The sequence below is a fragment of the Nicotiana tabacum genome, chromosome 5 (assembly GCF_000715075.1).
Source record: "Nicotiana tabacum cultivar K326 chromosome 5, ASM71507v2, whole genome shotgun sequence".
NCBI lineage: Eukaryota > Viridiplantae > Streptophyta > Magnoliopsida > Solanales > Solanaceae > Nicotiana > Nicotiana tabacum.
The window spans coordinates 117,995,482-118,067,570 of record NC_134084.1 but is presented as its reverse complement, the minus strand read 5'-3'; the positions used below and the strand labels follow the sequence as shown (position 1 = coordinate 118,067,570).

Sequence of the window (72,089 nt, the reverse complement as noted above, 5' to 3'; positions counted from 1 at the left end):
CTACCCAATAAGATATCGGGCGGATTGATATCGGTTTAACTCTTATCGGGCGGTTTATCGGCCTAATTCAATTTATATTGCGTGTATTAATTGTTTGCTGACAGCCTAGCATAAAAATTCAGAGTAGACCTTAGAAATATTGATTCTTGTTTATCATGGTGTTTTCTGGTTTCTTGAGTCCATCAGTATTGACTTTAATCTACGTTGGTCGATGATTTTCATTTATTGTGGACATTAAAGTAATCAGAGAGGAAAATAACGGTTTTTGCAGTGCAAAATTGCCAAACAAAAGGACAATCAAGAAAAATGGAGTTTTCATTTGTATTACTGTATAGTTATGCCACATCCTTGGAAGTTACCAACTAGGGAAAATTCAAGAATTCAACTCTTCAGTCACACGGTATTAAAGAATGTAGTATACGTATTTAGGAATTAGGCGTTATAGATAGAGTACTGGAAGTGGAAGAGTTTTTGATATTTAATATCGGCGAAATGGTTTCCTGGCCACTTAGACTTGTAGGGCTTTTGAAAACCGATACACAAACTTTCTTCTTTCCCATTTAAACACTCAAACTTGTAAAACCTATAACTAATAAACACCTTTGACCATTGACTATGCTTATGTGGAGGTAGCTTATCTTACGTGGACATAGTGCGTACAAGTCACATTCAAATGGCGCGTGTATCTGTTACTATTTATTAAAAAGATTGTAAAATAAAAAAAAATAAACAGAAACTATAAGGAAAACCAAAAAAGAAAAGAAAAAAAACTTTCAACCTACCTCTCTTCCTTTATCGTTTTCTCTATTCCCATCCAATTTTTCGTTTAGTGTTCTTTTACCCTTTGTCCTCTCCACTGTTCTACTATATTAATGAAGTCAAAAATAAATTTCTTTCACCATTTTTTTTTCTTGTGCATGCTCCTTCTAATTTCAACAGAGAGAATAAAACTGTCAACAATCGAGCTCAAAATATATCAGATCCAAATGTGATTTTGGGCGTAACTTTCGCCGGAAAAACAAAACAAAAGCGCAAAAAGGACATCAGGTTTCATTGCATTCATGAGGTCCAATCATACCCATTGTTTCTGAATTTACAAAAGGCTAGCAAATGTTTTGAAGAAGAGAAGAGTAACTTTTCTTGAAGTTGCAGTGATTTTTCTTGTATTTTGACATTGGGTTTCTGTGATTATTTTTTCTTTCTTCTTGATGTTTATCCATTTTGATTTTTTCGACATTGGGAAGTCTCACTTTTAATGGATCAGATTACAAGTTTCACCATTGAAAATGGTGGCTGGGTGGGGAAATTTATTCCAGCACAGCTATGGTGGAGAAGAAAATAAGGAAAACAGAAGAAAAAGTAGAAATTAATAAATTTATTCCAGCACAGCTATGGGGTTTCTTTTCGCGCCCTTGACGTGTAACAATCCCATTGGTCATTTGCTGACAGATGGACACATCTGTGAATGTGTAATACACGCGCGTAGGATCAAGGGTCAAATGTGTTTATTAGTTAAGGGTTTCACGAGTTTGAGTGTTCAAATGGGAAAGTCCAAAGTTTATGTATCGGCTTTCAAAAGCCTTACAAGTTTAAGTGGCAAGGAAGCCATTACGCCTTTAATATATATGGATAAAAATAAATTATATATATATATATATATATATATATTCTTAACGGGTTAACGGATATCCGTTAAAAAAATTGAATAATCCGGCCCCAAATCGATAAGCCGTTAATAAAAAAATTTTAATCCGTTCTCCGTCTGTTAAACCGTTAACCCGATACCAATAAGCCATTAAGCTTCGGTTTCGGTTCGGTTTTCGGTTTCAATTCGGTTTTGAACATCCCTAGGTGCAAGGGTTGGAGATGCCCTGGTTGTTTATATCACACCTCTTAGGGTACGGCTCTATCCGGACCCTGCATGAATGCGTGATGTTTTGTGTACTTGGCTGCCCTTTAACATTGCACTATGTAAGTGAACTTTCCCATGATTAATATTTTGATTTGCTCGTAGACTTAACTAATGAGTTAATGAATAACAGTTTGGGCCAGATATCAGAAAGCTGTTTGAATAACAATAATTTAAGAATTGTTTCCTGCAAGCTTGTCATTGAAAGGTATTAGTGAATTAAAAAAAGAAGACTCTTCTGTCTGGTGCAAGTATAAGTATTTGAAAGGTTACGATTTCCAGTTGATTTCCAGAAGAGAAGGTCCTTCTTTAACTTTTTTTTGGTGTGTGTGTGTTGGGTGGGGGGTGGGGGGGGGGGTCTGATGCTCATACGATTAAATCCAGATTAGAATCTGAAAACCAAAGTCAATTATGGTATAAGTTACATGTATATTGAAATGCTGGTTTCATGTAAATATCATATATCATGTATGAGTTTTTCAAAGTGGTATTGGTTTGACATGTGAGTGATCTTATATGGAAGAATTTTCTCATCTTTTGGTAATTGGCTTTATGACGTCTAATTTGTTAGTTGTATCTTATAGGCAGCGTGCACTCTCCACTGGATTTGTCAGAGGAGGAATGGGATAACATCTATAGAACGAACCTAAAAGGGGCATGGTTGGTGTCCAAATATGTTTGTATACGGATGCGAGATGCTAATCAAGGAGGATCTGTTATTAATATCTCTTCTATTGCTGGTCTTAATCGTGGGCAATTACCAGGAGGTCTTGCTTATGCTTCTTCAAAGACTGCTCTTAACACTGTGATGAAGGTAGTGTCTTCGTTTTTTAACCTAGCTTCATTGACATTGCATGCAATTATATCAGAAAGCTAAGCTAAGCAGTTTCATTTGTAGCTTGAAATGCATAAATTCAATACTTGAGATCATGTTTCTAACTTTGGCAGCTCCAACAAGAAAGAGGGAAAAGAAGGAAGGTAAATGCATATATACAGTTAGAGAATGCATTTAAATGCACTGGAAACATACGAATTACATACACATATTGGATGTACAAAATGGTTCAACATATTGAGAGAATATATATATAGTGCATTAGCACTTAGGAAGAGTTACTCTAGGATAGTTGCCACAGCATTCTCTGGTGAACATATGCTGGAGCCAGAAATGTGAAATTGATCATGGTTAATATGGAGGTATTAAATTAGAAAACTAGAACAGGCATTAAGCTACAATGAGAAATCTAAGCAGATTCTATTTCCAATTGTGTCAGATTTGAAAGTTTCACTATCATCTTAAAAGTATATGTGATGCCTCACGCAGATCAAGCATTAGGTTTTGATTCTTTTACAGAGGGCACTGTATACTTCATAGATAATACCATACTTGATGGTTTTTAGTGGTTAACAACACAACCTACCTAGAGTCCTAGATGGTCCACTTTTCCAATGTAATCTAAAGTCATTCTTGTTATCTTATCAAGTCCTACAAGGTCTCATCCATTTCAACTTTTCTTTGTGAAAATTTCCTGCCTGCAGTCTGTTGCAGGTCAAGCGTAGAGTGTTTGCATACTAGTGAGACTTTTGTATGATTTTTTCTTTTCCTGATTTGCAATATGGCAGATGATGGCAATTGAATTGGGACCATACAAGATCAAAGTGAACTCAATATCACCGGGACTTTTCAGATCTGAGATAACAGAGGGCCTCATGCAAAAAGACTGGCTCCACAATATTGCATTGAGAACCATTCCCTTGAGAACTCATGGAACATCAGATCCGGCTTTGACTTCAGTGGTGCGTTATTTAATCCACGACTCTTCAGAATATGTTTCAGGAAACATTTTCATAGTAGAAGCTGGAGCTACTTTACCAGGTGTCCCAATTTTCTCATCCCTTTAGTTATAGAGAAAATTGAATTTGTTCTGTTGTACGTAAGCGTACAATCATACAGGATCTGAAGGTAAAAAGATAGAGTATTAAGATGTTAAGGAAAAATTGCTCTGCTTCCATCAATTTTTTGTATTTGTAAAATGAACTGTAGCTTGAGTTCTTGTTACAGTTTGAAGATATTCTTGCCTAAAGAAATTTTATGCTCTGGTTTGAGACGTTTAAAGTAAAGAATTAATGCGAGTCTTCTCTTTTTCATGGATTCTCAAAACATTTTATCCCAAAATGGATTTTGGCTACCCCGATGCCAAGTGTTTGTGTAGCTTCATCATGAAATTGTATTATTAGTTGAATGTCGTAAAAGTTACTACTTTTTTTTTGGTAAGGTTAAGAAGTTACAAATTAGACCATGTAAAATATCAACCAAGAAGTAGCAAGAGCAGGATCAGGAGACATACATGTTTACGCCGCTTTTCATATTTTATCCCCGTTCTTAAAAACATTGTAATATAACCCAGCAGAGACTCGTTTCCATCTTCACGCTCGTAATCTCTCCTCCTCGTTTAGGCTTCTTGGTTGATTTAAATTTCTTAACTAAAATACGATAGTCCTATATTGTTACCTAACTTGGACGAAGTTGTTCAATTGGTTAGTCTGAGTACTTGGCTTTTCATATTCCATTCACGTTATTTGATGGCAAAAGATTTCATACAATTCCAACACTGGTTTGAATTGAAGAAATTGGAAGAGAAGTAACACAAACTACCAGATAAGAGTTGCAAATATGCTTGGAAAAAAAATGTGAATGAGGTCCGATGAAACTCGTGAACAATTGAATACCATATGCAAGTTTTGACTCAATGTTGTAAAAAAGATAGGTAGAATAGACAATATCAATTTTTGGACGCATGGCAAAATTTGTGAACAATTAAACTTTAAGATTGCCCCATCCTACAAAACTTTTAAATAATTTAACAAGATAGATAGAACGTTTTAAATAATTTAACAAGATAGATAGAACGAAAACGGTAGTAAGATTTGGTCGTTCGGCAGAACTTATGAATAATTGAACACATGCAAAACTTGCTCATCCGGCGAAACTTGTTAATAATTTAATAAAATAGGTAGGAAGAGGATAGTATCAGGTTTTGGTCGTCCGGTAAATTTGTGAACCATTGAATAACACAAGCAAGACTTGCCAGTTTGGCAATATTTATAAATAATCCAATAATACCAAGTTTTGACCGTCCGAAAAAACTCGTGAACAATCGATACCAAGTTTTGATCGTGCGGCAATACTTGTGAATAATTTATAGTACCAAGTTTTTGCCGTCGGAAAAACTTGTAAACAACTGAACAAGCATAATTTTATTCATTCTTCGAATTGTATAACGCAAAGCTATGTTTACAAAACTTTCTTAAATGGAGATAAAATATAAACAGTGGCCTCAATTCATTCTTTTTGTGTGAATCACCCCGTTATGTGCTTACACTACTAGAAATCCGAAAATTAGCGACTAAAATTGGACGGTCCAAAAAAGCAACCAAAGTTGATCGGTAAGAAGAGAAAAATATTTTATATTTATTTTAAATAAATTGCCGACCAAAAGTTGGTTGGTAAAATGGTCAACAAGTTGACCGAGCTGGTCAGACTTGTTTAGTCAAAGATAATTTCACATTACCGATCAACTTTGGTCGGTAATGTGGGACCCAATTAAAATTTTTAATAGTTATATTATTATTTAAAATATTTTATAAAATATAAAGAAATCTTATTTAAAATTACCGACCAAAGTTGGTCGGTTAATACTGGGGGAAACATTTACCGACCAACTTTGGTCACTATACTTTAATTTCTGGATTGGTCGGTTATTAGGTCAACATTGGTCAAAATTTAAAATCACTTTTATATTTTCTATCTAAATAATACAAATGTAATCCGTTAACACTTTCATAGTAAAAGGAATGAATACACTAACATATACTATAACATGCTATATATGTAGTTAAAATAATACAACGAAGCGTGTTATATATATATATATATAGGTCAGACGTTTTGTTTTTAATATTCAACGATGCATCTGAGTAAGTTATAAGTCGATGAATCAATTTCCAAACAGATATATTTGATGATAAATTATATATACTAATTAGGATCTTCACAAGTCTATCAATCCCTAAAAGAACCCGACCTTTATCTTTAAAGCAGTACAACGAAGCGTGTTATATATATATATATATAGGTGAGACGTTTTATTTTTAATATTCAACGATGCATCTAAGTAAGTTATAAGTCGACGGATCAATTTACAAACAGATATATTTGATGATAAATTATATATACTAATTAGGATCTTCACAAGTCTATCAATCCCTAAAAGAACCCGATCTTCAGGTTCTTTTAGGGATTGATAGATTTGTGAAGATCTTAATTAGTATGTATGATTTATCATCAAATATATCTGTTGGAAATTGATTCATCGACTTATAACTTACTCAGATGCATCGTTGAATATTAAAAACAAAATGTCTCACCTATATCTATTAATAGTAAAAATAAAACGTCTCGGCCTATATCGATTAATCTATGTCATGCATTATTAGTGATGAATGAATGTAATCCATTAACTATGTTATAATACAACTAATGAATACAGTAACATATACTATAATATGCTATATATATGGTTAAATTATTACAATGAAGTGGCCATGTGTGTGTGTATAGACTAGTTTCTCGCCATGCGCGTTGCACATGTATGTCAACTTATGTATTGCATGATTGTTAAGAAATAAATTTTGGAGAAAATAAAAAAAAATGTTGCCTTTTATATAATATTTTAGGACTTGTAACGTGAAATAATCTTTCACATAGTTTCATGCATGCTGCTAAATTATATACCAACAAATTAATTACATGCAAATAAATATATTATAAGAGCATGCTTCTAAATTATATACCAATAAATTAATCAATTTCATGCAAATAGAATATATTTTAAGATCATTGGGTTTAATTTAGTCTAATATTTGTAGAAGTTGGATTCATGCATAAATCACAAAGATTGGAATTTAAAGAAAAGGTTAAGTAAAAAAAAGTAGAATCCTGTTATAAGTATATTATATTATGGATGTTCATTTAGTACTCCGTTGTAAATAAGCTTCCTGAAGAAGCTTATCCATATGGGACTCCACCGTAAATATGTTTATCTATTTAGTACTCTATTGGAAATAAGCTTCCTGAAGAAGCTTATCATTTCGGTACCCGGTTATGGATAAATATTACCCCCGGTAAAAGATTATCCATACCGGGTATAATAAGCTTATCCTTTCAGTACCCAGTTATGGATAAACATTACCCCCGATAGAAGATTATCCATACCGGGTATAATAAGCTTATCCTTTCAATACCCAGTTATGGATAAACATTACCCCCGGTAGAAGATTATCCATATCGGGTATAATAAGTTTATCCTTTCAGTACTCCGTTATGGATAAACATTGCTCTCAGTAGAAGATTATCCATATCTGGTATAGTAGCAACTTACACAGCAGCTTCCTTTCTTCTATAAATAGAAGAGATTTCAGTTCATTATGTATATCAGTTTGAATTCGAATAATATAACAGTTTCTCTCTATACTTGTCTTTACTTTACAGTCTTTATTTTATAATACGTTATCAGCACGAGACTTTGACATCTCGAGCAAATACTTTGAAAGTATTAGAGGTAAGAACTTTCTTTTCCTAAATAATGTCAAATCTTTCTAAACTTGAATTTGTAGCCTTGGATATATCGGGCAAAAGCTACATGTCTTGGGTGCTTGATGCTGAAATTCATCTTGATGCGATGGGTCTGGCAGACACCATCAAGGATAAAAATCAGGCATCAAACCAAGACCGTGTCAAAGCAATGATATTCCTACGCCATCACCTTGATGAGGGCCTGAAAATGGAATATCTCACTATTAAAGATCCAGTCATATTGTGGAATAATTTGAAAGATAGATATGACCACCTGAAGATGGTCGTTCTTCCACAGGCACATTATGATTGGACTCATCTAAGGCTACAAGATTTTAAATCTATAAGTGAGTATAATTCTGCAATGTTCAGAATTATTTCCTAATTGAAATTATGTGGTGATAATATTACTGATCATGATATGTTGGAGAAAACTTTCACCACTTTTTATGCCTCGAATATGCTCCTGCAGCAGCAATATCGAGAGATAGGATTTAAAAAGTATCCTGAACTTATCTCACATCTTCTTATAGCAGAGCAACATAATCGGTTATTAATGAAAAATCATGAAAGCCGACCTATTGGTTCTTCTCCATTCCCTGAAGTGAATGAGACGAACTTCTACCAAGCTAAATGTGGAAGAGGTCGTGGCCCCAGTCGTGGTCATGGCCGTGGTCGGGGAAGAAACCCCAATCATGGTAATAATAATGCACCAAAGAAGTCTCCTCACCACCAGAAGTGGAAAAGGAAGGAACAAAAGCATGAAGCGGTGCAAGCGCCAAATGCAGAAAATGCATGCTATAAATGTGGAGGAAAAGGGCACTGGTCACGTACCTGTCGTACGCCAAAGCACCTGGTTGAGCTTTATCAAGCCTCCCTGAAGAAGACCAGAGAAAAATGCTGAAGCAAATTTTATTTCTGAAGATAATTTAGACTTCATGCATTTGGATGTAGCTGATTACTTTGCACTCCCAGAAGGAGAAACAAGTCATGTAATCGGTAGTGAATCTGTAGAAATGTAAATATTTTAATTTTTGTTGTTTGTAATAGGTAGTATGGTTATGTAATTGTTGTACATAAATAAAAGTTATGCTTTGATAATGATGTTTACTATAATATATTTTATTTATGTTATTTTGAAGAATATGGATAACCCTCAAATTATGTTTGGATCAAAGACAAATCATGAAGATATTTGTGTTATTGATAGTGGAACAACTCATGCCATATTCAACGATCATAAATACTTTTCTTATTTGCATAAGGAAAAAGCAAATGTTTCAATAATTTCTGGTAATATAAGTTTGATTGAAGGCTCTGGAAGAGCCATAATATTTATGTGTAAGGGAACAAAACTTATTATAGACAATGCATTGTTCTCCTTCAAGTCCCGAAGAAACTTGTTGAGTTTTATAGATATCTGCCGAAATGGGTATCATGTTGAGACAATAGATGAAATGAACAGGGAATATCTTTGTATTACAAAGAATATTTCTGGCCAGAAATGCATTGTAGAAAAGTTACCAATTTTATCTTCTGGCTTATACTATTCAAAAATTAATACAATTGAAGCACACTCTATCGTAAACCAGAAGTTTACGGATTCAAATACTTTTGTGCTTTGACATGGCCGTTTGGACCATCCCAGATCAATAATGATGAGACGAATTACTGAAAATTCGAGTGGGCATCCATTAAAGAACTTGAAGATTCTTATAAATGACGAATTTTCTTGTGATGCTTGTTATCAAGGAAAAATGATCACTAGACCATCACCAATGAAGGTTGCTATTGAATCCCCTTCCTTTTTAGAGCGTATACATGGGGATATATGTGGACCTATTCACCCACCAAGTGGGTTGTTTAGATATTTTATGGTCCTAATAGATGCATCTTCAAGATGGTCTCATGTGTGCCTACTATCATCTCGCAACCTGGCGTTTGCAAAGCTATTAGCCCAAATAATTCAATTAAGGGCACAATTCCCAGATTATCCTATAAAGGCTATTCGCCTTGATAATGCTGGAGAATTCTCATCTCAAGCTTTTGATGATTATTGTCTATCCGTTGGGATAAAAGTTAAGCATCATGTAGCTTATGTTCATACTCAAAATGGCCTTGCAAAGTCATTTATTAAACGCCTGCAATTGATAGTAAGATCACTACTTATGAAACAAAATTGCCCACTACTGCTTGGGGCCATGCTATCTTGCATGCAACACCACTTATCCGTCTCAGACCAACACATTATAATAAATATTCTCCGTCACAATTAGTTTTTGGTCATGAACCAAATATTGCTCATCTACGAATTTTCGGATGTGCTGTATATGTGCCAGTAGCACCACCACAACGTAGTAAGATGGCACCACAAAGAAGGATAGGAATATATATTGGGTTTGAATCACCCTCTATTATTCGCTATCTTGAACCATTGACAGGAGATTTATTTACTGCTCGATTTGCAGATTTTCGGTTTGATGAAACAAATTTTCCACAATTAGGGGGAGAGAAAAAGGAAATCAAAAGAGAAATTGTGTGGAAAATTTCATCATTATCTCACTTTGATCCCCGTACCCCTATATGTAATCAGGAGGTCCAGAAGATCATCCATTTACAGAATATAGCAAATCAAATGCCAGACGCATTTACCGATTTGAAAAGGATAACTAAGTCACATATCCCAGCAGAGAATGTGCCTATCCAAATTGATGTCCCAGTAGGACCATCTACTAGCATGAGAGCTAGTGAACCTAAAGCACGCCTAGAGCGTGGTAGGCCTTTGGGTTCTAAGGATCGAAATCCTCGAAAAAGAAAATCGACAAATGATCAAAACGATACTATGAAGGGATCTCCTGAAGAGACCCAAAATCTGATTAGTTCTGAGATTCCTGAAGAAATCAATGAACCCGAAGCTCATGTGAGTGAGGAAATTTTAATAAGTTCGATCGGTGATGGGATTAATTTAAATCGCTCTGAAATAGTGGTGGATAATATTTTTGCATATAATGTTGCACTTAATATTATGCAAGATAGTGAGGATCTTGAACCTCGATCTGTCGAAGAATGTCGACAAAGATCTGATTGGCCAAAATGGCAAGAGGCAATTCAATCGGAATTGAAGTCACTTGCTAAAAGAGAGGTCTTTGGACCAGTAGTCCAAACACCTGCTGGTATAAAACCAGTTGGTCATAAATGGGTTTTTGTGCGAAAAAGGAATGATAAAAATGAAGTTAAAGATACAAAGCTCGTCTTGTTCCACAAGGATTCTCACAACGACCTGGAGTCGATTTTGATGAAACATATTCACCTGTTATGGATGCCATAACATTTCGATATCTCATCAGTTTTGCACTACATGAAAAGCTTGAAATACATCTAATGGATGTAGTTACAACTTATCTGTACGGTTCACTTGATAATGAAATTTATATGAAAATCCCTGAAGGATTTAAAATGCCTAAAGCAAAATCTCAGGAAATGTATTCAATCAGATTACAAAGATCTTTGTACGGTTTAAAGCAATCTGGACGCATGTGGTATAATCGCCTTAGTGAATATTTGCTGAAAGAAGGTTACATAAATGATGTTATTTGTCCATGTATTTTTATAAAGAAAATGGCATCAGAATTTGTTATACTTGCTGTTTATGTTGATGACATAAATCTTGTTGGAACTCCAGAAGAGCTCCAAAAGGCAATTGAATATCTTAAGAAAGAATTTGAGATGAAAGATCTTGGAAAGACAAAACTTTGTCTTGGTCTGCAAATTGAACATTTAGCAGACGGGATCTTTATCCATCAATCTGCCTATACAGAAAGGGTCTTAAAACGCTTTTACATGGACAAAGCGCACCCATTGAGTACACCAATAGTTGTTCGATCACTTGAAGTGAATAAGGATTTGTTCTGACCTCCAGAAGAGGACGAGGAACTCCTTGGTCCCGAAGTATCCTATCTCAGTGCAATTGGTGCACTAATGTATCTTGCTAATGCTACAAGGCCTGACATAGCATTTTCTGTTAATTTACTAGCAAGATATAATTCTTCTCCCACACGGAGACATTGGAACGGGATGAAGCATATATTGCGATATTTAAAGGGAACTTTTGATATGGGTTTGTTTTATGCTAACAAAGATAGTGCAGACCTTGTTGGTTATGTAGATGCAGGTTATTTATCTGATCCCCATAAAGCTCGATCTCAAACCGGCTACGTATTTACATATGGAGGTACTGTCATATCATGGCGCTCCACAAAGCAATCTATTGTTGCTACTTCTTCAAATCACGCTGAGATAATAGTTATTCATGAAGCAAGTATGGAATGCGTATGGTTGAGATCAATAATTCATTTTATTCGAGAAAAATGTGGTTTGGAATGTGAGAAAAGACCCACAATTTTATACGAAGACAATGCTGAATGCATAGCCCAATTGAAGGGAGAATTTATAAAAGGAGATAGAACGAAGCACATTTCACCAAAATTATTCTACACACACGATCTTCAGAAAAGTGGTAGCATTGATGTGCAACAAATCCGTTCAAGTGATAATCCAGCAGATTTATTCACTAAATCTTTGCCAACTTTAACTTTTGAGAAGATGGTATACAAGATTGGAATGCGGAGACTCAAATATTTGAAACAAGGTTTCATCAGGGGGAGTAAAATACGCGATGCACTCTTTTTCCCTTACTAAAGTTTTTTCCCATGGGGTTTTCCTTATAAGGTTTTTAATGAGGCACCTAACAATGCGTCTTACAAATATGTGTACTCTTTTCCTTCACTGAGAGTTTTTCCCACGTGGTTTTTCCTAGTAAGGTTTTAATGAGGCACACTATCTTTTAATGAACATCCAAGGGGGAGTGTTATAAATATATTATATTATGGATGTTCATTTAGTACTCTGTTGTGAATAAGCTTCCTAAAGAAGCTTATCCATATGGGACTCCACCGTAAATATGTTTATCTATTTAGTACTCTATTTGAAATAAGCTTCCTGAAGAAGCTTATCACTTCGGTACCCGGTTATGGATAAATATTACCCCCGGTAAAAGATTATTCATACCGGGTATAATAAGCTTATCCTTTCAGTACCTAGTTATGGATAAACATTACCCCCGGTTGAAGATTATCCATACTGGGTATAATAAGCTTATCCTTTCAGTACCCAGTTATGGATAAACATTACCCCCGGTAGAAGATTATCTATATCGGGGTCAGTATTCCGTTATGGATAAACATTGCTCTCAGTAGAAGATTATCCATACCTGGTCTAGTAGCAACTCTTCCTTTCTTCTATAAATAGAAGAGATTTCAGTTCATTATGTATATTAGTTTGAATTCGAATAATATAACAGTTTCTCTCTATACTTGTCTTTACTTTACGGTCTTTATTTTATAACAAATCTGATGTTATGGCCACTTTATTTTTCATGGCTCTTTGATAGTATTGTTTTTCGATTTTAACCGACTAACGGGCTACTAATCTGATTTATGATTCACTATTTTACTTTTCATATCCTTCTTGGTTAACGTGTTAGTAATTCATATAATTGAATAATTATATAAATATTAATACGCACACAAAAAACATAAGCAATTAAATAATTAGTTTAAATGCATGAGTAAGTTTATAAATAAAGGTAATTCTATACGCATATGAGCTAACATCGTCCATGCTTAATTACCTGATATGACTCTAGATTCTCGTACATGCTAACATAATTAATTTATGTAAGTAACAACAATTGTTGATAGTTCATTGTAAAAATATGGCGTAAACCTAGTAAAGCATAAATTGAGAGAACATCAATGTATAATCTTCTTAATATCCAATTATCCTCGTTGCTTCTTTTTCTCCTTTCTATTTCTTCCATATTTGACATGTTTAATTACTCGGACACAAAATAATACTTGATTCATAAAATATTTGTTTCGATAAGTTCTGTTGCAACTGCATCAGTATTTTCAAACTTATTATTGGAAATTTAATTAATAACGATAGCAAAATACGTTAAAACGAAAGATAGAGGACTTGGTTTAACCTTATGAAGCAGTTTCAAAATACATCCATTATATTTGATCAAAATGCATATGTGCATATAATGCCTAAGTTAACTTCTTTAATCAAATCTATATTTTTTACAAATCCAAGTAAGCAATTTGTATTGAATATTAAAGTCGTTTTACGAAGGAAAAAAAAAACATAACAGAGATGAATGAACCAAATATATTCTCACCTCAACTATCTAATATTAGTAAATTTCTATATTATGAACACTTTCGAAATTGAAGACTATGAAGGAATTTCAAAAAAAAAAAAGTAGATTAGAAATGAAGTCAAATCCACATATACCTCTTCCTCTAGCACCAAACTTCTAATTGTTATTATTATGCCTGTATTTGTAAATAATGATTCTGGAAATTAGAACGTTAGCTTATAAACGTAAATATAAATAAAACAGAAACTAATTCGGGTCCACTGAATTCACAGTGTTTCCTTAAGGAATTTAATCCCATCCTAGTACCCAAGGTTATGGATTATTTCCTCCCAGGATAGAACGAATTACACACTGGTGTAGCGGTACTTCAAACCCAAGTGTTTCAGCGAATACAAAGTTCGGCAGCAAATCATACTTACGGATGCTTTGTTTGCAGCTTAAAACAATGCAGAACAAGGGAGGAAAACTCAGAAGTCGAATGGAAATTCTGAGAGGAAGGAATGCAAATTATAGCCAACGTTGAGTTTTCGGTGAAGAGAAGATCAATAGTTCTCAATTCTGTTTTCGGTGTGTCTTCAACAAGCTGCTTGCACCATCTATTTATAGTGCAGTTAGCTTCTAAATACGGACCCGCTGCCACTCATTTAGTGGAGCACTTGGCCATGGTGGACGGAGCACCAGGCTGCTAACTAATGGAGCAATCACTTGCTATTATGGAGCAAGCATTTGGCAATGGTGGGAGACGCACAAATCCACGGATTGGAACATATCCATTACAAACACGGATATTATTACGTTAATATTTACTATTAACAAATAAATTTGGTCCAAAAAATTAATCAATCGATCGATCATTTGACCAAATCCAAATCCAAATCCGAATCCGAAGCCGAACCGAGCGAGCGAGCGACGACGACGGCGCGAGGCATGCCTTCTTCCTAACTCTTTAAGAGCTACATGAAGTGCATTTGTATATAAACCCACCAAACTCCTTTTCCTCTACCAATGAGGGGCAATGTCTCATTAAAAGGAGAGGAAAACTTAAAATTTTACTCAAAATTTTTATTTCCCTCCATTTCCCATTCACCCTCTTTTTAATACCTTTCTATATTAAAAAGAAACTCAACAATCCCCCACATGAATGGGGAATGGCTATATCACGGAAGTATGCATGAAAAACTTGTGTGCTTTGCAAGCAAGGATTAATTGCATCTGGATAAGTAGGTTTCCCTTTGAACTTTCCGTAGTGAACTTATGTCGGATATACTCGGTCAATCGGTAGATTTGATATCTTTGAACCGTCGAACTTTAGTGTATACCTAGACAACCATAAGTCACACAATCAATCCCTTAACCGTCTTTGGTTCTCATTGTTGTGTTCATTTCAGCCATGAACACTGCCTGGTTTCATAAGTGCGTAGAGAATTGGCCTTGCAAAATTCTCCTTGAAGCGGCTAACACTTCACACTTACATAGGTGATTCCTAAACGTGTAATCCCGTAGATACACTATTTGATATACCCTGTATCAAATTTAGAAATTATTAAAAAGCCTTAATGTTTTATCCTTGGTACTGAACATTGTCTCATCACGAGAATGGACTAAAATTTTTGTTGACAATGTTGAACCGTCATTAATGACTTTGTTTGATCTCCTTGAACCTAGATCTTGGGATCTCCAGTCTTCTAGGTAGAGTTACCGCCACAATGACTTGTTCTCGGCCGTAGTCCCATTCCCCTCGATGATTTCTCAACTACCTCTCTAGTTAGGCCTTTTGTAAGTGGATCCGACACATTATCACTTGACCTTACATAGTCAATCGTGATAATTCCTATAGAGAGTAGTTGCCTAACGGTTTTATGTCTTCGTCGTATATGACGAGATTTACCGTTATACATAACACTCCCAGCCCTTCCAATTGTTGCTTGGCTATCACAATGTATGCATATTGGTGCCAACGGTTTAGGCCAAAATGGAATGTCTTCCAAGAAATTCCGGAGCCATTCAGCTTCTTCACCGACTTTATCTAAGGCTATGAACTCAGCTTCCATTGTAGAGCGGGTAATACATGTTTGTTTGGACGACTTCCAAGATACCGCTCCTCCACCAATATTGAATACATATCCACTTGTGGACTTCGAATTAGTTGAACCGGTGATCCAATTTGCATCACAATATCCTTCAATCACCGCAGGATATTTACTGTAGTGCAAATCAAAGTTTTGGGTATGTTCTAAATATCCCAAAACTCGTTTCATTGCCATCCAGTGAGATTGACCTGGATTGCTCGTGTATCGACTCAGTTTACTTATAGCACAAGCTATATCTGGTCGTGTACAATTCATGATGTACATTAAGCATCCCAACACACGAGCATAATCCAATTGTGATATGCTTTGGCCTTTGTTCTTTGCTAATGCAAGATTCACGTCAATTGGAGTCTTTGCAACTTTAAAGCCTAAGTGCTTGAATTTTTCAAGCACTGTCTTAGTATAATGAGATTGTGACAATGCCAGACCTTGAGGAGTCTTTTGGATCTTAATCCCCAGAATTAAATCTGCAACTCCTAAGTCCTTCATATCAAACTTGCTAGTTAGCATACGCTTAGTCGCATTTATGTTGGCAATGTCATTACTCATTATCAGCAGATCATCCACATATAGGCAAACAATGACTATGTGATTTGGAACATTTTTAATGTACACACATTTATCACATTTATTTATCTTAAAACCATTTGACAACATTGTTTGGTCAAATTTCACATGCCATTGTTTGGGTGCTTGTTTTAGTCCGTAGAGAGACTTAACAAGTCTACATACCTTCTTTTCTTTACTTGGAACTACAAACCCTTCAGGTTGTTCCATGTAAATTTCTTCCTCCAAATCTCCATTTAAGAAGGTTGTCTTTACGTCCATTTGATGAATTTCAAGACCATAAACTGCAGCTAAAGCTACTAGCATTCGTATGGACGTAATTCTAGTCACTGGAGAATATGTATCAAAGTAGTCAAGACCTTCTCGTTGTCTATACCCTTTGACAACAAGTCTTGCTTTAAATTTATCAATAGTGCCATCATCTTTCATTTTTCTTTTAAAAATCCATTTACACCCCAAAGGTTTATTTCCAGGAGGAAGATCAACCAATTCTCATGTATGGTTGTTCAATATGGATTCTATTTCACTATTGACTGCCTCTTTCCAGAACAATGATTCCGAAGAAGACATAGCTTCTTTAAATGTTCGAGGCTCATTTTCCAATAAGAAAGTCACAAAATCTGGTCCAAACGAAGTAGACGTTCTTTGACGTTTACCACGTCTTGGATCCTCCTGATAAAATGTACTTTCTTTTGTTTCTTCCCGAGGTCGTTTAGATCCTTCACTAAACAACTCACATTCCTTTTTATACGGATATATATATTTTCAAAGAACTCAACATTATCTGATTCTATAACTGTATTATTATGAATGTCAGGATTTTCTGATTTATGAACCAGAAATCGATATGCTTTACTATTGGTCGCATATCCTATGAAAACACAATCAACTATTTTCGGTCCTATTTTTACCCTTTTGGGTTTAGGAACTTGTACTTTTGCCAAACACCCCCACACTTTAAAATAATTCAAGTTGGGCTTCCTTCCTTTCCATTTTTCATATGGAATGAATTGTGTTTTGCTATGGGGTACTCGATTTAGTATTCGGCTAGCTGTAATAACAGCTTCCCCCCACAAGTTCTGTGGCAATCCAGAACTTATCAACAATGCGTTCATCATCGCCTTTAATGAACGATTCTTTCTTTCCGTAATCCCATTGTATTGGGGCGTGTAAGGGGCTGTTGTTTGATGAATAATTCCATATTATAAACATATTTGTTCAAAAGGAGATTCATATTCACCACCCCTATCACTTCTTATCATTTTGATTTTCTTGTTAAGTTGCGTTTCAACTTCATTTTTGTATTGTTTGAATGCGTCTATTGCTTCATCTTTACTATTAAGTAAGTAAACATAGCAATATCGAGTATTGTCGTCAATAAAAGTTATGAAATACTTCTTTCCACCACGAGATGGTATTGACTTCATATCACAAATGTCTGTGTGAATTAAGTCTAAAGGATTTGAATTCCTTTCTACCGACTTATAAGGATGTTTAACCCCATGTGTAAGCACGTGATTTTTGCCCTATATGAGAATTACTCCCAAAAAATTCAAAAATAAAATGATTTTTCTTTGGTGTGCAATTTTGTGATATTTTGTGATATTTTGAAGAATTATTTGTATTTGTCTGTGCGTGTTTATTCGCTAAATTAATAAAAAAATACAAAAATATGTCGCATTTTTGCATGTAGGATTTAATTCTACAATTATTAGTAATTAAAATTGTTTTACAAAAATTAAAAATTACAAAATAGGCATCGTTTGCATTTTTAGCATTTAATGTCCAAATATACAATTTTATGCTTAATTAATACTTAATTGTGCGTTAATTGTTATTGGGAGTTAATTTGCGCCTTTATAACTTAATTTAGTTCTTAATAATAGTTTAAGTATTTTTATAATTTAGTTTTAGAAAAATAAAAGAAGAAAAGAGAGCGAAAATATAAAGAAAGTCGGAATTGAGCCTCTTCTTCAATTTCAAGCTATAGGCCCAAAAAATGGCCCAATCTTCCCTACGACCCAGTCCATTTCGAACTGGGTCGACCCAGTCCATAACCCAAAAGACCCAAACCCCTTTGTCTTGCATTTTACAAAACAAAACAAAAAAAAGAAGAAGAAGGAAAACCCTAAAAAACACTAAAACAATCCGCCCCCCCCCCCCCTTCCCTATCTTCTTCTTCTCCAAGTTTCTCCAAAGCTCATCCATGGCTTCCCCCTCAAGCTCCCATGGCTGCCCTTTACCCTCCATTATCACGTCCAAACAACCCCTCACAGCTTCATCTTCACCCTCACCATGGACAACCCAGTTGCGTCTTCATCTTCTCCATGTCGAGCTCAAAAAGCTCATCCATGGCTGCTCCTCCTCCTTCGTTCTTCGTCGAGCTTTAACCAACGTTGCTGCTTCTTCTTCCTCACTTTAAGACTGCTGCTGCTTCTCGTCGAATCTCTTACTGCACCGCAGCTGCTTCCTCATCGTTCAAACGCGTCACTGATGCCCGTTTATGCCCCGTTGCTTCTGCCGATGTTTTCTTCTTCTCCCCGTCGACGGACAGCTACTGCCATGGTCGCCACTGCTGCTGCCGTTCCAGCTCGTTCAGCTGTTCCTCATCAACGCAGGCAGCCATGGCTGCCATTGCGTCTCTTCTCTTCGAGCTGCGTCTGCTTCTACTTCTTCTTCGTCTTCGTCGTTCTTCGTTCGAGCTTTGGTCGAGGCTCGGACAGATTTGTTTACAATCAAAGTTCGTCGTTGATTCATCTCCGGTTAGTTATTTTTGAGTTTTATTTTTGTCCATATTTTTGTTTGATATTTTCCGGATCCAAAATCGTTAAAGAATTCAATTCTTGTTTGTTCGTTGTTCATCGTTGAAATAATTTTCTAGTGTGTTCATGTTGTTTGTTAAATTAATTTTCAGATTTCAAAATAGAAGTTTAATTAGTTGTTTTCATGTTTATTTCATGTTTGTATTATTGTTTAAGTAAGTATTTGTTAGTTTGATTTTTGTTAGATTCAAATTGAAATTTAATTAACTATTTCTTCAATTTGTTTCATGTGTTTATGTATTGTTAGAAATTGTTAATATTGTTAAGTTCAAGTTTAATTTCATAATTGTTTCTTCGTCGGTCTTGTTATTTGTTTAAAGAATTTAGTTGTGTTAGAGAAATATGTTGGTTTAATCGTTTAAATCCATCATGTTTGTTGTTTAAAATAGATTTAATTCATGTTCATACTTTGTTTGATTGTTCTTGAATTCGAAATTTGTATAGCTTGATTTCTTGTTTACCATTTGTGATTATTTCTTGAATTTGTCTTATAAAGTTTAATATAGGAATTGTTGGTTGTAATGTTGTTAGAGTTGATTTTAAGTTCAATATTATTGAATTTAGGAATCTAAATATACTTGTTTGATTGTTGTTGTTGTTTAAATCCGAAAAATAGGTTTGTTGTTGCCAAAAATATTGTTCAATCAAATTTTAGTTGTTCTTGGTTGTTCAATTTGTGTTCATGTGATTTGTTGTTGAAATGTTGTTAAAATCATGTTCATGTGATATTGTTGTTATGATGTTCATCCGTGTTCATATTGTTGTTTGAACATTGTTAGAAATTGATCATATTGTCTATATTTTGGTTAAGTTTGATTAATTGATGTGTTATAGCTGATGGGTAGTTTGGTAAATTTGTAATACGTTCAGGGGTAGTTTGGTAATTTCAGTAAGGTTGGAAGGGGTAGTTTAGGAATTGTACATTTTGTAATTGTTTGTTTGAAGCATGGGGGACAAAATGAAATGGGGTGGGTTGTGATATGATTATTTAATATAAAGGGGGGACAAGATTTAATTTAAAGGGGAATCTTGCATTATTTTAAATGAAGCATGGGGGACAAAATGAAATGGGGTGGTGTGATATGTTTATTTAATGTAATGGGAATGAGTGGAAAGATAATGGGTTGGGTAGAGAAAAAGTATGGATTTTAATTAATTGAAAGGTTTATGGGATGTGTTATAAAAGAGAAGTCTTGAAATCAGATAGAAAAAACACAGACAGGACAAGACACAGACAGAAAAAAAAACGGGGGAGAGAAATAAATCTGAAAATAAGAGAGAAAAGGGATGAACATTTAAGAGATAGAAAATTCCGAAAAATATTTAAGCTTTCAAATAAAAAAAACTAAAAAAAATATTCTGCTTTCTTTTGTTGTTTGAAATCAGAATTGATTGTTGTTTCATAAAAGCTGAAGCTTTTGTTTTTTTTGGATTACTACTCCACCGGTCTGTTACTGGGTTGTTACTGTTGTTGGGCTATTGTTGCTGTGTTGTACTGATTTTACTGCTGCTGCTGATTCTCATCTTCATTTTCTTTTGCTTCCAATATCAGGTACACAACTGACACGCTGGTTATTGTAATCCGAAATATGAAGCATGAATACGAAAAAATGAAGAGTTGAAATTTTGAATTATATTTAATTATATTCTAAATTTTATTTGTATGTATAAATTATGTAGTTTGCAAAAAAATCAGAATCATGTAGATATTTAATACATATAGTGGAACATTCGACGATAGCTTAACAAATGAACTATCTACATCTATTGCCTAAAAATAAATAAATGGTGTAGTAATTCCGTTGAATAAAAAATCAAACGAATAGGCCATCTAGTAGGAAGTTAGTAGAAATTTATTTAGTTAAATAATATTGGTTAATTTCAGCATATAAATGGTCTAGGATTAAAATTAGAATTGCTATGTTTTTTTTAATTTGACAAACTGAGAACATGCCTAGTATAATGTAACTAGGTAATAACATGTAAATAAATTAAGATATTTCTCCTTTATTTTGTAGATACAAATTTCAATAAAAAATGTAGGCATTTTAGGACTGTCCTTTTAAAAATAAAATGAGATGAGCCTCGCCCAATAAAATGCACTAATTGCGGGGCCCTCAATAAATATTTAATTGAGTATTTAGAATTCGGGGTGGACTGTTTTGTGAATTTCACTTCCTTCCCCAAAGATAATGACGCGCTAGACTCTTTAGGCGCGATTTAATTAATTTTACCTTCTTAAACTCGGATGAGCATTTCATGCGACCCAAATCTAAATCCTAAAACATTGAATAAAAATGTGTTCCGGATTGCGGGTGCATTTCATGTGACGTAATCCAAAGACATGTTTTAAACGATGTTCACAATTTTATTTTTTTATTTTTTTATTTTTTTTTAAAAAAAATATTAATAATAATAAAGTGGTAAAAAGTTAAGATTGGCACATCGGTTCATAATTGTATTAAAATCAGATAAATAAGCTAAATATGACAATTGAGCGACCGTGCTAGAACCACGGAACTCGGGAATGCCTAACACCTTCTCCCGGGTTAACAGAATTCCTTATCCGGATTTCTGGTACGCAGACTGTAATATGGAGTCATTCTTTTCCTCGATTCGGGATTAAAATTAGTGACTTGGGACACCCTAAATCTCCCAAGTGGCGACTCTGAAATAAATAAATAAATCCCGTTTTGATTGTCCTTTAATTGGAAAAAACTCCTACGCCCTTCGCGGGGTCGGAAAAAGGAGGTGTGACAGCTCTGGCGACTCTGCTGGGGATGTTTTCTTCTTCTCCCCGTCGACGGACAGCTACTGCCATGGTTAATGTCCAAATATACAATTTTATGCTTAATTAATACTTAATTGTGCGTTAATTGTTATTGGGAGTTAATTTGCGCCTTTATAACTTAATTTAGTTCTTAATAATAGTTTAAGTATTTTTATAATTTAGTTTTAGAAAAATAAAAGAAGAAAAGAGAGCGAAAATATAAAGAAAGTCGGAATTGAGCCTCTTCTTCAATTTCAAGCTATAGGCCCAAAAAATGGCCCAATCTTCCCTACGACCCAGTCCATTTCGAACTGGGTCGACCCAGTCCATAACCCAAAAGACCCAAACCCCTTTGTCTTGCATTTTACAAAACAAAACAAAAAAAAGAAGAAGAAGGAAAACCCTAAAAAACACTAAAACAATCCGCCCCCCCCCCCTTCCCTATCTTCTTCTTCTCCAAGTTTCTCCAAAGCTCATCCATGGCTTCCCCCTCAAGCTCCCATGGCTGCCCTTTACCCTCCATTATCACGTCCAAACAACCCCTCACAGCTTCATCTTCACCCTCACCATGGACAACCCAGTTGCGTCTTCATCTTCTCCATGTCGAGCTCAAAAAGCTCATCCATGGCTGCTCCTCCTCCTTCGTTCTTCGTCGAGCTTTAACCAACGTTGCTGCTTCTTCTTCCTCACTTTAAGACTACTGCTGCTGCTCGTCGAAGCTCCTACTGCGCCGCAGCTGCTTCCTCATCGTTCAAACGCGTCACTGATGCCCGTTTATGCCCCGTTGCTTCTGCCGATGTTTTCTTCTTCTCCCCGTCGACGAACAACTACTGCCATGGTCGCCACTGCTGCTGCCGTTCCAGCTCGTTCAGCTGTTCCTCATCAACGCAGGCAGCCATGGCTGCCATTGCGTCTCTTCTCTTCGAGCTGCGTCTGCTTCTACTTCTTCTTCGTCTTCGTCGTTCTTCGTTCGAGCTTTGGTCGAGGCTCGGATAGATTTGTTTACAATCAAAGTTCGTCGTTGATTCATCTCCGGTTAGTTGTTTTTGAGTTTTATTTTTGTCCATATTTTTGTTTGATATTTTCCGGATCCAAAATCGTTAAAGAATTCAATTCTTGTTTGTTCGTTGTTCATCGTTGAAATAATTTTCTAGTGTGTTCATGTTGTTTGTTAAATTAATTTTCAGATTTCAAAATAGAAGTTTAATTAGTTGTTTTCATGTTTATTTCATGTTTGTATTATTGTTTAAGTAAGTATTTGTTAGTTTGATGTTTGTTAGATTCAAATTGAAATTTAATTAACTATTTCTTCAATTTGTTTCATGTGTTTATGTATTGTTAGAAATTGTTAATATTGTTAAGTTCAAGTTTAATTTCATAATTGTTTCTTCGTCGGTCTTGTTATTTGTTTAAAGAATTTAGTTGTGTTAGAGAAATATGTTGGTTTAATCGTTTAAATCCATCATGTTTGTTGTTTAAAATAGATTTAATTCATGTTCATACTTTGTTTGATTGTTCTTGAATCCGAAATTTGTATAGCTTGATTTCTTGTTTACCATTTGTGATTATTTCTTGAATTTGTCTTATAAAGTTTAATATAGGAATTGTTGGTTGTAATGTTGTTAGAGTTGATTTTAAGTTCAATATTATTGAATTTAGGAATCTAAATATACTTGTTTGATTGTTGTTGTTGTTTAAATCCGAAAAATAGGTTTGTTGTTGCCAAAAATATTGTTCAATCAAATTTTAGTTGTTCTTGGTTGTTCAATTTGTGTTCATGTGATTTGTTGTTGAAATGTTGTTAAAATCATGTTCATGTGATATTGTTGTTATGATGTTCATCCGTGTTCATATTGTTGTTTGAACATTGTTAGAAATTGATCATATTGTCTATATTTTTGGTTAAGTTTGATTAATTGATGTGTTATAGCTGATGGGTAGTTTGGTAAATTTGTAATACGTTCAGGGGTAGTTTGGTAATTTCAGTAAGGTTGGAAGGGGTAGTTTAGGAATTGTACATTTTGTAATTGTTTATTTGAAGCATGGGGGACAAAATGAAATGGGGTGGGTTGTGATATGATTATTTAATATAAAGGGGGGACAAGATTTAATTTAAAGGGGAATCTTGCATTATTTTAAATGAAGCATGGGGGACAAAATGAAATGGGGTGGTGTGATATGTTTATTTAATGTAATGGGGATGAGTGGAAAGATAATAGGTTGGGTAGAGAAAAAGTATGGATTTTAATTAATTGAAAGGTTTATGGGATGGGTTATAAAAGAGAAGTCTTGAAATCAGATAGAAAAAATACAGACAGGACAAGACACAGACAGGAAAAAAAAACGGGGGAGAGAAACAAATCTGAAAATAAGAGAGAAAAGGGCTGAACATTTAAGAGATAGAAAATTCCGAAAAATATTTAAGCTTTCAAATAAAAAAAACTAAAAAAAAATATTCTGCTTTCTTTTGTTGTTTGAAATCAGAATTGATTGTTGTTTCATAAAAGCTGAAGCTTTTGTTTTTTTTGGATTACTACTCCACCGGTCTGTTACTGGGTTGTTACTGTTGTTGGGCTATTGTTGCTGTGTTGTACTGATTTTACTGCTGCTGCTGATTCTCATCTTCATTTTCTTTTGCTTCCAATATCAGGTACACAACCGACACGCTGGTTATTGTAATCCGAAATATGAAGCATGAATACGAAAAAATGAAGAGTTGAAATTTTGAATTATATTTAATTATATTCTGAATTTTATTTGTATGTATAAATTATGTAGTTTGCAAAAAAATCAGAATCATGTAGATATTTAATATATATAGTGGAACATTCGACGATAGCTTAACAAATGAACTATCTACATCTATTGCCTAAAAATAAATAAATGGTGTAGTTATTCCGTTGAATAAAAAATCAAACGAATAGGCCATCTAGTAGGAAGTTAGTAGAAATTTATTTAGTTAAATAATATTGGTTAATTTCAGCATATAAATGGTCTAGGATTAAAATTAGAATTGCTATGTTTTTTTTAATTTGACAAACTGAGAACATGCCTAGTATAATGTAACTAGGTAATAACATGTAAATAAATTAAGATATTTCTCCTTTATTTTGTAGATACAAATTTCAATAAAAAATGTAGGCATTTTAGGACTGTCCTTTTAAAAATAAAATGAGATGAGCCTCGCCCAATAAAATGCACTAATTGCGGGGCCCTCAATAAATATTTAATTGAGTATTTAGAATTCGGGATGGACTGTTTAGTGAATTTCACTTCCTTCCCCAAAGATAATGACGCGCTAGACTCTTTAGGCGCGATTTAATTAATTTTACCTTCTTAAACTCGGATGCGCATTTCATGCGACCCAAATCTAAATCCTAAAACATTGAATAAAAATGTGTTCCGGATTGCGGGTGCATTTCATGTGACGTAATCCAAAGACATGTTTTAAACGATATTCACAATTTTATTTTTTTTATTTTTTTTAAAAAAATATTAATAATAATAAAGTGGTAAAAAGTTAAGATTGGCACATCGGTTCATAATTGTATTAAAATCAGATAAATAAGCTAAATATGACAATTGAGCGACCGTGCTAGAACCACGGAACTCGGGAATGCCTAACACCTTCTCCCGGGTTAACAGAATTCCTTATCCGGATTTCTGGTACGCAGACTGTAATATGGAGTCATTCTTTTCCTCGATTCGGGATTAAAATTGGTGACTTGGGACACCTTAAATCTCCCAAGTGGCGACTCTGAAATAAATAAATAAATCCCGTTTTGATTGTCCTTTAATTGGAAAAAACTCCTACGCCCTTCGCGGGGTCGGAAAAAGGAGGTGTGACAGCTCTGGCGACTCTGCTGGGGACATTTACCCAGAACCACTGGTTCAGGGTTAGAAATCCAAGCTCATATAAATTGTTATATTTGGTTTTATCTGATTTTTACATGTTTGAGCCTAATGTGCTAAATGCTGCTTTTACCGCTTTAATATTACGTGAACTGTGTATAAACTGTGCCGAAACCCATCTCTTCTCTAAGTCTTCTAAATCATGAAGAAGGGTGTACTTCGTACGACTTCTTTTCTGTATAGTGTCAAATCCCAATTTAGAACGAGGTTCGGACAAGTTGCTAAGCCGGTGAAGCTTCTGTATTCCCGGTACGCTACCCCCCCCTCGGCTCGAGCTGTCCGCTCGGGTAAGCCAGGTCTAGAACAAACACCCAGGTTCTGAACCTAGTATAACAAAGGTACATGCCGGATCCCTAGTAGGAACGTTTGTTTGCATCACGTGCATCTGACTTTGGAGGCTCAACACAGGGGTTGAGTCTGTCTAGGACAGGTGCACCAAAAATGAAAATGACCATCCTGATGCACCTTACTTGTTACTACTTGCGCATTAATTTGATTCGGACTTGTGTGTTGACTGACTTGTAAATATCAGGAATAATATTTTGAAATTGAAAAAAAAAGAAATAGCGGTTAGGGAATTGATTGTTTATTTTTGAAAAGAAAACAAATGCCCAAATACTGTCAAAACTCTGCCGAAATTTTGAGAAAATGAAAAAAAAATGTCTTATTAGTTTGTTTTATTAAAAGCTAAGAAAAGAAAAAAAAAGAGTCGTTGTTCTGTTTTGTTTTTTAAAAATAAAAATAGAAAAAATATATAGTTTGTCTTGCCATGAAAATGAAAATGAAAAAGAGTCTTATTTTTAAAATGGTTTTTTTATTATTTATTTGCTTATGAAAATGCAAAAAAAAACAAAAAAAGAGTCTTTCATTATTTGTCACAAATATATATATATATATATATAAATCCGAAAAGTTTTTTTTTATTTCCAAAAAAATATATATATCTTCATTGGTTGCAAAGAGTATTTGTCTTGCCAAGAAAATTCAAAGTAAAATTCCAAAAAAGATATGTCTTGCAAAAAATAATATAAATATCTTTATTTTCCACTGTTGATAAAACAAAAATAATAAAAATGTTTTCTTTAAAAAAAAAACCGAAAATATTTTGATACTTCTTTCAAAATTGAAAAGAAAATTCAAAATTAAAAAAATATTTTTTAGAAGCATTTCTTTTATCAAAAGTAAAATCCCAAAAAATAGTATTTTTTTAGAATAAGAAAAAAAAAACAAATGGAAATTCAAAAAAAAAAAACTTCCTTTTACTTTTGAAATTCTCAAAGTTCAAATCAAAAGAAAAGGAATTTTTACAAGTCTTTCTTTCAAAAAGAAATCAATCAAAATATATATATATATATATATATATATATATATATATATATATATATATATATATATATATATATATATATACTTCCTTTCTTCTTTTGAAGCAGTTCTTTCACAGTTCCAATTAAAAAAAATATTAGTTCATTTACTTGTTCGCGAGGCCCGAACTACGCGGGTTTGATTCTCACCGGATGTGAGATACGTAGGCAACCCTCATCGGGTCCAATCCCTTTTTTGCTAAAATAGTCAAAAACCAAAAAAATAAATAAAAAACGTGTCAAAATTTTTTATTTTGTCATAAATAAGTCTAGTGGTGTCCAACCTCCCCTTTTGCTAAAAATAGCCAATAAAAAAACATGTCAAATTTTAATTTTGTCATAAAGAAGTCGGGTGACGCTGTTTTATCAAGACATAGCCGAATGTTCCCGAAAGGGACGCCGGAAGGCTGACTTTGCATAAACAACCACCTTTTGGGTCATGTTTAGGATTTTTGGTCTAGTTGACCCACACAGCCTTAAAAATCTTCGTCCCCGAGGTGCTGAAGGGCCGTGTTTACAACACCCGGTTTTTATTGTAATTTGAAAAAAAAAACAACAAAGAGTCAGCGGTTAGGTGAATACCATTTGAATTTTTGGTCAAAATAAAGCCGAGCCAGCTTCGGCCGTGTCTTAAAACCGTTCTTGCCGAAATAGCCTTAGAGTATCTTTCAATCGTCAAAAGGTTATTTTCGTAAAAGAACAGACAAGTTTGTAAAGTGTCAAAATAATCCTCCCCGACCTCAAAATTCATGTGAGATTTGGAAGGGGGCACATTTGCAAAAATAGCAGTTTGGTTGCATTTGTCAAACAGGGAAAGGAAGCTGGCCTTTTTGTTTTGAGGTTATAAATCTTTTGGCTAGAATATATGGGTTGTTTGATTTTTGAGTTTGTTGGTCATCTTTCAACCTTTGAAACCCAGTTTATTTTATTATGAAAATTGATAAAAAAAAAATGTGTCTCATTATTGTTACCTTTCATTTGGTCCGAACTACGCAAGGTCTGATTCATGCGGGGTCATGATACGTAGGCAATCTCCATAAGATTCGACCACCACTGAAAAAGAAAAAAAGGGAAGAAAGAAAAATAAAGGAAAGCGCAAGTGCATCGCATCTCTGATAGAACGGTTTAACTGCTTAGGTGCATTGCATCTCTAATATATGATTATCTGTCAAATGCCCTGACACTAACGTGATGGCTTCCCTTTGCTGTGTTCATATATAGAAAACTGGTTAGTTGTGGTAACTCCTCCCTGCAAAGCAAATGACACAGAACCTCAGAACAGGGTGGGTCGGTACTGATGACCGACAACAATTGGTCGAACAGAACAACGGGTTGGTAGAAGAAGTGAAAATGCTGAGACAACATGTGGCAGACATGTATCAGGCATGGATAACTGGGAAAGCACCACCCCCACCACCACCAAGCTTTTCAAACTCTGGCATTACCCATCCCCCATACTCTCCATCCCAGCCCACTTATGACAGCTTTCCTAGCTACCCGAGTAGCTCCATCACTCGTCCACGCTACTCCTCTCCCCAATGCTACTTCTCTCCACGAGATTCCCAAAGACGGGCTTCACTTTCCAAATACCCAGCTCCACAGAAGGCCTATCCACCCTTACAAGCCTACCGGAAGCCCCCTGGATCAGGTTTCCGGCCCAATCAAGCATTTAGGGACGAAAGGTTGCTGAAACGAGGAAAGGCTCTCACCCCTATCGGAGTATCTTATGCAAGTCTGTTTGAAAGGCTAAAGCATGCTGGCTCGATTGAGCCACTCCCCGCATGTACTCCAAATCCACTTGCAAGGAGCTTTGATCCGGCAGCGCGATGCGCCTACCACTCCAATGTCATAGGGCACAACATTGAGAGCTGTCATAGTTGGAGAAGGGAAGTAGAGAAAATGATCCAAGAAGGGCGGGTTGTGATTAATAACAGTGACATGGTGCACTCGAGCCCCCTCGAGAACTTGCCGACGAATGTTGATGATATTGAAGCTGGTAATGGTCTTGGCAGTATCGATGCAAAGCTCAGTGGCTAAGATGCCAGTCTTGATAAAGTGGAAGGACGCTCTGTTCCTTGGTTAACAAGAGAGAAGCTTGTGGTGGCTTATTTTGTTGACATTTATGTTGTTCGGATTATTAGGGTTATAAGTCGGATATTGTCTTGTCCAGTTTGTTTTAGGATTTTGTTCTGGATTGTTTTGTTTGTTTTGTTATTTAAACCATTTCACCAGTAGTCTAATACAAAATCCGGTCTTTCTTTATTTCCAGTCATCTCTTTATTTAGGCCTTTTATCATTTTTGTTCAGTGCCGATTCTAGTGACATGACATGCGCACACAGTTTGGGCCAAACCTTAAAAGTTAATCGTAAAACCCTGGAAAGGCGATCAGACCATTTAAAGGAAATAAGAACGGTTTGGGATAATTTGAAGCCCGAGTCATGTGGAACTGGGGCTAGTTAAACACAAAGAAAACCGTTAAAATCAAGATTCTCCAAATTGGCGTGAGGGTCATTCATGATAATGAGAGTGTCGCCCAACGATGTTTTAGAAATAACAAAGGGAAAAGCAAATGTTTAACATAATTATCAAGCCCAGCACCGTCGGAAGAGACTATAAATCTATTGTTTGTTGTGTTGTTTGCATTTGGCATGTTTTGAAGACTGGAATGACGAAGGCATTTTGTTCTGCTACCTAAACACTTTATCCTGCGTTATCCCTTTTGAGCCTTACTTATTTTTCTTTCATACCCCTCGTTCGGAATCAGTAAAAACGACTAGAAAACGCGAGCATGGCATGAAAACATGAAAAAAAAAGAAGAAAAAAGAAAGAAAAAAAAAAGAAGAAAAGAAAACAACAAAACGAAAAAGAAAAGAAAAGAAAAATGATAACAAAAAAAAACAAAAGAAAGTCAAATGAAAAAAGAGGAATTGGGAACTACGTTTGACCTGATTCCTCAAAGAGGATACGTAGGCGCTTCACGACTCGATCATAGTTTTGAAAAATGAAAAAAATCATAAATTAAAATGTCCCCAAGCAAGAAACTGGGGCAAAGGTTGCGTTTGTTGTAAATAAATTTAATTCCGAAGGTTGTAACTAATAACCCAAAATTAATGCATTTTTGAGCCTTTAATACCCTTTTTTTAGCCCTATCCAAAAACCCACATTACGGTCCAAAGAAAGACCTTCTGATCAGTCTTTAAAAGATGCCAAGTCAGACAAATGAAGAGTCTTACCGGCGAACATAACATTTTGTTCCACAGCAGAAAGGACTCTAATCTCCAACAGAGAGAGTCATACTGGCAACACTCCAAATCCCCAACTGGAAAGTGATACAAATGAGAGAGTCTTATCGGTGAAAACCTTCACAGGCACCATAAGGCGATGCAAGCTGAGAGAAAAAAAAACAAAATGAGAGAGACTTGATAGTGAAAACCCTTCGGGCACTACAAGTCGAATAAGATTGAGAATCAGATGGGGAATTGCCAATTGAAGGTCTTGAAAGACGATTGACGACGGAAGATAGGCCACAAATGCATGCCATAACCATTAGAGTCGGTGTCTGCGTTTGATAGGTTTTTATCTATAGTTTCTTTTGTTACAGAGTCATCTTTTTCATTTGTCTTTTATTCTGTTCCTTTTTTTTTATCTTTTTCCTTTCATAGAAAAACTCCCCAATAGAGTTTGTCTGGTCAAAACAAGTGTGAATTGACTTCAAAATATGCCATCAGCTTTCCAATTATGCAAGATAAGATCTGACTAGTACATCCAAGTGGTATAGTCAACGAGGAACAAACGCGAGGCCAGTGTCAAAAAAAAGATATCCCCAGCAAAATGGAATTGACAAAAGGATTGACAAGTGTCAAGAGGGATACCCTTGCCGAAATCAAAGGTTATAAACCTCAAGGCCAAGGCCCGTTGAACAAAGCAAGGAGAGCAGTGAGCATGATTTGGGGAAATTCATACTAGACTAAAAGGTCGAGGAAATGCCAGTTTCCGAGCTATGCCACAAAAGAAGATGGATATCCCCAGCAGAAAGGGATTATCCCCAGCAAATAATATCATCTCCAACAAGTTGTGGAGCGCAGAGCAAGGAAGGAGAAAAGGAAAAGTCATCCCAGTAGGAATATCACAACCAACCACCACGTTTTAAACTAACAAATTTTGTTTGATTTGAAACAGGTAAAGGAAATGGCATTGATGATAGAAATGCATGCCATAAGGGAGACTGTCAAACTGGGGCAGAAAATTTTCCTTTCATTTGGAAAATTTTCTGGAAGTCAAGTACCCATTCGAGGAAGAATAAAGATAGCACCAGTCTCAAGGGAAGTGGTATTTGAACCAGTGTTGCCCCAACATAATAAGTTTAAATGGAGGAAGTATTCCCCAGCAAACAGAATAAAGGGATGACACTTGTGCTCAGAAAAACAAAAAGCCATTATCATCCCCAGCAGCTTCCAGAAGAATGAAGCATCGACTTGAAGGGATAAAATTCCCCAGTAGCGTTATCCTCAACAACGTTATCCCGAGAAGATAACACTTTTATCCCCAGCAGTGTTGGAAAAAAAAGGAAAAAAAAAGAAAAAAAATTGAATTTGAAGGAGGGGAAGAAGGGAGACTTCCCTAGTAGTATTATCCCCAGCAATCAGGCGTCCACCTGGAGAACAAGGAAGAGTAGTTGGAGTATTAGCAATCAAGCGTCCACCTGGAGAACAAGGAAGAGCAGTTGAAGTATCAGCAATCAGGAGCCCACCTGGAGAATAAGGGAATACAATGGAAGTATCAGCAATCAGGAGCCCACCTGGAGAATAAGGGAATACAATTCAAATTTTAAGTAATCAGGAGCCCCCCTGAAAAACAGAATGGCGTTTTATTTTTGACATTATTGGTTGAAGTCAGAGGAATACATTCAGTCTTTTCATTTAAAAAAAACGAAAAAAGAAAGAAAAAGGGGGAAGTAGTTTGCAAAGGAATGAAACATCCTATTCAAAAGGAAGTAATTTTGGAAGGAGTAAGATAACATATTTACTCAGCAGAGTTATCCACAACAGTGTTATCCCCAGTGGATCATCGAGATGTAGAAGCATCCTCGACAGAGTTTCGGGCAACCCAGAGTGGGTAAGGAAGAAAAGGAAAAGTCATCCCCAACAAAATAATCCCCGGCAGTTTCGAGGGAAGACAACACAGGTAAGTAAATAATTCAGGAAGAAGGAAATGGTTCACGCATAGGAGAGGCATTTCCTCCTAAGTCTAGTTTCACCCATAGGAGATGCATTTCCTCCTAAGTTTACTTTTACCCCATAGGAGATGCATTTCCTCCTAAGTTTAGTTTTTACCCATAGGAGATGCATTTCCTCCTAAGTTTGTTTTAGTTTCACCCATAGGAGATGCATTTCCTCCTAAGTTTGTTTTTACCCATAGGAGATGCATTTCCTCCTAAGTTTGTTTTAGTTTCACCCATAGGAGATGCATTTCCTCCTAAGTTTGTTTTTACCCATAGGAGATGCATTTCCTCCTAAGTTTGTTTTAGTTTCACCCATAGGAGATGCATTTCCTCCTAAGTTTGTTTTTACCCATAGGAGAGACATTTCCTCCTAAGTTGTTGTTGAACCAATAGGAGACGCATTTCCTCCTAAGTTTAGTTTCACCCATAGGAGAGACATTTCCTCCTAAGTTTAATTTTTACCCATAGGAGAGGCATTTTCTCCTAAGTTTAGTTTCACCCATAGGAGAGACATTTCCTCCTAAGTTGTTGTTGAACCAATAGGAGAGGCATTTCCTCCTAAGTTTAGTTTCACCCATAGGAGAGGCATTTCCTCCTAAGTTTGTTTTACCCATAGGAGAGGCATTTCCTCCTAAGTTTATTTTACCCATAGGAGATGCATTTCCTCCTAAGTTTCTTTTAGTTTCACCCCATAGGAGATGCATTTCCTCCTAAGTTTAGTCTTACCCATAGGAGAGGCATTTCCTCCTAAGTTTATTTTACCCATAGGAGAGGCATTTCCTCCTAAGTTGTTGTTGAAATCAGGAGTCCGCCTGGAGAACAGAGACATACTTTTCAAGTATGACGTCAGGAGCCCGCCTGAAGAGAGGAAAGGCGTTTTTAAAAGTTGTTGAAATCTTGCCAACCTAAAGAAAGGAATGGCGATGTATTGTTTGAAGTCAGGAGCCCGCCTGAAGAGAGGAATGGCGATTAATTTCAAAGTTGTTGTCAGGAGCCCGCCTGAAGAGAGGAAAGGCGTTTTTAAAAGTTGTTGAAATCTTGCCAACCTAAAGAAAGGAATGGCGATGTATTGTTTGAAGTCAGGAGCCCGCCTGAAGAGAGGAATGGCGATTTATTTTCAAAGTTGTTGTTGAAGTCAGGAGCCCGCCTGAAGAGAGGAAAGGCGTTTATTTTAAAAGTTGTGTATTTGAAGTCAGGAGCCCGCCTGAAGAGAGGAATGACGCTTATTTTTAAATGTTGTTGTTGATGTGGGGAGCCCGCCCAGATAACAGAGGAATACATTTCAGTCTTTTCATTTCAAGCATTGAAGTTGGGAGCCCGCCCAGATAACAGAGGAATACATTTCAGTCTTTTCATTTCAAGCATTGAAGTTGGGAGCCCGCCCAGATAACAGAGGCATACATTTCAGTCTTTACATTTCAAGCATTGAAGTTGGGAGCCCGCCCAGATAACAGAGGCATACATTTCAGTCTTTACATTTCAAGAGTTGAAGTTGGAAGCCCGCCCAGATAACAGAGGCATACATTCAGTCTTTAATTTCAAGTGTTGAAGTTGGGAGCCCGCCCATAGAACAAGAGGCATACATTTCAAGATCAAGTCAGAGGACAATAAAACAGAGGGTTACAATAGGAATCCCCAGCAGGAAACAATAAAATTCCCCGGCACCGGGAAACAGAAGGTTGCAACAAGAGGTCACAGTACAAACTCAAGTACATGTGTCAAAAGAAGTAAAGCACCGAAAGAAATGCAAGCAGACAAGGAAGCAAGGCAACAAAAACAAATTGTACTCTAGCCTAGCTTCTTGTTTTTTTAAGCACGGTGTAACAAGGAGATCGGTAAGCAGTAGTAATAGCATGCAACAACAGTAACATTGCAGTCCAACGGTAGTCCCAGCTACCAAAATTTCTCGAACTACATTGACCTGATTCCTGTTTAGCCCAGGATATGTAGGAAACCTTTGAAGCAAAGGTTCGGTCAAATCTTTTTCAAAAAAATGCTTCAACGGAGTACTCGGATGGGCAAAAATCGCTCGCTTTATCTTTGCACGAAAACCCTTCGTGTCTCCGGGCAAAGAGGGGCAGCTGTAAGCACGTGATTTTTGCCCTATATGAGAATTACTCCCAAAAAATTCAAAAATAAAATGATTTTTCTTTGGTGTGCAATTTTGTGATATTTTGAAGAATTATTTGTATTTGTCTGTGCGTGTTTATTCGCTAAATTAATAAAAAATACAAACATATGTCGCATTTTTGTATGTAGGATTTAATTCTACAATTATTAGTAATTAAAATTGTTTTACAAAAATTAAAAATTACAAAATAGGCATCGTTTGCATTTTTAGCAATTAATGTCCAAATATACAATTTTATGCTTAATTAATACTTAATTGTGCGTTAATTGTTATTGGGAGTTAATTTGCGCCTTTATAACTTAATTTAGTTCTTAATAATAGTTTAAGTATTTTTATAATTTAGTTTTAGAAAAATAAAAGAAGAAAAGAGAGCGAAAATATAAAGAAAGTCGGAATTGAGCCTCTTCTTCAATTTCAAGCTATAGGCCCAAAAAATGGCCCAATCTTCCCTACGACCCAGTCCATTTCGAAATGGGTCGACCCAGTCCATAACCCAAAAGACCCAAACCCCTTTGTCTTGCATTTTACAAAACAAAACAAAAAAAAGAAGAAGAAGGAAAACCCTAAAAAACACTAAAACAATCCGCCCCCCCCCCCCCTTCCCTATCTTCTTCTTCTCCAAGTTTCTCCAAAGCTCATCCATGGCTTCCCCCTCAAGCTCCCATGGCTGCCCTTTACCCTCCATTATCACGTCCAAACAACCCCTCACAGCTTCATCTTCACCCTCACCATGGACAATCCAGTTGCGTCTTCATCTTCTCCATGTCGAGCTCAAAAAGCTCATCCATGGCTGCTCCTCCTCCTTCGTTCTTCGTCGAGCTTTAACCAACGTTGCTGCTTCTTCTTCCTCACTTTAAGACTGCTGCTGCTGCTCGTCGAAGCTCCTACTGCGCCGCAGCTGCTTCCTCATCGTTCAAACGCGTCACTGATGCCCGTTTATGCCCCGTTGCTTCTGCCGATGTTTTCTTCTTCTCCCCGTCGACGGACAGCTACTGCCATGGTCGCCACTGCTGCTGCCGTTCCAGCTCGTTCAGCTGTTCCTCATCAACGCAGGCAGCCATGGCTGCCATTGCGTCTCTTCTCTTCGAGCTGCGTCTGCTTCTACTTCTTCTTCGTCTTCGTCGTTCTTCGTTCGAGCTTTGGTCGAGGCTCGGACAGATTTGTTTACAATCAAAGTTCGTCGTTGATTCATCTCCGGTTAGTTGTTTTTGAGTTTTATTTTTGTCCATATTTTTGTTTGATATTTTCCGGATCCAAAATCGTTAAAGAATTCAATTCTTGTTTGTTCGTTGTTCATCGTTGAAATAATTTTCTAGTGTGTTCATGTTGTTTGTTAAATTAATTTTCAGAATTCAAAATAGAAGTTTAATTAGTTGTTTTCATGTTTATTTCATGTTTGTATTATTGTTTAAGTAAGTATTTGTTAGTTTGATGTTTGTTAGATTCAAATTGAAATTTAATTAACTATTTCTTCAATTTGTTTCATGTGTTTATGTATTGTTAGAAATTGTTAATATTGTTAAGTTCAAGTTTAATTTCATAATTGTTTCTTCGTCGGTCTTGTTATTTGTTTAAAGAATTTAGTTGTGTTAGAGAAATATGTTGGTTTAATCGTTTAAATCCATCATGTTTGTTGTTTAAAATAGATTTAATTCATGTTCATACTTTGTTTGATTGTTCTTGAATTCGAAATTTGTATAGCTTGATTTCTTGTTTACCATTTGTGATTATTTCTTGAATTTGTCTTATAAAGTTTAATATAGGAATTGTTGGTTGTAATGTTGTTAGAGTTGATTTTAAGTTCAATATTATTGAATTTAGGAATCTAAATATACTTGTTTGATTGTTGTTGTTGTTTAAATCCGAAAAATAGGTTTGTTGTTGCCAAAAATATTGTTCAATCAAATTTTAGTTGTTCTTGGTTGTTCAATTTGTGTTCATGTGATTTGTTGTTGAAATGTTGTTAAAATCATGTTCATGTGATATTGTTGTTATGATGTTCATCCGTGTTCATATTGTTGTTTGAACATTGTTAGAAATTGATCATATTGTCTATATTTTGGTTAAGTTTGATTAATTGATGTGTTATAGCTGATGGGTAGTTTGGTAAATTTGTAATACGTTCAGGGGTAGTTTGGTAATTTCAGTAAGGTTGGAAGGGGTAGTTTAGGAATTGTACATTTTGTAATTGTTTATTTGAAGCATGGGGGACAAAATGAAATGGGGTGGGTTGTGATATGATTATTTAATATAAAGGGGGGACAAGATTTAATTTAAAGGGGAATCTTGCATTATTTTAAATGAAGCATGGGGGACAAAATGAAATGGGGTGGTGTGATATGTTTATTTAATGTAATGGGGATGAGTGGAAAGATAATGGGTTGGGTAGAGAAAAAGTATGGATTTTAATTAATTGAAAGGTTTATGGGATGGGTTATAAAAGAGAAGTCTTGAAATCAGATAGAAAAAATACAGACAGGACAAGACACAGACAGGAAAAAAAAACGGGGGAGAGAAACAAATCTGAAAATAAGAGAGAAAAGGGCTGAACATTTAAGAGATAGAAAATTCCGAAAAATATTTAAGCTTTCAAATAAAAAAAACTAAAAAAAAATATTCTGCTTTCTTTTGTTGTTTGAAATCAGAATTGATTGTTGTTTCATAAAAGCTGAAGCTTTTGTTTTTTTTGGATTACTACTCCACCGGTCTGTTACTGGGTTGTTACTGTTGTTGGGCTATTGTTGCTGTGTTGTACTGATTTTACTGCTGCTGCTGATTCTCATCTTCATTTTCTTTTGCTTCCAATATCAGGTACACAACTGACACGCTGGTTATTGTAATCCGAAATATGAAGCATGAATACGAAAAAATGAAGAGTTGAAATTTTGAATTATATTTAATTATATTCTGAATTTTATTTGTATGTATAAATTATGTAGTTTGCAAAAAAATCAGAATCATGTAGATATTTAATATATATAGTGGAACATTCGACGATAGCTTAACAAATGAACTATCTACATCTATTGCCTAAAAATAAATAAATGGTGTAGTAATTTCGTTGAATAAAAAATCAAACGAATAGGCCATCTAGTAGGAAGTTAGTAGAAATTTATTTAGTTAAATAATATTGGTTAATTTCAGCATATAAATGGTCTAGGATTAAAATTAGAATTGCTATGTTTTTTTTAATTTGACAAACTGAGAACATGCCTAGTATAATGTAACTAGGTAATAACATGTAAATAAATTAAGATATTTCTCCTTTATTTTGTAGATACAAATTTCAATAAAAAATGTAGGCATTTTAGGACTGTCCTTTTAAAAATAAAATGAGATGAGCCTCGCCCAATAAAATGCACTAATTGCGGGGCCCTCAATAAATATTTAATTGAGTATTTAGAATTCGGGATGGACTGTTTAGTGAATTTCACTTCCTTCCCCAAAGATAATGACGCGCTAGACTCTTTAGGCGCGATTTAATTAATTTTACCTTCTTAAACTCGGATGCGCATTTCATGCGACCCAAATCTAAATCCTAAAACATTGAATAAAAATGTGTTCCAGATTGCGGGTGCATTTCATGTGACGTAATCCAAAGACATGTTTTAAACGATGTTCACAATTTTATTTTTTTTATTTTTTTATTTTTTTAAAAAAAATATTAATAATAATAAAGTGGTAAAAAGTTAAGATTGGCACATCGGTTCATAATTGTATTAAAATCAGATAAATAAGCTAAATATGACAATTGAGCGACCGTGCTAGAACCACGGAACTCGGGAATGCCTAACACCTTCTCCCGGGTTAACAGAATTCCTTATCCGGATTTCTGGTACGCAGACTGTAATATGGAGTCATTCTTTTCCTCGATTCGGGATTAAAATTGGTGACTTGGGACACCCTAAATCTCCCAAGTGGCGACTCTGAAATAAATAAATAAATCCCGTTTTGATTGTCCTTTAATTGGAAAAAACTCCTACGCCCTTCGCGGGGTCGGAAAAAGGAGGTGTGACACTTAGATTCCACACATATTTGACATGTTGATTTTTCGCATTCAAACTTTGGCAATATTTTCAAGTTAATCATTTTCCGCAAGGTTTTATAATTGACATAACCCAAACGTACATGCCATAAATTATTTGACTCAAGTAAGTAAGAATAAGTTGAAGTCTTATTATTATTGTCAACAACTATTACATTGAGCTTGAAAAGGCCCTCGGTGAGGTAACCTTTTCCTACAAACATTTCATTCTTACTTATTACAACCTTGTCGGATACAAAAACGCACTTGAAACCGTGCTTTACAAGAAGTCCAGTAGAGACTAAATTCTTCCTAATTTCGGGAACATGAAGGACGTTGTTCAAAGTAATGACCTTGCCAGAAGTCATCTTGAGAAATATCTTCTCATATCCTTCAATTTTTGCTGTAGCAGCATTTCCCATAGAAAACATCTCTTCGGGTCCAGCAGAAGCATAGGTAGAAAATGCTCCCCTCACAGCACAAACATGGCGAGTGGCTCCAGAATCAATCCACCACTCCTTAGGATTTCCTACCAGGTTGCATTCAGAAAGCATGACACACAAGTCATCAACATCATCATGCTTTTCTACCATGTTTGCTTGACCCATTTTCTTATCTTTCTTCCGAGCACGACACTCCATAGATTTGTGTCCGGTTTTCCCACAGTTGTAGCAGTTTCCACTGAACCGCTTTTTGCTTGGGTTGTATTTCGGACCAGAAGCCTTCTTTCTCTTTTTGTTATCTTCAACAATATTTGCTCCCATTATTGTTGAATTTCTATGGCCTTTCCTTTCAGCAGCTTTATTGTCCTCTTCGATTCTCAATCGAACAATGAGATCTTCAAGGGACATTTCCTTTCGTTTGTGTTTCAAATAATTTTTGAAGTCCTTCCATAATGGAGGCAACTTCTCAATTATTGCTGCTACTTGGAATGCTTCATTGATGACAAGACCTTCAGCAAGTAGATCATGAATAATTACTTGCAATTCCTATACTTGGGTAATAACAGACTTGCTATCTACCATTTTGCAGTCCAAAAATTTTGCAGCGACGAATTTCTTAATCCTGGCATCTTCAGTTTTGTATTTCTTTCAAGCGCATTCCACAATTCTTTTGATGTCTCCACGCCACTGTATACATTATACAGATTATCATCCAGTCCGCTAAGAATATAATTCTTGCACAAAAAATCAGAATGCTTCCACGCCTCAATCACGAGAAAGCTTTCATTCTCTGGAGTTTCATCTGGCTGATCAGGAACATCTTCCTTGATGAACTTCTGTAGACATAACGTAGTCAGGTAGAAGAACATCTTCTGCTGCCAGCGCTTGAAATCAATCCCAGAAAATTTTTCGGGCTTTTCTGCCGGTGCTAAAGCCGGTGTCCGGCTTGTCGATGCGTTGGCAGTCACCATCGGAACAGCTTGATTTCCGTTGTCATTCGCCATTTTTTTTTCTGGAAAAAAAAATGACACAATCAAACGTTTAAAACTGGAGTAAAAAAATCACATAGATTTTAATCTCCAACAAAACGCCACGAAGGCTTTAAAACTGGAGTAAAAATCACGTAGATTTTAATCTCCAACAAACCGCCACGAAAGCTTTACTCTCCAAACGGGAGTACACAAAAACCACAAAGGTTATAGTTTCAAGAATAATAAAAGTAACACAAATACAGAAATTAAAATTATTAAATTCCTTAAGCTTGTTATTATTATGCCTGTATTTGTAAATAATGATTCTGGAAATTAGAACATTAGCTTATAAACGTAAATATAAATAAAACAGAAATTAATTCGAGCCCACTGAATTCACAGTGTTTCCTTAAGGAATTTAATCCCCTCCTAGTACCCAAGGTAATGGATTATTTCCTCCCAGGATAGAACGAATTACACACTAGTATAGCGGTACTTCAAACCCCAGTGTTTCAGCGAATACAAAGTTCGGCAGCAAATCACACTTACGAATACTTTGTTTGTAGTTTAAAACAATGCAGAACAAGGGAGGAAAACTCAGAAGTCGAATGGAAATTCTGAGAGGAAGGAATGCAAATTATAGCCAACGTTGAGTTTTCGGTGAAGAGAAGATCAATAGCTCTCAATTCTGTTTTCGGTGTGTCTTCAACAAGCTACTTGCACCATCTATTTATAGTGCAGTTAGCTGCTAAACACGGACCCACTGCCACTCATTTAGTGGAGCACTTGGCCATGGTGGACGGAGCACCAGGCTGCTAACTAATGGAGCAATCACTTGCTATTATGGAGCAAGCATTTGGCAATGGTGGGAGACGCACAAATCCACGGATTGGAAAATATCCGTTACAAACACGGATATTATTACGTTAATATTTACTATTAACAAATAAATTTGGTCCAAAAAATTAATCAATCAATCGATCATTTGACCAAATCCAAATCCAAATCCAAATCCGAAGCCGAAGCCGTAGCCGTAGCCGAAGTCGAGCCAAGCGAGCGACGACGACGACGGCGCGAGGCTTGCTTTCTTCTTAACTCTTTAAGAGCTACAAGAAGAGCAATTATATATAGAGCAAGCATTTGGCAATGGTGGGAGACGCACAAATCCACGGATTGGAACATATCCGTTACAAACACGAATATTATTACGTTAATATAAATCCGAAGCCGTAGCCGTAGCCGTAGCCGTAGCCGAAGCCGAGCGAGCGAGCGACGATGACGGCGCGAGGCTTGCCTTCTTCCTAACTCTTTAAGAGCTACATGAAGTGCATTTGTATATAAACCCACCAAACTCCTTTTCCTCTACCAACGAGGGACAATGTCTTATTAAAAGGAGAGGGAAACTTAATATTTTACTCAAAATTTTTATTTCTCTCCATTTCCCATTCACCCTCTTTTTAATACCTTTCTGTATTAAAAAGAAACTCAACACTAACTTCTTTTTTTGTATGCTTCAATCGTACCTTTATAACAAAAAAAAACAAAAAACAAAAAAATCAGAGGGTTATTCTTGGTGACGAAAGAAACCCATAAAATCAAAGAATAAGAATATCATATCATATCACTCATGGTGCAAATAGATACTTAAAGATACTTTTTTGTGAATTTGAAGTCATAAAAAGAAGCAAAGAAGAGAGACATAAAATATCAAGTCACGTTGCACAAAGCACAAATTGATGCGAGGATCTATCCCATCGCTTTTGGCATTGCTACTTGCAGTTTTCTCATTACCTATGAAATCAGTATATCTGCTCTCTTTATTTTTTTCTACTCAAGAAATAATGTATAATGTCTTGTTTTATTTTATAAATTAAATTAATCCCACCTGAAAACTTCGTATGTAGAGGGAGAGTTAGGGAGATGTGTATTCCTGTACTTCCATCTACAACGCTCTAATTTCTCATCTTTTTTATCCTAATCAATATCGCGTTTGATAAAAGGGCATGAATTAATTTTAAATAATTGATTTGAAAAGTGTCTCTTTACATATTTGTCACGACCCCGGTTCGCCCTCCGTGAACCAGGGTGATGACACCTAATTTCTACGACTAGGTAAGCCTAAAACACGGAAGATAAACCAATTTGCAGAAGAATACAATTTAAAACAAAAATAATGTAATAAAACAACGTTTTATAAGTGCCGCTCGGCATACAAAAATATAACTCTCAAATCCAATATATATATCTCCCAAAACCCGAAAACCCATGAATCACAAGCTAAGAGATACATAAGAAACTCTAACTCTAGAAATGTCTAACAAAAGGGAAGTACTGAAGGGCTATACTATTACAAAAAGATAGAAAGGGACTCCCCGGTCAGCGGACGCGGGAGATATACCTCGAAGTCTCTAAAGAAGCGCATCGCCTCAAGGATGATAAGATGGAGTGAAAGTACCTGGATCTACACATGAAAAACATGCGCAGAAAGGGTATGAGTACACCACACCGGTACTCAGTAAGTGTCAAGCCTAACCTCGGTCGGGTAGTGACGAGGAAGGTTAGGGCCCTACTGAGGTTAAATAAAATACAAAGTATAACAGTGTAGAACAAGACAGTATAATTAAGTGCAACAGTAAGAAATAACATAGAATAGAAAGAGTAACAACAACTAGAACAGAGGCAAAATAATCACCGAGGGAACACAGCTCAACACAGAGATAGCAATTGGGGATCTACCAGGTTACCGTCCTATAGCCCCCAAATGTAAATGTCCAGTGGATCTCCCGGGTGTCGTCCTGTAGTCCAACTCATAATGCACCGGGGATCTACCAGAATCCCATTTCTTAGTCCCCAAATGTAAATACCTAGTACTGGGGGAATCTACCAGGTGTAGTCCCGTAGTTCCATATAACTGTGCAGGGGGATCTACCGGAATCCCACATCCATAGTCCCAAATAAATAGATAGGGAGGATCTACCAAAATCCCACATCCGTAGTTCCAAATAAACAGGCAAGGGGGAGCTACCGGAATCCCACATCCGTAGTCCCAATGTAAATACACAGCAGCAACAGGAAAATATTCAGAAATAGCAAATTTCATATTAAGGCAACAAGTAATTCTAGCCTAGCATGCTGCACAGAATTCAGGTAAGACAGTTTGAGCAAATAAAGCAATTAAATCACTTAGACATGCTTTCATAAGCTAACAACAGGCTTAATAGTGCGAGTAATAAAACAGGAAAGGAAGCACACTAGTAATTACTTAATGAATATCGAATTTCCAACAATTAGCACAAGTACGCACTCGTCACCTCACGTACAAGGTATTTCAATTACCAAATATACCAAATCCTAAGGGGAAAGGTCCCCCACACAAGGTTAGGCAAGCCACTTACCTCGAACCGGCTCAAAATCAACTCGAAATCACGTTCTTGCCACGAGTACTCGACTCCAAATGACCCAAATCTATTCAATTCAATTGCATAATGTAAATAACACTGTAAGTAACTGATTCTACATTAAATTCTAAGCTAATACGCGAAATTAGGTAAAATGACCAAAATGTCCCTCGGGCCCACGTCTCGGAATCTGGTGAAATTTACATTTTCAGAAACCTCGTATTCGCACGAGTCTATACATAACAAGAACACTGAAATCGGAGTTCAATTGTCCCCTCAAATACCCATGTTAAGGTCTCTTAATCTCAAGCCCTAATTACCCATTTTTCCCAAATTTTTCACCACTAATTAGGTCTTTAATCATATATAAACGAGTTATGAAGTCAAAAATGTTACCTCCAAGTGATTCCCCTTTGGTTTCCTAAAAAATCTCTCTCAAAAGCTTCAATCCCGTTAAAAATGGTGGAAAAATGAAGAAGGGTCACAGATGGACTATTTAAATACTGCCCAGATTTAGCCCTATGCGATCGCAGAAATCCCTATGCGATCGCATAAGACAACTTCCTCAAGCTACGCAATCATGACCAGGATCACATAGAGCAAATTCTAGCACCCCACTGCCGAACCAAGTTCTTCTACGCGAACGCAAGGGTCCTTATGCGAACGCAATGACCAACCAGCTCACCCTATGCGATCGCGCTCCTTCCTTTGCGATCGCAATTCACAAGAATATGCCTAACCTCAACTTACCCTACGCGATCGCGGATGGTCTCACGCGATCGCAGTGAACAAATCATTGCTGCAAAAATACCAGAAAACCAGCAATCTCTCAAAGGCCAAAAGTGCCCGTTTGAGCATCCGAAATACACCCGAGGCCCCTGGGACCTCAACCAAACCTACCAACATATCCCATAACATCATTCAAACTTGTTACAACCTTCGGAATGCTCAAAACAACATCAAAACACCAATTTAGCATCAGATTCAAGCCTAAGAACTTCAAAACTCTAAAAATACGCTTTCGATCAAAAAGTCTATCAAACCTCGTCCGAACGACCTGAAATTTGCACACACGTCACATTCAATACTACGGAGCTACTCCAACTTCCGAAATACCATTCTGACCCTCGGATCAACATCTCACTATCGAACCGGAAACTTCAAAAATTCAACTTTCGGCATTTCAAGACTAAATTAGCTACGGACCTCCAAAACACAATCCGAACACGCCTTAAGCCCGAAATCATCCAACGGAGCTAACGGAAACATCAGATTTCCATTCCGAGGCCATTTTCACATTGTTCCGACTACGGTCAACTTTTCAATACTTAAGCTCTCATTTAGGGACTAAGTGTCTCAAAACTCTCCGAAACTCAAAACCGAACATCCCGGCAAATTAAAATAGCATAAATAAACTCGGGAAAGCAGTTAATAGGGGGCCGAAGCGTAAATTCTTAAGACGACCGGCCGGGTCGTCACATTATGGTTGTGTCCTTTCATAATTTAACGATTTTTTAGAATACACAAATGTAGTTTAATATTATCTTTAAACGACTTATTTTGAAAGTGTGTGTCTTTTCATAATTTAATTAATTATTTAGAGTTAAACTTGAAAGTGAAGTTATTTATGCATTTCATAAATGTATTTTGATAATTTAACGTTTGGAATTGGGTCTCAAATTTATCTAATTCTTTTTAATTTATAGCAACGATCAAAGAGTCATGTTGGTTAGTCTATTGGTTTATTTTGATTTATTAATGTATCTTAAATATTGAGTAGGAGGACGGAAAAAATATATATAATTGAAGGATAAAATGATCGTCTAAATTTTGAAGGATATTTTTATAATTTAACTTTGACAGTTGAAGCTTCCTACTTTTAGTATAGTATATGATATGGATATACACACACTTTGATAGCCGTATATATATAAGAACATGAAGTGCTAGGAATACAGGGTCGGGTTCTTTTAGGAATTGATAGAACTGTAAATTAATTCATCGACTTATATCTTATTTAGATGCATCGATGAATATTAAAAATAAAACGTTTTGACCTATATCAATTAATATAAAAAAACAAAACATCTCGACCTAAAATAGAATAATATTATGTTGGTTTATCAATTGATTAATTATTCGTACGTACCTAGTAATGTATAAGATTGATCATCAATTACAATATAGTTTATTTGTGTGTGTGAAATTACTCATATACTTAAATATAACTTAAAAATGTACTTACTTAGATGCTATTATAATCTATTAAAAGTAATTATCTAGTTAATATTATTTTTTGTAAAGATTATGCTTATAATTTATAATTATTTAAAATAATTGTAGTTAAATAAAATAAATATTTATAGTACATATGACATTTTTATATTTTGTAATAATTTTTTTATAGTTTATAATATGTTAAAAATAAAAACAAAAAAAAAATAATTTAAAAAAAAACCGACCAAAGTTGGTCGGTAGTTGGTCAAATGGTCAACACTTAATGTACCGACCAATACCAATGTTGGTCGGTAAGTTTGAAAACAGACCTGAAATATACGGGATTCCCCCCATTTTTTTCATATCTCTCTTCTCAAAATTCCTTAAACTCCCACTCAATACCTTCCCCTCTCCCTCTCTATTTCCCTCAATAAATTTCATTCCCCACCCTGCGTCGCCACCGCTCAGCTGCCGCCGCGACATTGCCGCTGCTGCTGCCACTGTCACTACTGCATCTCTCCTTCTCCACCTCCTAAAAATTCTAGGTTTGAATTACAATTTATATCTTTTGTGTATAAATCTAATGTTTAGTTTATTAGCTATTAATTAGTTTCAATTGATTATTTAACATTGTATTTTATAGAAATCTATGGTTTAGGTCTTGTTTTAATTGAATTGATCACATATGGTATAAATTCAATGTTTGAGTTTGTATTGCCTTGAATAGTTTAGTTAGAATTGAATTATTAACTTTGTATTGTCTTGAATAGTTTAGTTAGAATCTAGGGTTTAGGATTTGTTTTTGTGAATCGAACTTTTAGGATATGAAGTGAACTTTTAGGATTTGTAGTTGAACTTTTAGTTTATGAAGTGAACTTTTAGGATTTGTAGTTGAACTTTTAGTTTATGAATTGAACTTTTAGTTTATAAATTGAAATTTTAGGGTATGAAGTGAACTTTTAGGATTTGTAGTTGAATTTTTAGTTTATGAATTGGATCTTTTGGATATGAATTGAATTTTTAGTTTATGAATTGAAGTTTTTGGATATGAATTGAACTTTTAGTTTATGAATTGAACTTTTAGTTTATGAATTGAACTTCTGGGATATGAAGTGAACTTTTAGGATTTGTAGTTGAATTTTTAATTTATGAATTGGACCTTTTGGATATGAATTGAATTTTTAGTATATGAATTGAAGTTTTTGGATATGAATTGAACTTTTAGTTTATGAATTGAACTTTTAGGATATGAAGTGAACTTTTAGGATTTGTAGTTGAACTTTTAGTTTATGAATTGAACTTTTAGTTTATGAACCTTTTAGGATATGAATTGGAACTTTTAGGATATGAATTAACTAGAAAAAGATTATGATATGAATTAACTAAATTAATTAGTTCTTGTTTTATTTGTATAGATGAAACATCGTACTTGGATGTACAATAGGAATTATCCTAATCAGCGGGGATTGCGAGACGATTTGGTAGAAGGGGTTGATGACTTTATTAGACATGCAATGTCAGTTCCACCATACCAAAGTGAAGGAGTAATTAGGTGCCCGTGTGTCAGGTGTGACTGTATGAAGTTTGAAAAATCGGAGGTAGTTAAGCTTCATCTTTATAGGAAGGGGTTTATAGAGAATTACTTTGTGTGGAATAATCATGGAGAGATCGATGGTAGCCATGGGATATTTCATAACATGGTTGTTGGTGAAAGTAGTAGGTCGGTGGAGAATACAAATCGTGATTCTAGAATTCATGATATGGTTACGGATGTTTTTGGGATGCACTTCGGGGGTGAGCCCAATGAAAATGTTGAACAAACCCCTAATGATGATGCAAAATATTTTTATGAATAGTTAGAGGAAGCTAGTCATCCACTACATAAAGGAAGTCTGCACTCCGAGCTGTCTGTTGCAGTTAAATTACTAAGTATAAAATCTGATTAAAATATTTCTCAAGCAGCCATGGACTCTCTCATTGACTTTATGAGTGAACTAGTTGACCCTAATATCAATTACTTGGTGATTTCTATAAGGCAAAGAGATTAGTTTCTAAGTTAGGACTTTCGTTAATAAGAATTGATTGTTGTGAAGATGATTGCATGTTATATTATAAAGATGATGCAACTTTAAACAGTTGTAAATTTTGCGAAAAGCCTCGTTTCAAGAGGCTTTCCAGCGGGAATATGGTCGCTATCAAGGCGATGCATTATTTACCTCTTATACATAGGTTAAAGAGGTTATATGTGTCGATGAGTTCTGCTCCTCACATGAGATGACACTTTGAAAATAGAAGACCACTTGGCGTTATGTGTCATCCTTAAGATGGAGAAGCTTGGAAGCACTTTGATAGGACATATCCAGATTTTGCTAATGAACCAAGGAACATTCGGTTAGGTCTGTGTGAGGATGGCTTCACGCCTTTTTCTGCATCTGCGATACCATATTCATGTTGGCCTGTCTTTCTTACATCTTATAATCTACCACCCGAGTTGTGCATGACTAATCCATATATATTTTTAAATTGTATTATCCCCAGTCCACGTAATTCGAAAAGTTTGATTGATGTATATTTGCAACCTTTGATTGATGATCTAAAACAATTGTGGTGCGATGGTGTTGAAACATATGACATATCAACCAAGTAGAATTTCAATTTGTGTGACGACCCAACCAGTCGTCTTTGGAATTTATGCCCCGTATCCCCATTAACTGCTTCCCCTAAGTTCATTTCTGCTATTCTGGTTTGCCGGGATGTTCGATGTTGGGATTCGGAGTGTTTTGGGACACTTAGTCCCTAAATAAGAGCTTAAGTGTTGAAAAATGGTTCGTAATCGGAACAGTGTGAAGATGGCCTCGGAATGGAAATCCGATGGTTTCGTTAGCTCCGTTAGGTGATTTCGGGGTTGGGAGCGTGTTCGGAATATATTTTGGAAGTCCGTAGCTCATTTAGGCTAGAAATGCCGAAAGTTAGTATTTTGACAAATTCCGGTTGATAGGTTAAATTTTGATCCAAGGGTCGGAACGGAATTCCGGAAGTTGCTGTAGCTTCATTAGATGATTTAGGACATGCGTGCAAAATTTCAAGTCATTCGGACATGTTTTGGTCGGGTTTTTGATCGAATGCGTGTTTTTAAGTTTCTAAAAGAACTTAGGCTTGAAGTTGATGTAATTCGATGATTTTAGTGTTAGTCGAGGTGTTTTGATGATTGGAGCAAGTTTGCATAATGTTTTAGGATGCGTTGGTGCTTTTGGTTGAGGTCCGGGGGGCCTCGGGTGTGTTTCGAGTGAGTTTTGAGCAAGTACGGACACCCCGGAACTTAGAAAAATGGAGGTGGCAGCAGTGGAGACGCGGACCGCGCTCCTTTTCGCGTTGGGCGCGCGGCCGCGCCCGGGAAGATATGTAGGCTGTTGGTTCTACTTCGGAAGCTCATATCTTTTGATCAACACGGAATTTTGAGGTGATTCAAAAACAAAAGTTGTAGAGCTTTGAATCTAGTTTTCAGAAACATATTATAATAGACATTTGGACATTTGTAGAGAAAGTTACGACCTAAATAGTGAAGCTTGTCACTGCAGTCAAATTGCTGTGCGGCCGCGACTATTTTTGTGCGGTCAGCACTCCCTGGGCGCGGACCGCGGTCATTTTTGTGCGGTCAGCACTGTCGGAATCCGAGGGGTACTCTATAAATATGAGGTTTTGGGTTTTATTTGATATTTTAACCTATAAAGCTCGGATTTTGGCGATTTTTCGAAGGTTTTTTAAGAAATTCATCGGGGTAAGTGATTCTAACTCAGATTTGGTTAGAATACATGAATATACCATTGAATTCATCATTTAATTAGTGATTTGAGATGGAATTTGGGAAGAAAATTGTGGAATTTTTCAAAAATATAAAATGAAGATTTGAAGGACCAAATGGTGTCGGAATTGGATAAATTTGGTATGGTTAGACTCGTGAGAGTACGAGGTTTCTGGAAATGTAAATTTTATTCGATTCCGAGACGTTGGCCTGAGGGGCATTTTGGTCATTTTACCTATTTTCGCGCCTTAGCTTTAATTTTAATAGTGGAACTAGTTACTTGCGATGTTATTTACAATATGTAATTGGTTTGAATAGATTTGGGCCACTCGGAGTCGGATACTCGTGGCAAGGGCATTGTTTCTTAGCGATTTTTGTACCGGTTCGGGGTAAGTGACTTGTCTAACTTTGTGGGGGGGACCTCTCCCCTTAGGATGTCTTTTCTGTTGTTAAAATGCCTTGTGCGCGAGGTGATGGGCGTGTACTTGTGCTAATTGTTTAAAATTCACCTTACTTGACTTATTTAGACTGTGTTTCTTCACGTATTTAACTGTTAAAAAGGCAATTTCACTTGTTTTAGCGTAGGGAGAACATGTTAGTAACTTATTTGCTCTATTTGACTAAATTGCAATGTCTGCCTTTGTGAAGCATGTTAGACTCTAGATTTTTTTTTCTTGTTGTCCGCACTTAGCTTCTTTCTGTTAATTATTGATTTGTCGTGATGTGTTTACGATTGGGTCTACGGGACGGCATCCCGGGAGTTTCCCTCGTTCGTATTTTGTTCCGAGATTTGGAAGTGCGGGATACTAAGAGATCCCCGGCACAGGATTGATTAATTGGAGGATACTAGGAGATCCTCAGGATACTTGGAGATCCCTCGTGATTAAATGGAGGATACTAGGATATCCTCGGGATACTTGGAGATCCCTTGTATATATGAAGAGGATACCAGGAGATCCTCGGGATACCAGGAGATCCCCGATGATAAATAGCCTGTAGTGATCGTTCTTGTATTTGTAGATTTGTATTTGTAGCCTGTTCCGTTTACTTATTGTTTTTGCTAGATACTCGAGATTTATTGTATTTCCTTCTGTCTATTCATTTCATATTTATTCTTATGTTTATCTCAGTAGGGCCTCGACCTTTCTCGTCACTACCCCACCGAGGTTAGGCTTGGCACTTACTGAGTACCGCTGTGGTGTACTCATGCTACTCTTCTGCACACTTTTGTTGTGCAGATCCAGGTACATCTGAGCAGGCATACCGCCAGTAGCTGTCAAGGAGCATTATTGGAGACTTGAGGTATACATCTGCTACGTCCACAAATCCACAAAGTCTCTTTCTCATTCCATCCCTAGTTGTTAGCTGTTATTTCGATTCCTCTCTTTGTATTAAACAAATTCTGGTGACTAGAGCAGTGTTAGACTTCTTGTAACCTGTGTTGCCCATGGGATTCCGGGTTTTAGGATGTTACTTTCAGGAGTTGTGTATTCAGTGTATGTGCCAAACGGCATCGTTATACACTTCCTTTTCTATTTAGTGTTTGTTTACTGTTTTTATTTCGAACTGTTAAATTCCGCAATGTGTTAGGCTTACCTAGTCGCGAAGACATGGTGCCGTCATGACAGGCTCACAATTGGTGAACCAGGGTCGTGACAATTTGCATGCTAATTTAGTGTGGACTATTAACGATTTTCCTGCGTATGGAATGTTGTCTGGGTGGATGACTGCTGGGAAGCTAGCTTGTCCTTACTGCATGGAAAATAATAAAGCGTTCACTTTGAAACGTGGCCGAAAGCAATCATGGTTTGATTGTCATCCTCAATGTTTGCCTCATGATCATGAGTTTAGAAGGATGAAAATGCATTCAAAAAGAATAAAATGGAATATGATTCTCCACCTCCGGTACTTTCAGGTGAGGAAATTTGGGAGAGGGTCCAGAACTTCAGTAAAGTTACTGAAGCTCCACCTTATTGATTCCCCGGATACAGTGTTACTCATAATTGGACGAAACAGAGTATATTTTGGGAGTTGCCTTATTGGAAGGATAATCTTCTCCGTCACAACCTTGATGTCATGCATATTGAGAAGAATTATTTTGATAATTTGTTCAACACAGTGATGGATGTTAAAGGTAAGACAAAGGATAACCCGAAGGCTAGAATAGACTTACAAGAATATTGCAGGCGGGCTGAATTATACTTGAAGATAGAAAATAATGGTAAGGTGTTCAAGCCCAAAACAAGTTACACATTCACTTTGGAGGAAAGATGGCAAATTTGTGATTGGGTTACGAAATTGAAGATGCTTGAGGGTTATGCGTCGAATCTTGGAAAAAAAGTAGATATGGAGGTAGGGAAGTTGAGCCATTTGAAAAGTCATGACTGTCATGTTTTCATGGAGATCTTAGTGCCTATTGCATTTTGTGGTTTGCCTGAAAGAATCTGGAAATCCATCACAGAGATTAGTTTGTTTTTCTAGGAATAGGCTCAATAGGCACACAGTCAAATGTGTGAATGATCCATTATATCCGCCAATGTCCATATTCAATCAACCAGGCCGATGTTTTAAAGATTTTAGTAAGAGAAGTTTGACTGATATGGAGTACAAGTCAGCTACACTTCATGTGTTGCTAAATTGTCCCCAAGTTGTACCATTTCTCAAGTAAGTATTGATTTATTAGTTATCAAAATATAAAATTTGTTGTGATTACATCTCGATGCAACTATTAAAAATATTTGATATGGCACAGTCACTTCGTGGGTCAATTTGGCCATGATGCTGTATATACGAAATTTGATACGTGGTTCAAACAATTTGTAAGTTTATCCTGATAATGTTCTAATACAGTGTAGGTAAATAATATTTGTAAGTTATGCTAACTTATGAATTTTTTTAACACTATGTAGGTAACAACAACAACGACGATAGATATATCTTGGGGACCTAGGCTTCAGGTCACAACAATGTCTAAGTACGTAGTGAATGGTTATAAGTTCCATACAGAGGATTGCTCTAAAAATAAAAATAGTAACAACAGGGGGTGTGGGTTCAAGGTGGTGATGGCAGCCAAGTTAGAGATATTTATTATTACGGTGTGCTCAAAGAAATAATAAAACTAGAATATACAGGTTGGCCATATAAGAAATTGATACTCTTTAGATGCAAGTGGTTTGACCCAAATCCAACATGAGGTACAAGAGTACACAACCAATACAACATAATTGAGGTTAATCATACGAGGGAGTATGATCGCTATTTCATAATTGCATATAATGTTAGGCAAGTGTATTATGCTCCTTATCCATTGCGGCGGAATAAGTCCGATTGGTGGGTTGTAATAAAAACTAAGCTTGTAGGTAGGGTGGAAGTCGAGAATGTGTTAGATGTTGCATATCAAAACGATATCCCCAGTGTTCACCAAATAGTGGACCATCAGCTAGAAAATGATTTGGAACATCCTGAACACATATTGGAAGAAGTTGATATAAATGAAGTAAGAATTATAGAAAATGAGGGCGAAGAATCAACCGATGAAGCTCAAACAAGTGAGGACGAAGAATTCTCGGACGAGGAACAATACGTCGATGAGCTTTAAAAAGTTGGTTTTTTAAATAACTCTCATTTATAGCTAGTTTCTTATATGTTTCAATCTAAATATTTATTATATTATGCAGATGGCAGGCAAGGGTCAAGGTAACAATGACCCTACTGGTTCTCGGAGTCGAGAAAAGGCTAGGAAGGGAAAGAGGACGGTAGAAAATAATACTCCATCTGATCCACCCTCTTCAGAGATGCCTATGCCTATGCCTATGTCTTATCCTCCACCCGACAGCTATACTGAGCTGCCACAGCATCACGAGCCCTACACCTTCGTGCAGACACCAGGTCTTTCATCACAAGGCCATAGGACTATACGTCCGACATACAGTCCAGCTGCCTCACAACCACATGGATCGCAACCATCTATATCACATCCATCCATGTCACAGCCACATGGATCACAACCACTTGGGGTCCATCCAGCTATGTCGCAGTTACAGGGATCACAACCATCTTCATCATCGACTCCATCTATTTCAGGCCTTCGCCTGCGAGGTAGTAGCTCTGACCCCCTACACCGTCCACACATGCCTCTGATGTACATGCTTCGGACGATGATGCTGATGATGACGAGGAGGTGCATTATGATCGATATGGCAGGATCATCATAGTCCCTAAGGGTGATGGGTAAGAGTTATTTGTTACTTTTGCGTTTATTGTTTTGTAAAGTTTTTACTAAGATATTAATGTGTTTTTATTGTTAAATTGCAGGTTCATCTCGAGTAATAAGACTACGAGGATAATCACCAAAGCCATCAGAAAGCTTTATGATGACCCTTATGCAACTTGGACTGATTCCCCATTCTCGCTGAAGGAGCAAATTTTCAATCAATTTAAGGTATAAATGTTCTTTTAAGCAGTTTAATAATTTATATTTATGATATTTTCATATAATATTTAACTTTTGAAATATAGATCAAGTGTGTATGGGAACACCGCTATAGCGCAGAAGTGGCTGCAAATTTCCATCACAAAGCTCGCAAGCGATTGTTGCATACTTTCTCCGAAGCTATAAAGAAGAACAAGAAGCCTGACTGGTTACTTCAAAATTTATGGGATGATTTGCAAAGGCAATGGCTTACCGCAAAGTTCTTAGAGAAGAGCAAAAAAGGAAAGAAAGTTCGCGCATCTTAGAAGAGAGGCTCCTTGCACACTGGAGGTACGATCAGCCTAGGGATAATAAAAAGAAGATTGATATGTAATTGCTTAAATTATTTTAATTTTCAAACTATATCTATTCTGTTTATTAACTAAATTAATTTGTTTTCAGGAAAAGAAGTTGGGGCGTCCAATGAACCATGATGAGCTATTAAAGGAGACGCATATTGTAAAGAAGAAGAAAGAGACGGATCAAGAAAGGTGGATCGAGTACCGGGCCTCGACTGTATATGTAAGCTTTCACTTTTCTTTAAGTATTTTAATTTACTTTTATATAAATTTTGAAATACTAATTCAATTTAAATTTTCATATAAGGTTGCTACCAAACTAACGTGAAGGAATTCATCAGCACTCAGCCAGCTGGTGAATTGGGCGAGCCAACCTAACCTTCGGACGAGGATTCTGAAAGAATATAGATGGAGTCTGCTGGCGGTCCAAAATGGGGGAAGGTATACGAGCTTCCTACTAAGAAATTCCATCACTATAAGTGTGGAATACAAGGAATAGGGACTTCCTCGCAAGGCGAGCAACTTGATGAGGAGAGCCTCTCCGCTATATGGGAGACTGTGACAAAACTCACATCCGAGCTAAAAGCGGCCAAGGAAAGAGAAAGGGTTATAGATGCTCAGTTCCTTGGCATGCAAGCTCAGATCAGAACTCTCCTATCTACTGGAGCTTTTTTGTTTGCCCCGGTCTCGTGAGTCATCGCTAGAGGCTCGACTTGAACGTGAGTGTTCCTTCCGTCCTCCCCGTGATCATTCCTCCCGTCCTCCCCGTGATCGTTCCTCCCGTCCTCCCCGTGATCGTTCTTCCCGTCCTCCACAAGACCGTTCTCTATATCGTCTTGTAGATGAAAGTTCATCAGACGATGATGATGTTGTTGTTGTAAAAACACTCCTTGACTTTTATATACTTTGAACTAGACAACTAGAACCGGTTTTGAACTAGTTGTAATAATTTTGAACTTGGTTTTAGATTTTTTAGTTCTATTGAACTTTAATTTGTTAGTTTTAATGTATTTATTGAATTGTGTTGTTGTTTAGGGATTTTGGTATGCTGGCAAGTGGTGTAGCTGCCAAAACAGGCATTTTCTGCCAAAATTAAAACCCAGAAGTTCCTAATTAAAAAATAATTCTACTGATTCGCGACCAACCTTGGTCACTTAATTTTAAAAAAATTAAAAATTAAAATTTACCAACTAAAGTTGGTCGGTTATTGAACAAGGATTACCCAGATTTCAACTTTACCGACCAACTTTGGTCGGTATGGTTAAATTTTAATTTTTTTTAAAAATATATATTTTACTTTACCGACCAACTTTGGTCGCTAATTTTTAAATATTAATAATTAATAACATAACGTAATTTAAATATATCGACCAACTTTGGTCGGTAAAATTAAATTATTAAAATATTGTTACCGATCAAAGTTGGTCGGTATATCCTTTAAATTGCACAGTTGGTCTTTTTACCTTTGCGACCAACGTTGGTCGGTACTTAGCGACCAACCTTGGTCGGTATATTAAAACGACCAACCTTGGTAGGTAACCAAAATAGCGATCAAGCATGTTTGGACGAGTTTTGGTCGGTAATTTGCCTAAACCGACCAACGTTGGTCTCTTTTTTGGGTCGCTAATTATCGGATTTCTAGTAGTGTTAGGTCGTGTCAGGAGACGCTATATTTAGCAAGGGCCTTGTCAACCGAGTGGTCATGCTTTCCCTAAAATTAAGTTTGGGAACAAAATGCATCAATTTAATCCGGATAGGTTTAAGGGTTCATATTCTCAATGATTGGAATATAGCATAAAAGCTGATGCTACATTTTGTTCGTGTTATTATTTATTTAAGAATGAACTTGAAAGTCGTGGTAATGCGAGGGATGAATTTACAAAAGATGGATTTAAGGGTTGGAACAAGGGTATGGAAAGACTTAGAATGCATGCTGGTGAAGTAAATAGTATCCATTACAAATGTTTCAACAGGATGCAAGATTTGATAAATCAAGAACAATCAATCCAATCTTCTTTTCACAAGTAAAGTGACAAAGCAAAAAGTGATCATCGAATTCGCTTAAATGTCTCGGTTGATGTGGTGAAATTTCTCTTAAGAAATGGATTGTCATTTCGTGGTCATGATGAGAGTGGATATTCTGAATATAAAGGTCTTTTTCTTGAACTTTTGGAATTTCATGGGATAAGCATTCGGATGTGGAAAAGGTAATATTACATACAACTCCAAAAAATGATATGATGATTTGTCCTGCAATTCAAAAGGATATTGTGGATGTTTGTGCTAAAGAAACAATTAAAGCTATCATCAAAGACTTGGATGGTGATTTCTTTAGGATATTAGTTAGTTGATGAATCAAAGGACATCTCACATAAAAAGCAAATGGCCCTAGTTATACGATATGCTAACAAAAGTGGGGAGGTGATAGAGCGCTTTTTGGGTATTGTCCACGTGAATGATACATCTGCACTATCATTACAGAAAATAATTAATGATTTGCTTTGGTTCACTCATTAAGTTTATCCAAGCTACATGGACAAGATTATGACAGTGCTGGTAATATGCAAGGAAGAATAAATGGCCTGAAGTCTTTGATTTTAAAAGACGCGCCATCTGCATATCGTGTACATTGTTTTGCCCATCAATTGCAATTGACACTTGTAACTCTTTCAAAAAATTACCCGGATGTGAATAATTTTTTTGATGTTGTCACTAATGCATTGAATACTATTGGAGTATCTTTTAAATGCAGGGAATTACTTCGACAACACCAAGTAGAGTAGCTGGAAGAATTAATTAAATATGGAGAAATATTTACTGGGCAAGGATTGAATCAAGAATGTGAACTCCAACGACCAGGTAATACTCGTTGGTGATCCCATTTTAAGACTTTGGAAAATTTCATGATTATATTTTCTTCGATTATTAATGTGTTTAAAGATATGCAACATAATAGTTCTCATTCTCTTGAGAGATTTGCAGCAAAAAATCTTTTGGAAAATATTCATGAATTTGAATTTGTATTTTTGTTGCACTTGATGTTCAAGATGTTGCTTCTTACAAATGAATTGAACAAAGCTTTATAAAAAAAATAAAAAATGATCAAGACATCGTCAATGCTATGAGCTTGCTTGACCTTGCAAAGACAAGATTACAAACGATGAGAGAAAGTGAATTGGAGTCTTTGATGATTAAGGTTTACTCATTTTGTGGTAAACATGATATTATGATTCCCAAAATGGATGAAAACTATCCAAGATCGAAGCGTAAGTAGTGTGACAAAAATATTTTGGGAATCATAATATGATATTATGATTTCCAAAATGTGGAAATATTTTATGCAGTTATTGATTTGCAACTTCATGAGCTAAATAAACGCTTTGATGTAGTGACTAGTGACGTACTCCTTGGTATGGCTTGCTTGAATCCGGTTGATTCATTTGCTAATTTTGACAAAGACAGAATAATGAAGTTGACCAACTATTATCCAAGTGAGTTTGATGACAACAAGCTTCGAGATCTCAGTTTTCAGCTTGATAATTTCTTAGTCTATGCTCGAATGTGTGATAACAAGTTTGTCAACTTGAAGGGAATTAAGGATCTTGCTATAGTGATGGCAAAGACAAAATTAGATTAAACTTGGTGTCATGTTTATTTACTTGTGAAGCTTACTTTGATTCTACCTGTTGCTACTGCAATCGTGAAAAAAACATTCTCCTCAATGAAGCTCATTAAAAATGATCTACGTAATAGCATTAGTGAAGAATTTTTGAATGGTTATTTAATTTGCAATATAGAGCGTAAAGTATTTGCAACTATAAGTAGATGATGCTATTATATATCGTTTTCAAAGTATGAAAACTCGTCGAATACAATTGTAAATTGATGATGTTTTCTTTTTTGTGATAATGAAACTAATTATTTTTTGCTTCCTAAGTTATCGTACTGTAAAAATTTATGTCAGCAAACTTAATATTTATCTTAAAAGCAATGGTGCACTCATTCTTCCGGAATCCTAGATCCACCTCTGGATCGTGACAACATGATTAGAAAACATGAAGAAATTTAGGTCTTCTTTTCATTTGAGATATGCCCTGGGATTTTAAATATTTGAGAAAACATGGAGAAGTTTTTAACGAACTGAGTTTGGTTGGGATTCGGCTATTAGATTTGTAGTTATTTGATAAATAAAAAGTTCTTTAAACTCTTTGAGGAATAAGGGTCACACTCTTTTTACATGAAATATTATCATTTAACCGGAATTAATTAAACCATATATATTCTCACCTCATTTTAAGAATATCGTTATTGTTCGTTGTTGCGAGGAGTCCTAACAAGGCAGAATTATAGCAACTAAATCATGACACAAAAAAAGAGAGCTAAATTATGACATATGATTAAACTGATATTTTTATTTAATTTTGGCGTGAAAGATAAAGAATTGGTTCTACAACACAAAGGAAGTTGTGGATGCAGAACAAAAACTTTGAGTTACTGTCGATAGATTAATCATAATACTTCATATGAATACTAGAGGATTCGAACAAACCTGGGTCAAAAGAATATAAATTTGATAAAAATCACATAAGAAATTACGTCATACTTGAAAAATGTGTCTCGACTTTTATAATAAATAGAGTTAGTATCAATAAATCTATTTTCATGACTCAAAAAAAGTCATTTTTTCTCCAAAATGCCATGAGAAAAGATTATTCTAGTATAGTATAGCCCACAAGCAGCCCATTTCGTTATGGGCTTTTAGAAAAGGGCTCAACTAAACGAGTAAACACAAGACCCTTTTCTGGTTCTATTCCAACGACCACAACTGAATATCGTCAGGCTTAATATGGCGGAAGCTCACAAATCGAGAAATGGTCCAAATTTTTTTGGCCTCGCCGGCTGCGATTCTCCGGCTCAAATTTTTTCCTCAGTTATTTTTGCCGGTCGTCTCCGGCGGTGATGCGCTCTTACGAGGTTTCTTAAGGTCCGTAAACTGTTCGGATTTAGTATCATTCTGTTTAATTTCATGTTTCCCCAAATGGCGATAGGCTTATTACTGTTTAATTTTTGTGAAATTCACTCGTGAAATCTGTAGCATTTAGGAATATGAGCAGATAAGGTATATTCCCACTCCATAGGCAGTTAAGGATTGTTAATGAGGGGATTGTCGATGGGATTCTGATACTGCATCATACATTGTTTTGGTGTCTTTTTTATAACCTATGATAATTAGTCAAAGATATATTACATCATTACAGAATTAACAAATAGGCATGAGTACATGGTTTACCACAGTGAAGTATTTCCTTGCAGCGAGAAGCCTTCCTATGGCAAAAATGAAAAAAAGGGACTTCAATCGAAGGAATGATTCTTTTCAATTAAGTTGTACGAAAGGTAGAGATATGATTCTTTTCTCAAGTCCTCGCGATTTAAGTTACAAAAGAAGTGTTTCTCCTAGTATTGTGGCAGCTTATAAATGAATATGCAGTTTGTGGGATCTATCCCTGATTCCCAGAAGATAGTGGCAGTTGGTTCAACAGATGGACTGCAAAATGAGAAGACAATTTTACCTACTTTAAGTGAATTCTGAACTTAAAAATTAAAAAAAAAAACTAAGTGATAAATTGCTCGTCTCGGTGATGCAGCCTTGTGGTCTAAGCTGCTAGTTTTGTATGACGAAAATTGGTACACCTCAGATACGTGACTTTTGTGTGTCCGAATAGCGTAATCAACATTTTGTTGTTTATCGAGTTCTCCTAGAAAGCATTTTTAGGATGATTTTATCCTTGAACATCTTGCGTTTTTTGTTCTGTTGTATCTGTGATAACATCAGAATGTCTAATATCATATGGCATATGTTATTTCCGAGTCAAACAAATTGGATTAGGTTCTATTTACCTTCGCCTCGCAATCCCCTAACTTCCTTCCTTAATGATTTGATCTGAAAGAGTGGTGGTTTAACTGTGATTCTCCTAATTCTTAAATTATCTGTTTACCACGTGAGGTGAATCGGAGTAGATAACTTTTTATTTCAAACTCAGGTTTTGCAAAACACTTAATTGAATTGTTAATGTGGAATTTATGCAATATGTTTGCTTTAAGACTTAAATGATATGGTACAATATATTTGTCGATTGTTTTTCTTAGCAATTGACAGTGGATTCCTCTGAATCTGGAGGTTGTCCATATGCTCAGGTGCCTCTGGAAGCGTGACTACTGAGGATGTTGCTTCAATGCTTATTGGACTAGGAGTGAAGAAAAATGTTGATCTCAGAAAGCTTGCATTGGCTGGAGACTTTTTACTTTATTTGCAAACCTTTTTCGGTCAGCCTTCTGGTTCTGTGGTTTCCCTTGAGCTGTGAGCAACTGGTACTGCCTGAATCTTAAGGTATCTCTAATGCCTTTGGCATGTCTACACTACATTTCAATTTTGACATGAAAGTCCCTCTGGACCAACTGTTACTGTACCATAGCATCGTCTTGTGTTGTTCAACATCTTGGGTTAAAGAATAGTAGGAAAAAGAGGGTAATTTTGACATCTTCAGAAGTGCAGAGGGAACGTTATCAAGTGAATAAATACATAAGGGGTGATTTTGAAATAAATGTTCTTAAAATAGGATGGAAGTATTCAGTTCCTTAACTTTAGGACTCAAAATGGTATTTTACACTTGTACGTTCTTTCTCCCTCATCGAACAGAGAAGGAGCTTTACGGCACAATAAAAACCCTAGCTCAACATGGGAGTTCGTTCCTTCGGGGACATCCTATAAAATTGGAACGATACAGAGAAGATTAGCATGCCCTGTGCAAGGATGGCACGCACAAATCGAGAAATGGTCCGAATTGTTTTTACCATCTCGCCAGCGGTGATATCGGCTATACTCCGATGCCAAAGAAGTTTTTCCGGTCGGCCGCGGCGATGCTCTCTCCCGAGATTTCTTGAGGTTCGTAAACTATTTGAAGTTTTCCTTGTCCCTTTTTATCTTCTGTCCCAAATTAGTTGACGGGGATAAGCTTATTATGCCCTAGTGTAATTTTTATTCTGATATTAATGTTTTTGTAAAAATCACTCATGAGACATTTATAAATACTAGTTTTAGTGTACGTGCGTTGCACGTGTATACCACGTCAAGCAATAAAAGTTAATTAATAGCAGTTGACATCAAAATAAGCACAATGTTATATTCATTTAGTTCAATGATCGTTATTATATACTATAAATATTGATACAATATAGTGGTTGGTTCAATATATCTTCTGAATAATGTTATTCACACCGGATAAAATGAGGTTCTTGATATATGTTACTTTTTGTTGCTTCGGTCGTCAAGATCAAAACTCTTGTTTGCCTATCTACAACAAATAACATGCACATTGATATTAAAAAGAATGAAAACTTAATGTTATCCTTCTTTTTCTTTTTCATTCCATCAAAACTTTAAGTACTATTCTTACTAAAATTTTACAACTTGACCACATATATTAACAGTAATAATTTAACCTATATCAATAAAGTGCACATTTATTCTTTAAAAAAATAAAGTACTACTGTCAGTCATTTTTTCTTATCTTATTCCATAAAAGTTTTTAAGTACTTTTGTTATACAATTTTGTAATTTTAAAAGAAACATTTTAAGTCATAAACGACTTTAGGGAGGAGTTCAACTCGCAAGGATAATAAGTATCTTTTTCCTATAGCACCACACGTTTAAATTAATAATTCCATGTTAAATAGTTTTTAATAAAGAATATGAAATCGTGATATTTTAATAGAAGTGTTCAACTTCTTATTCTATACTGATTTAGTTTTAGAATTCTATTTTCGGTAGGAAACTTACCAACAAATAGTTAGGTTGATGAAGACATTAACCAATCAAGAACCTAAAAAGGAAGTATCAATGGAGAGTTAGAAATAAGAGGAAAGCATGATTATTTTAGGACTTCTACATACCAAAAAAAATAATCCAAAATATTGGTTAGATACTACGATTCCGAATTCCAAGAATATTGAACAATATCTTTTACACGAGGAAGGTCACAAAATGCCAATCAAATACTTAATGTTTATTCTCTGTTTTAAAATTAACCTAACCTAAGATTAAAAAGTTTGACTCTCGCATTTGAAGTGGCATTATTTTTAAAAAATAAAAGAGTAGAATAAGAGTATTATTTATTCTACAATATGACTGGAATTCTGTCCTTTTAAAAATAATGAACATACTTTAACTCGATATTGTTCTTTTTAGTGTACTACTTGGAGAATGCATTACAATATGTTGATTTTGGTATTGTTAAAAAAGTATACTAAAAATATAATTATGTAAAACTAATATTAAAAACCCCCAAAGAGACCCTTATGGTCAGAGAAACTCAACAGCTATAGAATTTTTTTGTTGTTCCTTTTCATTTAATCCTAGTATATGTTATTATTTTGTAGACTGATAATACTGCAATTGTTCATCTTTGTGTTCTTCAATTAAGAACTCTATTTCTACTATAACTTAGTCCCAATGCTAAAATTGTCCACTCCGTGTGACTTCTTGTAGGAACAAGCTTTAAATGTTAAACCCCATATGTAAAGTTTAACGATCAACACTCTATATCAAAGGAAACATATCAACAGAAAAATAAAATGTTATAAATTTTTCTAAAGACCGTCTTAATTAAAAGAACATCAACACTGTATTGCGAATAAATGAATACGAAACACCCTTTAAACTTACAAAAGGAAAAAATGTAAAACTATCAAAGTTCTGCAATTATTAATTTAGTCTTCTGTTGTCTTTTATATTAAACTCGTGATAGTTAATTTTGTTCTTAGAAGTTAATGGGAAAAGTTTGATCAATTTGCTAACTTACTCTTTTAATACAATCTATTCATCTATAAGAATTTCATAAGTTAATTATGCTTAAAAACATAGGATGTATGATAGTCTAGAAAGAAATAAGAAATTACCTTATCACCTTATCAAAAAAAAAAATAAGAAAAACAACATAAATAAAGGGAATTAAATTACCTCTAAGAAACTAATGACCAAAGATTGTTTTCCAAGTATATCATTCAGCTATACGTTCCTACTCGGTTTTTACATCTTTATTTTTTCAAATAAGGCAGGTTTCATGAATATACAAAATTGAGATGATTTCATATTCCTATTTATTAGGAGAAATAATTAAATTACTATTCCTAAATATTATGCTAATAATTAAATGATTATTTTGCCTACTATATACCAAAAATAAAGTATAAAATTTGAATGCACTTTTAGAAAATAATTATTTCTGTAGTCAAGAAACCCATTTATATTCAACTTAATTTCTTATCATTTTAAAAATTTAGTTGATCTCATAAATTATCTTCTTAGAATAACTGATAATTTCTGAGTTTATTATTGATTCGTGCTCAACATTCCAAATAATTATAATAGTTAATTTAAAACTTTTGAAAGTTAAAGATACAATGTAGAATATATTATTAATGCAATAGACTTGTATATTTTAAAGTATTTTAATATATAAAAAAATTTCACCTAAATCAAAATACAAAAAAAGTTTACTCCGTTATCTTCCAAGAATGTCGTACGTCCTCTTTTTTTGATTTAATTCTTGGTTGTAATGCTATTATGCTAGCGCCGTCCAAAGGGGCAAACTTCTAAATACCACGAAGTGGTTACGTCCTCTTTCGTTAGTCTTTTTAATTCTTTCCTTTTCTTACCATTCATATATTATTTAAGTGTAAAAATTTATATAAAGTAAAATATTAATGTTTTTGAAGTTCTAATTAAATATTAAGGCTTTCTACGTATTCCTAATAAGGATGGATGTAATATATATAAAACCTAGTTGATTTTGTAGTCCTAAATATTAGGAAAATGATTAAATGACTATTCCTACATATTAGGAAAATAATTAAATTACTATTTTATCCAATGTAAACTCTATTTTTAAAGGGTAAAAAAGGCGAACGACATTTCGCTAAGGGCCTTCGTGCTTTTAATATAGTATATAGATGAGCACTTGCAGTATATCCTGCGTGGTCTACATTTATAAATATGAGCACTTACAGTATATCCTGCGTGGTCTTTTGTGTTTCTTCTCTTTGAATGTAAATAAATGTTGAGCCAAATTGAGTGATCGTACTTTCTTTAGTTTTCATTTTAGCATATAGTGTGCCTGTATTGCAACGGTCAAATTTTAAGGGTTGAGACTTCAAATGTCTATGTTTTTGGAATTTTAATAAATTGACTGAGAAGTGAAGAGTTGAGGATTATTTAGAGGAATTTAAAGCACTGAGAGCTCAAATGGTGGTTAGAAATCTTGCTTTGAATGAAGCTTATTTCTTATCTAGTTTTATAAGAGGGCTTAGGGAGGAAATTAAGCTGTCCGTAAAATTGTTTCGACCTTCTACATTAAGTCATGCTGTAGAACAAGCTAGGATACAGGACAAGGCAATTGAGCCTATTCTTAAGAAAAAGGGGAATGATGCTAAACACTGTCGGATCAAAATACAACAATCAATAAATTTGGTTCCTTGCAGTTTACTTCCAAGGTGATAGAAGCATTTAAACCTATTACTCAGCAAGGAGTATACAAGAATGACAGAAAATGCAAGGCTACTCTAGATCTCAATTTCCTGGCGTTGAAATCATGGAAAATAAGGAGCAAAAGGTCTTCGATAAAGGTCTTAGAAAGATAAAACTGCAGATATCTCAAATATTGATGCTTGCTCCAGGGAATATAAAACAAGTAGTGCCATAAAATGTATCGCAGATGCAAGCGGCCAAACAACTTTCTGGAAGTAGCTATTTTGCCTCCTTTGATTTTATATTGGTGGATAGCCCAGTGCAGAGCAAGTTCAAGAGGTACTTTGGTTTTGAGTTTAGTTTACGTAATAAAAGTACAAAAATTTCGGAGGAACAAAAGGAGTATGGAGAACTGTGGTGTAAAAAGTTATTTCTAATGGATCAAGGGTGTTGTCCTGTTCTTGAGTTATTTCAACATTAGATGAGGAACTGTCGACACGTGAGACTTGGAACCGCTCTGAAGCTTGTTAACTGTAACCAGTTATCTTTAAATAGTGAAGCTCTAATATTAATTGGACAGAAGTAAGATATTGAGGCTTCCTGTAAAAAAGTGGGAACTAAAGATGTTATGGAAGCTCTTTTGAGAAATAGTTTTAATAATGACATTCTATGGTTGTTAAATGCTTGGACTTGCCATCACGCTAATTCTGGTTGATGTGTTTGTTTGCTCCAAGGAAACATTTATTATATTCTACATGGATATGCAAATGCCAAAGCAGTGTCATTCCTTTCATTCTGAAGAAAATGACGCAACTATTGAGGTAAAAGGCCTGTTGAATCACTAATGTTTATTGATGGTGATCCTAATTTCTGGGATATACCATTTTGTTGTCATTCTGAAGAAAATGACTCCACTATTGTGCGCTGCTAGCGCTCTGGTCGACAACTCTATGAATGTGCGATCGAGGGCTTATTAGGTTATACCGCAATTTGGATCCACAAAAATTATTTCAAGGCACAAAGTTAGAAGTTGAAGGGTAGAGTACTCCATCGTCAGAAACATTTAATCACTTAAAATGGCAAGTTCCAAAGATTAGCACACAACTTTCGATGCTATTGTGATTTGGGCATATTCTATATATGCAGTAGATAGTCCCACACCGTCCAAGACCTGTAGTTTTGCAGAGTTTATATGGCGAAAGCTCAACATCAGAGTGCCAAATTTTTTTCGCCTCAACGCGGCAGTGATATTCTGGTCCCAATTTTTTTTTTTGTCAGTCGTCGTTGGCAGTGCTCTCTCACGAGATTATTCAAGATTCTTAATCTATTCGGAGTTTATTTCATCGCTTTACTTTCCTGTTTCCCCAAATTCAGCTGACGGTAATAAGCATATTATTATGCCCTAGTTGAATTTTGCATCTGATATTGCTGCTTTTCTGAAGTTCACTCATGTCCCATCTGAAATATTCATGAATATGAGCACTAGAGGCATATTCAATTCCATGGCCTTTTCTTTTTCTTAGGCTTGAAGGTAAAATAAATATTGAGGAAAAGTTGAAAGCTCATTCTTTGTTTAGTTTTCAGTTCATCATAGTGGTGCATGAATTGCAATGCTGGACTCTTTTAAGGTCATCAAGAAACTTTCTTGGTAGAGACTCAACAAGTTTATTACCAATCTCAATGTTGTAATTACTCAGATTTTAAGTGCAATCTTTGTAATATCAACGTATAAATAAAATCTTATCTCATCCCAAAATAAGTAGTTACAGTCTAATTTGAAGAGCAAATTAGTGTCCACACCTAGGAAGATGATTCAGTATACTGCAAAGATCAATTCTGACGGTTAGAGTACAGAAAGGAACCACAGAGTTCCAGCAATAAAGCTTCTCCTGGAATTTTGTTCTTTCTTTCCTATATAGTTATATTGTTTTGAATGTATCGCTCTTGATACTTGTTTTCACAATTTACGACCTGAACATGTTGACGACCCAAAAACTAGTGAATCATTTGCGGGATATGCATCTAAATTGGGTTACATATGAAATAGGCAGGGAATGTAATGATTAAGAAACACACAAATTATAAAAGTGATCGTAGGTCATACACACTAATCATGAACATTTCACTGAGAAAATTCTTGATGCTTCTTTATTTCTGGAATTTTTTTTGACCTGTCATTCAAATAAATTGTTTGAATGGCGAACATTTTTCTACCTTCAATCTAATTTCTTTGTTCTACTACTTCGTCCTTCATAGCTAAATAAACCAGATAATCTTGTTGGGGATGAACTCAGTCATCTATTTGGCTGCTTGAAATATTTTTCCTACATAAACTAGAATTGTGGCAAGAAAGCCCTTTTAAGGTTCTTATGGGTGCAGCGAGGGGCCTGTTAATGAGGGTAATGTCGATGGGATTGTGATACGTGTATCATACATTGTTTTAGTGGACTAAGTGTGAGATTAAATTTTCGTTACGAGAATGTTTTTTCATAAAATAATTAGCAAATAGGCATGGCTACATGGTATGTGATCCACTTTTGTGCAATGTCTTTTCTGCATCCTGCTATTATTTGAATATTGAGGAATTCATGTCTAATTCGTTGTTAAATTCCTCTGTGATTTATTTCTCTGCAATGAAGAACCTACCACTCTAATTTGCAGTTATTCGAAGTCGAGCGTGTTGGGGAGTATATGTTGTGAGCTGCTGCGCAAGGTGTTCAGTTAGCTTTTTCTCAAGTTTCTTTCTCTTCCGGTAGCCATCGTGTCATCTAAATAACTCCCCCCCCCTCCCATTTCCCTTGTGATGACATATTTCCTTACATCGAGGGCATTGTAGGGAGAGCATTCCTATGGCAAAGATTAAAAAGGAGGGTCTTTAATCAAGCTCCTAGGGTGGTTCGAACAAGAAGTGTTCTTTTGTATTCTTAATTGTTATTATAGCACCTACGGCATGTAGAGGATGTTAAAACAAGGTAACCTGCTGTTTGTTAATGTTTGTCAATATTGGAGTATTTAGGTTGCTCGACTTTTTTTATCTATCGAATTGCTGATCTAAGTTGTACGGGAGCATAGTTTTTCTGAAATTCTTGCCATTTAAGTTCCTTGAATTTCCACAAATTACTTATCCTAGTAATGCGGAAGCATACAAATAGTTATGCAATTTGTGGGTTTAACCCTGATTCCCGAATAAGAATAGATGTTCAACAGATGGACTGAAAAACGAGATGACAATTTTACCTAATGAAGTGAATTAAGAACTCATAAAATTGCTTGTTTCTGTTGCTGCCTAAAGTAAAGATAATACAGTGTGGCCCGTTGTTTAACTACTAGTTTTGAGAAGGTGACTTTTGTGTGTCCTAGCATAATCAACAATTTGTTGCTTATGGAGTGCTTCTGGAGAGCTTTTGCAAAATAATCTTCCAATGATATTTTATCCTCGAACATTTGCATTTTTATTGTCATATATGAGTTAACATCTTGTTATTCCATGTTAGGTCATATTCAAACATGTAAGACAATCTTTCAATGAGGAGTATATGCTTATATATGCTTTTAAACTTTAATGATGTACAAATTATTAATTGTCAATTTCCCGATTGTGTTTGTCTTGGCAGAGTCACAGTGGGTACCTTTGTATCAGGTATTGGAGGTTGTCCATATGCTCGGGTAAACCTGGATATGTGAGTACTGAGAGGATGTTGCTTCCATGCTCAATGGACTACAAGTGAAGTCAAATGTGGGTCTCAGAGAGCCTACATTGGCTGCAGGAGACTTTAACTGCAACCGATCTGGGGGGCTTCTGGTTCTTTGGTTGCCATTTTCTTGAGCTCTGAGCAACCGGTACTGCCTAAAGCTTCTTGTATCTCTGATGCTTTTGACATGTCTATATTGCATCTTTGACATGAAAGTCACTTTGGACCAACCCCGCTGTACCATCAAGTCTTGTGCTGTAAAACATACTGACTCTGGCATGCATGTCCAGGTGAGGACTGCACAAACCCTCCGCGCCGCATGCAAAGTAGGGGCAGGACTTAGAAGAACGAGTATACGTATGGATTGCTTTGTGGAAGATAGAATTATAATCGTGCATGGGTTGGTAATTTGTAAGATGATAACAGTATGAAAAGGTGAAGGAACTACTATATCTTTATGGAGCAAACTCATTTTAATGTTACTGTCTTAGATTATTTTTTTGAAATAAACTTCTTATATGAACTTCTATTGAGTCAATGAACTTGTAGGGGATATTCGAATTTGTGGTAATTAGGTAGAATGATACTTAATAGTCTCTAAGACGGTACAAAACAAACTAGTACTAGTATTCATCATAATTATTGAATACAAGCCATTGCTTTATCCGCTGCAACATGTTGTAGGACCTCAGGATAATACGTTGCAGCATGTCAGCTCTTGGGGTTAATTTCACGAGACATTTACATGTTCTTCAAACTTGTCTAAGAACTGTACAAAACATTTGTTTCCTGCTGAGAAAGTATGCGGTTATGGGTAGTTGTAGATACAAGAGTCCTAGTTTATGGCTCTGCTCTTCTGAATGTTTACAGCTCATTTATTGCCTTCCCAGAGTGCACTTTGGAGATGTCAGTTCTTGAGAAGTTTGGTTCAATAGGATTTGGAATTGCTCACACTTTAGTTCTGAAATTATGTTCAAGAAAAGATTTGTGAGTAATTTTTTTTTTACTTACAGAAAGATAACAATGGTATATTATTTTCTTCAACTTCTAGTCTATGTGCTTTAGAGTTTAGAATATGTCAACTACGAAGCTAGCTTTCATACAAAAAAGAACTAAAAAACAAAAAAGAACTAAGTTGGTGTATTGATAATTTATGCATAACATTAATAGATAAACTAAACGAGAGCAGATCCTAAAGGAAAATGGAGAAGACGCAAAGTAATTTAACTGTCGGAGTAAGACTCATACTACTGCAAATTCTTCTTCTTTTTACCTCACCCTTATTCCAAAGGACCATAGTACTCTTTGCTAACCTTTATGTGACTCGAACTACTGGCCTACTAGTTGTGTTTGTTAGAGTCCTTTACGTTGGTTGAAGGAACGAGATGCAGTCTCTTTATGAGGTATTAGGCAATTTTTGTTGGGAATAAACCCCCAAGAAATAATATTCATGGTAATAAAAGCGGAATAATAATGTAACACCGAGATACGGTAATTAACAAGAATAAAAGAGTAACAACGACACCAAGATTTTTACGTGGAAAACCCTTTTAATAAGGGAAAAAACCACGGCCCCGAGAGGAGCAACTGATATCACTATAGTAAGGAATTTTACACTTTGTAGGTCGGAGTAAAATATTCCAAAGACCACTACAACACTCAAAAGAAATAACCCTCTTTTGATATTCCCACCTCACTACAATATCGCTCACTCTCTATTTTCCTCACAAACTATTTTCTTATACCCTGTCTGTGAAACCTCACTCTTTCTTTCTCTCTTTGTTGGTGTGAAGAAATGAGAGTTGAGACTCTCCTTTTATAGCCAAAGCTTCACTCTCTAAAGCCTACATTATTTGACAATTTACACACACTTTTCACAATTCAACAAAGTTGGTTACCAAACCAAAGAAATTCAACAAGGTTGGTTACCAAACCAAACTAATTCAACAAGGTTGGCTACCTAACCAAACCAAGTCAACAAGGTTGGCTACCAAACCAAAGAAACTTTTATTAGGTACATGCCTAATACTTCTTCAATGAGATGGACATCATCAATCTCCCCTTCCAGTCTCATTCATCTAGAGGAGGTAGCACTATCTTCTAGTTTGAGTGCATGCCGACAAGTTCTTTGCATAGCTCGAACTTGTCCCTTGGTACCACCTTAGTCAGCATATCTGCGAGATTCTCACTTGTAGAAATCTTCAAGACTTTTAGAGATTCATCATCTACCATTTCTCGAATCCAATGATATCTCACATCAATGTGTTTGGTCCTTGCATGGTACATAGAGTTCTTGCTAAGGTCTATTGCACTTTGACTGTCACAATAGACGACATACTCCTTCTGATGCAATCCAAGCTCTTGAAGAAACCGTTTGAGTCATACCATCTCCTTGCCAGTTTCTGTAGCGGCAATGTACTCTGCTTCAGTTGTTGAAAGTGCAACACACTTCTGCAACTTAGACTGCCATGATATAGCTCCCCCTGAAAATGTAAACAAATATCCAGTAGTGGATTTTCTGTTGTCAATGTCACCTGCAATATCAGCATCTGTATAGTCCTTCAAGATTTTATCAGATCCTCCAAAGCACAAACAATCTCCCGTGGTACCTCTCAGGTACCTGAGTATCCACTCGACTGCTTCTTAATGTTCCTTTCCAGGATTTTCAAGAAACTTGCTGACAACACCAACTGCGTGAGCAATATTAGGTCTAGTACATACCATTGCATACATCAAGCTTCCGACTGCTGAAGAATAAGGAACTCTAGCCATGTTCCCTTTCTCTTTCACTGTTGTAGGACACATCTTTTTGCTCAACTTTAGATGACTAGCAAGAGGTGTGCTGACTGGCTTAGCATTTTTCATGTTGAAGCGTTCTAGTACACGTTCAATGTACTTCTCCTAAGATAGACACAACTTTCTACTTATTCTCTCTCGAACTATCTTCATCCCTAGAATTTGTTATGCTGGGCCCAAGTCCTTCATATCAAATGACTTGGACAGATCTCCTTTCAACTTTGCTATCAGCCCCTTGTCTTTTCTTACAATTAACATGTCATCCACATACAACAACAATATAATAAAGTTATTCTCAGAAATTTTTTTGAAGAATACACATGGATTAGAATAGGTCTTTAGGTATGTTTGACTTTTCATGAATGAGTCAAACTTCATGTACCACTGCCTTGGTGCCTGCTTCAATCCATAAAGACTCTTATTCAATTTGCACATCATGTGTTTCTTTACAGCTACTTCAAATCCTTCTGGCTGCTTCATATAAATCTCCTCTTCCAAATCTCCATGAAGAAATGCAGTTTTCACATCCAACTGCTCCACTTCAAGATCTAGGCTAGCTGCTAAGCTCAAAATTGTTCGAATAGAAGTCATTTTGACAATAAGTGAGAAAATTTCGTCGAAATCAATACCTTTCTTCTGTTCGAAGCCTTTAACCACCAATCGAGTTTTGTATCTGACCAGCTTGCCATTTCCATCTTTTTTGAGTTTAAAGACCCATTTGCATTTGAGTGGTCTTTTACCCTTTGGAAGTTCAACCAGCTTGTAAGTGCCATTTTTCTGTAGAGATTCCATCTCTTCTTCCATAGCTT

The 72,089-nt window shown here is 35.7% G+C and overlaps 3 protein-coding genes, 1 long non-coding RNA gene and 1 other non-coding gene across 10 annotated transcripts; all 5 read left to right on the top strand.

Annotated features, from left to right (window-relative positions):
• Positions 1–18,587: 18,587 nt before the first annotated feature.
• LOC142180638 (uncharacterized) lies at positions 18,588–21,010 on the top strand. The gene is made up of 2 exons (XM_075252694.1): positions 18,588–19,186; positions 20,799–21,010. Exons 1-2 carry the CDS (start codon positions 18,720–18,722, stop codon positions 20,866–20,868), a joined length of 537 nt encoding a protein of 178 aa, XP_075108795.1. The 5' UTR covers positions 18,588–18,719; the 3' UTR covers positions 20,869–21,010.
• Positions 21,011–35,244: 14,234 nt separating this feature from the next.
• LOC142180637 (uncharacterized) lies at positions 35,245–37,581 on the top strand. Its single transcript, XM_075252693.1, has 2 exons — positions 35,245–35,842; positions 37,457–37,581. Exons 1-2 carry the CDS (start codon positions 35,376–35,378, stop codon positions 37,524–37,526), a joined length of 537 nt encoding a protein of 178 aa, XP_075108794.1. The 5' UTR covers positions 35,245–35,375; the 3' UTR covers positions 37,527–37,581.
• A 19,810-nt stretch (positions 37,582–57,391) lies between these two features.
• LOC142180926 (uncharacterized) lies at positions 57,392–57,907 on the top strand. Its single transcript, XM_075253032.1, has 2 exons — positions 57,392–57,536; positions 57,615–57,907. Exons 1-2 carry the CDS (start codon positions 57,392–57,394, stop codon positions 57,905–57,907), a joined length of 438 nt encoding a protein of 145 aa, XP_075109133.1.
• Positions 57,908–59,080: 1,173 nt separating this feature from the next.
• LOC107808683 (uncharacterized) lies at positions 59,081–69,007 on the top strand. Of its 6 annotated transcripts, XR_001653231.2 has the most exons (7): positions 59,081–59,254; positions 60,449–60,658; positions 60,968–61,213; positions 67,454–67,544; positions 67,629–67,764; positions 68,407–68,632; positions 68,775–69,007. It is a non-coding gene; the product is annotated as an uncharacterized LOC107808683 (long non-coding RNA). The 6 variants fall into 6 exon arrangements; XR_001653229.2 differs by having other exon boundaries at positions 60,466–60,658; positions 68,407–69,007; XR_001653230.2 differs by having other exon boundaries at positions 67,454–67,505; positions 68,407–69,007.
• Positions 61,017–61,117, top strand: LOC142181412 (U6 spliceosomal RNA). The gene has a single exon (XR_012710066.1). It is a non-coding gene; the product is annotated as a U6 spliceosomal RNA (small nuclear RNA).
• Positions 69,008–72,089: the final 3,082 nt, after the last annotated feature.

What these genes read in the sequence shown, in the direction of transcription:
- LOC142180638 (XM_075252694.1), top strand. Translation starts at nt 18,720, where the DNA reads ATGGACAACCCAGTTGCGTCTTCATCTTCTCCATGTCGAGCTCAAAAA. An exon ending in TCGTCGTTGATTCATCTCCG is followed by an intron (nt 19,187 to 20,798) that starts GTTAGTTATTTT and finishes TTCCAATATCAG; the next exon opens with GTACACAACTGACACGCTGG.
- LOC142180637 (XM_075252693.1), top strand. Translation starts at nt 35,376, where the DNA reads ATGGACAATCCAGTTGCGTCTTCATCTTCTCCATGTCGAGCTCAAAAA. An exon ending in TCGTCGTTGATTCATCTCCG is followed by an intron (nt 35,843 to 37,456) that starts GTTAGTTGTTTT and finishes TTCCAATATCAG; the next exon opens with GTACACAACTGACACGCTGG.
- LOC142180926 (XM_075253032.1), top strand. Translation starts at nt 57,392, where the DNA reads ATGAGCTTGCTTGACCTTGCAAAGACAAGATTACAAACGATGAGAGAA. An exon ending in AAACTATCCAAGATCGAAGC is followed by an intron (nt 57,537 to 57,614) that starts GTAAGTAGTGTG and finishes TATTTTATGCAG; the next exon opens with TTATTGATTTGCAACTTCAT.